This window comes from Pseudorca crassidens, chromosome 1, assembly GCF_039906515.1.
Source record: "Pseudorca crassidens isolate mPseCra1 chromosome 1, mPseCra1.hap1, whole genome shotgun sequence".
Taxonomy (NCBI): domain Eukaryota; kingdom Metazoa; phylum Chordata; class Mammalia; order Artiodactyla; family Delphinidae; genus Pseudorca; species Pseudorca crassidens.
In genome coordinates, this window is record NC_090296.1 from 189370534 (window position 1) to 189442622 (window position 72089).

Consider the following 72089-nt stretch of genomic DNA (forward strand, 5'->3'; position numbering starts at 1 on the left):
TTCTCACAGTTCTGGAGGCTGGGAGTCCAAGATCAAAGTGCCAGCAGGTTTGGTGTCTGGTGAGAACCCACTTCCTGGTTCACAGACTGCCATCTTTTTGCTGTGTCCTCACATGGTGGAGGGGCAAGGAAGCTTCCCCAGCCCTCTTTTATAAGGGCACGAATCCCATTTATGGGGGCTCCACCCTCATCACCTAATCATCTACCAAAGGCCCCACCTCCTAATACCATTACCTTGGAGATTGGGATTTCCTCCAAGGTAAATTCAAATATGAATTTGGGGGACACACTTATCTATAATGCTCAAAAGGAAAATGTCATTGACTGTCATGAAGCTACATGAGAAGGATTAACCAAGGAGAAGAATGAAGGGGCTCCAAGCAGAAGCCTCCAAGGCAATAAAGAGACAAAGAAGTGGTGGGAGGTCTAGCTGAGCGACCGGGTTTATGAGCCACACTCTCTCCATCAGTTGCCCCGCATCTCATCTGGCAACTTGGACCATCACTTCCCACAAGTTCATGCATTCTCTTCTTTTATTAATTTGTTTCTTCTACTCAAAACACTTTTAAAATACTATAATTCTTAAGGCCACAGATTATTAAACACACCTTCCTCTGACCTACAATATGGATGAAAAGCGAAAATATTGTCAATAACAAAATTTCTTTGTGTAGAAACCACTGATAAAGAATAAACTATATATTTTATTTATTTATTTATTTTAAATTTTGATTGTATTGGTTTTGGGGTCACCAAGACATTGTGAAGGCATATGTACAGAACTAGAAACTCAGGATTTAAATTTTAGCTTTTATTGTTTTTGAAAATTAATATCATTAATATTATTTTTGGCTGCTTTGGTGACACTAACCATTTCCTTGGTAATTTTGTTCTGGTTATCTATTGTTGCCCAACTACCTAAAAACAAGAGGTTAAAAATTACCACCATTTTATTAAACCTCACAATGTTGTGTGTCAGGAATTCAATCAGGTCTTACCTGTTGATTCTTCCCTCTCAGGTGGCACCACCTTGAGTCACTGGGTGGCCAGACTCATCTGGAGAGCTCAAGAGGTTTCTGTGCACATGCCTGCTTCCAGAAGCATCTGGAAGCATGGATGTGCTGGATCCCTTCATGTATTCTTAGGGCCTTGCCATGGGTCTCTCCAGCAGGGCAGTAAACATTTACAAGGTGGTTCAGGGCTCCAAAATTCCAAGGCAAAAGAGGCCAATCTTCTTAAAGCCCAGAACTGTCACAGTGTTACTTCTGCCATGCTCTAATGGTCAAAGCTGTCCCAGGCCAGCCCTGGGGTGAGGGTGGGGACAGGCAGAGAAACAGACCCTACCTCTTAATGGGAAAGTGGATGGGAAGGCATGAAAGAATCTGCCTCAGACCAGAGGATCACACAAAGAACCACACGACAAACGTGGAAGCATAATTTCAAGTCACACTTGGGAAGCCTGAAGCTTGATTTAGTTCTACAAAATAAACCAACGAAACAAACTAGCCCTGCTCTGCATTCCACTCAACAGCTTTTAAGTGTCATGAACAAATGCAACATTAAAATTTAATGCTTTGTTATTAGAAAAAACAAATGAATTCAATCTTTGAATCCACTTGTCCTTCAATATTTATCTTACTATTCCTTTCTCAGAAATCATTTACAAGAGTTCTGTGTATGATCATCTGTTTCCATAAAAGAAAAAAATACTATTATCCAACATGTCCAAAGCTATGATGCATTCTGATGCCAAAGAAAGGCCTAACATACTAAAGCACAATAATGTCAATTATATCAATCTAAAGAAATGAGGGTGAAAATTTACAAGTATCTGCAACATCAGAGATTCATATGAATTCACGAATTCATGAATTAATAAGAAACACTTTCATCACACCTTTGTAATGTTTCTCTCTAGTTGCTAACCCTTGTGGCATGTTTTGATGCCACATTAAAAACAAGAGGGAAATTTTGAATTTAGAAACAAAAACAGGTTCTTTAACAAGATATGTTTTACATTTAACAAAATATACATATACACACACAAACACCACACACACACATATATAATAAATCTGTTCAGTATTATCATTTCTATGTTTTGTCATCAATATTACCATATTATTTTTGTCCAGGGCAAGTTAATCTCTCATTTCCATTGTATAATATATGATGATGGATCATACAGGGGAAAAGCTATTCTTTAAAACATATTGTTTATATGACACAATAAAAGGAATTCTATGTAAAATACAGGCTATGATTTCTCAGAAACAGAATATAAAGGACATTTGAAACTCATACTATGCGTACTAAATATTATTGAACGCTTTAAAAAATGTCTGGTTATTTTTGTTATTATTTCAGCCTTATATCTGGATCATGAATGATTGATTTAAGCATTAAAGAGAATATTTCAGAAATGTAAATTTAAGACCCACAAATATATATATGTGATATATGTATATATAATTAATAAAAAGGGATTTTATTAAATAAAAACTTTCCACCAAAAAAGTATTATAAATGTAAGCATTTATATATGGAGTCATTAAGTGTTCTCCATTGCAAATCAATGTGTGATGTTTAGTTTGGAGCTATAATATTCATATATATATTTCAGTGAAGTACCACACAAATAACATTTTTAAAATGCATTTGTATTAATTAACTATTTGTAATTAATCAAGTGCTTGCCTATATAGCCATTATTTTTGATGTGTTGTTCCTTCCTATGAAGTAGGAATAATTATTATCATTGCTATTTTATAGAGCACAGAGAGGTTAAGTAACTTGACCAAGATCACACAGCTAGGAACTGCTGGTGCCGAGATACAATATTAAAAACAGGGTGTAAAGCATTAAATACAGTGCTATAAAATAAGAAAAGGCACAAATCCCTTCTGTAACTCTTTATATAAGGCCTATGATCAAAGACTTGTTCATTTTCTTATTAAATCAGAATGATAAATGCTTCCAGAGCTACTCACTAACTTTATATATAGTAACATTTAATCTGAATCACACAGGTAGCACAGGACACACTGTAAATTTCTTTCCCTTATTAAATTCAGATATCTTTTCATTTTTACAAAGGAGAAACATTATGATCTATATGTATAAAACTTACATTCTTTAGGATAATATAAAAATATATTTATTAATAATATAAGAGGTAATCCTTGAAGGTTTTCCACATAGTACAATATGTGTTAAAAACCACTGATGTTCAGAATGATTTTCCTTGGAAATTGCCATTAGATTTTAGTTATTTTTTAGCAAGTACTTACTGAGTTCTGACAGTACCCGTGACAGTTCTGAGTACTACCAGTCAAGAGCTGGTTAAGATTCACCCTTCTAAATAAGAGCCAGTTTGTCCCAGCCTCAAGAATGAGTCATTTCCATGTTGTTATTACTGAATGAAGGTAGGCCTTATGTGACAGGAGTATTCATTCAGCTTTTATTTCGTGATAATGTCTCTATTATAAAAGACTCAAAAGAAGTAGAGATATTTTACCATCTGTAGATAGAAGAAGAGAGAGATTCTCCAAATGTGATTGAGGTAATTTCCCTTCTTTCTTTGCTTCTTTTTCTTTTCTTTTGCCTCATTTAAGTGGGTTAAGAAGGAGAAAGCAGGAGCAACAAATATAGACTCTTGAAAAAAAAATGATAACTTTAATAGATAATGAGATTGGACAATAGCTTATTGTAGAAGTAAGTCTAAGAGGTTCTTTTGTTTGTTTTTAATAATGGAGGAGACTTTAAGATATTTGAGAATGATGGGAAGAGAAACTGGGAGTTTCTTCAGAGGAGAAATATGGGATAATTAATAGAGCAAAGAAGTAAGAAGAGGTGACAGCTGGAGCCTCAGAAGAGGATCTCTTATTGGATAAAAATAGAAACAGTTATTCCTCTGAGACAGGAGGGATATAGACAAGGTTGTAGTTGGAGGAGATTATCCTTTTAAGAGATGAAATGTTCTCTGCTAATGAGCCATTTCTCCCCATGTTTTTAAAATCTAAGGGAAAGGGGAATTCAGGGGAGAAAGCAGGGAACACTGAAGCTGATTTTCCCTGAGGGCATCTGTTTACCAAGAAAAACTTGTACTAACAGTTTTAATGGTAAGACAAACAGAAATGAAGTAGAGAGTCTGTCTAAGTGGGGAGTCACAAAGGAGACTGTTGTAATGCTGTGCTGGCTCACCCAGGATCCACCCTCAGTACAGGGGGAGCCTAAAATCTCACCCTCTATCAAAGGGGTCTCAGGGACTAACTAACTGCAACAAGCCCAAGAAATGTCTAAAGTCTGTATTTCTTGCAGAAGAGAAAGGCTCCCAGATGAAAAGTCTCAGACCCTGTAATGAATACAGAGAAAGAAACTGGCAAATATGTGGGTAAATCTAAAGTACTGGCCATACCAATAATGGTAAAGGTCTGTGAGATTATAAGAGCAAACAGGACAGAAGTAAAATAAATGACAAACATAAAAGAATGTTGAGAAGAGATTAAAAGGTTTAAAGTGTTCTAAAATTCATGTGTTGGTTTTGGAGGATGGTGAAAGTATTAAAATTAAATTTTAATAATAAAGGTTGTAGTAATATATAAAAAACAGAGTCAAATTTACAGATACTAATTTTTAAAAAGTAGAATGATTGAAAACAGCTAATTCTAAAAGAAACATTAAAAGAGAGGAAAGGAAAATTGAACAGCTCTGATAAATAGAAAGCACAAAAATGATGAATTAAACCAATTGTATCAATAATAGCAAATATCACCAGATCCAATCCTCTAGGTAAAGGACAAACATTATTAGTTAGGACTTTTTTTTTAAAGATTCCACCATCTTCTGTCTTATTTAAAACATAATGAAACACAAACACTGAAAAAGAAAGGATATTAAAGGAAATAGCAGCACTAAAATAATAACCATAAAAATCTGGTGAACTTTTATTAATAGAAGACAAAACAGACTTTAAACAAAACACAAATAAATATTTTTAGAAATAAAATGAGGAACTTATTAAAGATAAAATCTAATGTACCTCAAAACAGAGCATCAAAATGTATAAATAAAAAACTGATATAAAATAAAACAACCAAACTAAAAGATTTTAGCATATTTCCATCAGCAGTTTTGAGAACAAACATTAGTAAAAGAAATTTGGAGACCACAATTAACAAACATTGCCTAAACACAGTATGGAACAGAATTCTTCATCCAAGAACATTCTTTTTGAACATATGTTGCAGAATTATAAAAACTGACCATTTCTTGGAACATAAATCAACTCTCAAGAAATTTCAAATTGAAATAATATAGGACATATTCTATAGTCTAAGAATACAATTTAATTAAGATGAAAATCAATTACAAAAACTAGAAAACTTCCCACATGATTGAAGATTAAGAAACAGAGTTCTAAAAAACTTATTGATCCCAATAATAGAAATGACAGTATTTTGAACTGAACAATAAATAAAATGCATATCTAAATTTATGGGTTGCAACCAAAATTATGGGCTTGGTAGTGCATATATGAAAAGAAAATATAATGAAAAACTAAAGAAACATGTATCTCAAGAAATTAGAAGAAGAATAGAAAGAAAAGCAAAATAAACTTGATGAAAGGAGAGGAAAGGGAATATCAAAGGTAAGGACAGAAATCAATAAACTAGAATTTGTACAATTAATAGGTAAAATCAACAAAGTAAAAAGATGGTGTTTTGAAAAGGCTGATAAAATTGAAATACCTCTAACAATATTATTCAAGGAAGACAAGTGCAGGCAAAATAGCCTATTTCAGAAATTTATGAAGGAACACTCAACAAATATTGAAGACACTGAAGAGGTAATGAAAAGACATCATAAAAAGCTTTATGCCAACATTTTACAATTTCAATGAAATGAAAATGTTCTTTAAAAAAAAACACACACACACAACTTAGCAAAATTGACCTAAGAAGAAACAGAAAACCTGATTAGTCCAAAAATCATTAAGAAGTTTGACTCATTATTCAAAAACCTTCCCTCAGGGATGTCCCTGGTGGTCCAGTGGGTAAGACTACGCGCTCCTGACGCAGGGGGCCCGGGTTTAATCCCTGGTCGGGGCACTAGATCCTTCATGCCTCAACTAAGACCTGGTGCAGCCTAAATAAATAAATAAATATTTAAAAAAAAAAAAAAAGCAAAAACCTTCCCTCAGAAAAAACTCTAGGCCTAGACGACTTCATCAGAGAGTTTTTACAAACAATGAAAGCGGAAGTGAATAAAATCTAACACAGACTAGAGAAAAGATAGAGGAAATAGTTGGTGGCTCATTTTCTGAGGCTAACATAAACCTAGGAAGTAAAATGCAACAAGGGCATAAGGGAAAGGAAATTACAATTTCATGTCATTCATGACAATAGAGGCAAAAAAGCAAATGAAAGGAAAGCAGACTTAAAAACAGAGTAAAAAAAAGGATAATATACCATGACCAAGCCAGGTTTACCCCAGGAATGTAAAATTTTTTTCATATCAGAATATTAGTAGATATATTTATCATGGAATGTTTAAAGTAAAAATCAATAAATTATCTCAATATATACAGAAGTTTCTGATAAAATTCAAAATCCATCCATTGTGAAACCAAAAACCAGAACCTCATAGCAAACAAATAATTGAAAGTAGCTACTTCCTATAAAGCATATCTACAAAAACCTTACAACTGACATCATACCTACTGGTAAAACACTGGCAGTGTTCATTTTGGGGACGAAAAGCAAAATAAAGATGTGTAATGCCACCATTTCAGTTCAATATTTTATATAGGTCTCACCTAGTGCAATAGTTCCTTGCCTCCTCCAAGCAAAAAGGAAAAACAAAGAAAAAGGAAAAAGAGCAAAAATGTGTAACAAAATCCACAGAGGAATTATTGCTAATATTAGTAAATTATAATTTGATCTTAGAATTATTTAAATATTAAATCTACAATTAGAAATTATTAATTTTAGTAAGTTTGCTGGAAAAGAAATTAATAAGCAAAAATCATCTGTATTTCTGCCTATCAGCAAATGCTAAAAGGGCAATAACTACAACTTTTACAATAGCAGCAAAATTTTTAAAGTAATATGTGCAAGACTTCTATAGAAAAAAATTATAAAACATCATTAAGAGAAATTAAGATCTATATAAATTGATACATAAACCATATCCACATTGGAAGTCTCATAACTATTAAGTTCTTGATTTCTCCAAAAATATGTTATAGATTCAAAGAAATTACATTGAAAGTATTAGTAGTTTTTGCTTATTTTTGCTTTTGCTTTTTAATGGAACTTGATAAACTTATTTCACAATTTTTATGAAAGTGCAAAGGACAAAGAATAGTTAAGACATTCTTAGAGAAGAAGAATAGCATGGGAGGACTGCCTTTTCACATATCTAGTCTTACTATACTTATAAAGCCAGGTACTTAAGAACGTGTAGATGTGCCTCAGAGAATGAAAAATTGAAGAGAATTTGTATTTGAAATTTAGACATCTCTTTGGAACTACAGACTCACATCTCTGAGTTTTTTCAGTATTTCCAGTTGGAAGCCCAATGAACAACTCAAACTCAATATAACTAGTATTAGATTTCTAATTATCCCCCCAAAACCCAACCCAGACTCACTCTTACTCACCCTTTTCTTTTGTAAACATACCAATCTATTCGTATATTTTGTTGGCTCTACTTTTAAAATACGCAGCACTTGACCTTATTTGTCTACCTCCATTGGAACCATCTGGTTCACACTATAATCATATGTATGTGTACTTGTACAATATCCTCTTAATTAATCTCCCTGATTCACTTCTTACCCCAGCCAGTAGGATCCTACGAAACATAAACCTGATTCTTCAAGACGATGCAATGGCTTCCCAAAGACCTTATAATGGCCTGGAACCCCACATAATCTGTCCCTCATTAACTCAATGACCTCAGTTCCCACTAATATAGCTCTAACTCACTTTGAGACAGCCACACTGGTCTCCTTGCTTTTTCTTTGATCTTGCCAGGCATACATCGGCCTCCTAGTCTTTGCACTGGCCAATTACTCTTTCCCTGGAGAACCATAGTAAACTTTCTAATCTCCTTCAATTCTTAAACATTACCTTTTCAGTGTGTTTGCTCAGATCATGCCTGTTTAAACTGATACCCCTTTCCATTCCAGAATTACTTTTTCACTTTTTCCATAATGCTTATCACTTTATTTTATTTAGACAATTTACTTACTGCACTCATTTTTTCTTATCTGATTCTCCCTATAAAACTATAAAATCAATGAAGACAGAAAATTTTATTCTGTATTGTTTTTTGATGAATAACATGTACCTAGAACAGGGTGCATAGAACACACTATCTACATTGAAGTGAAGAGAGTCCCAAAGATAAAGAATAATATAGAGAGAGGGACCTTCAAGATGGCTGAGGAATAAGACGTGGAGATCACCTTCCTCCCCACAAATACAACAGAAATACATCTACATGTGGAACAACTCTTACAAAACACCTGCTGAATGCTGGCAGAAGACCTCAGACTTCCCAAAAGGCAAGAAACTCCCCACGTACCTGGATAGGGCAAAAGAAAAAAGAAAAAACAGAGACAAAAGAATAGGGATGGGACCTGCACCAGTGGGAGGGAGCCGTGAAGGAGGAAAGGTTTCCACACACTAGGAAGCACCTTTGTGGGTGGAGACTGCAGGTGGCAGAGGGGGGAAGCTTCGGAGCCACAGAGGAGAGAGCAGCAACAGGGGTGCAGAGGGCAAAGAGGAGAGATTCCCATACAGAGGATTGGTGCCGACCAGCACTCACCAGCCCGAGAGGCTTATCTGTTCACCCGCCGGGGCGGGCAGGGGCTGGGAGCTGAGGCTCGGGCTTCGGAGGTCAGATTCCAGGGAGAGGACTGGGGTTGGCTGCATGAACACATCCTGAAGGGGGCTAGCGCGCCACAGCTAGCCAGGAGGTAGTCTGGGAAAAGGTCTGGAGCTGCCGAAGAGGCAAGAGACCATTGTTTCGGGGTGCGCGAGGAGAGGGGATTAAGAGCACGGACTAAACGAGCTCCAGAGACAGGCGTGAGCCGCGGCTAAAAGTGCAGACACCAGAGACGGGCATGAGACGCTAAGGCTCCTGCTGCCGCCACCAAGAAGCCTGTGTGCGGGCACAGGTCACTCTCCACACTGCCCCTCCTGGGAGCCTGCGCAGCCCGCCACTGCCAGGGTCCCATGATCCAGGGACAACTTCCCCGGGACAACGCACAGCGCATCACAGACTGGTGCAAGATCATGACGGCCTCTGCCGCCACAGGCTCGCCCTGCATCCGTACCCCTCCCTCCCCTCTGCCTGAGTGAGCCAGAGAGCCCTAATCAGCTGCTCCTTTAACCCCGTCCTGTCTGGGCAGGAACAGACACCCTCAGGCGACCTACACACAGAGGCGGGGCCAACTCCAAAGCTGAACCCCAGGAGCTGTGCGAACAAAGAAGAGAAAGGAAATCTCTCCCAGCAGCCTCAGGAGGAGTGGATTAAATCTCCACAATCAACTTGATGTACCTGCATCTGTGGAGTACCTGAATACACAACAAATCATCCCAAAATTCAGGCAGTGGACATTGGGAGAAAATGTAGACTTGGGGTTTGCTTTATGCATCTCACTTGTTTCTGGTTTTATGTTTATCTTAGCTTAGTATTTAGAGTTTATTATCATTGGTAGATTTGTTTATTGATTTGGTTGCGCTCTTCCTTTTTTATATATATATATATTTTTTCCTTTTTCTTTTTCTGAGTGTGTATGTGTATGCTTCTTTGTGTGATTTTGTCTGTATAGCTTTGCTTTTACCATTTGTCCGAGGATTCTGTCTGTCTGTATTTTTTTTTTTTGTAAAGTTTTTAGCGCTCCTTATCATTGGTGGATTTGTTTTTAGGTTTGGTTGCACTATTCTTTCTTTTTTTTATTACTTTTTTATTTTTAATAATTTAAAAAATTTTTTAATTTAAATTATTATTTTTTTATTTTTTATTTTCTTTCTTTCTTTCTTTTGTTTTTTCTCCCTTTACTTCTGAGCTGTGTGGCTGACAGGGTCTTGGTGCTCTGGGCAGCTGTCAGGCCTGAGCCTCTGAGGTGGGAGAGCTGAGTTCAGGACATTGATCACCAGACACCTCCTGGCTCCATGTAATATCAAATAGCAAAGGCTCTCCCAGAGATCTCCATCTCAACACTAAGACCCAGATCCACTCAACGACCAGCAAACTATAGTGCTGGACACCCTATGCTAAACAACTAGCAAGACAGGAATACAACCCCACCCATTAGGAGACAGGCTGCCTAAAATCATAATAAGGTCACAGACACCCCAAAACACACCACCAGACGTGGACCTGCCCACCAGAGAGACAAGATCCAGCCTCATCCACCAGAACACAGGCACCAGTCCCCTCCACCAGGAAGCCTACACAACCCACTGAACCAACTTTAGCCACTGGGGGAAGAAACCAAAAACAACAGGAACTACAAAACTGCAGCCTGCGAAAAGGAGACCCCAAACACAGTAAGTTAAGCAAAATGAGAAGGCAGAGAAATACACAACAGATGAAGGAGCAAGGTAAAAACCCACCAGACCTAACAAATGAAGAGGGAATAGGCAGTCTACCTGAAAAGCAATTCAGACTAATGATAGTAAAGATGATGTAAAATCTTGGAAACAGAATGGAGAAAATATAAGAAATGTTTAACAAGGACCTAGAAGAACTAAAGAGCAAACAAACATTGAGGAACAACACAATAAATGAAATTAAAACTTCTCTAGAAGGAATCAATAACAGAATAACTGAGGCAGAAGAATGCATAAGTGACCTGGAAGATAAAATAGTGGAAATAACTACTGCAGAGCAGAATAAAGAAAAAAGAATAAAAAGAATGAGGACAGTCTTAGAGACCTCTGGGACAACACTAAATGCACCAACATTCGAATTACAGGGGTCCCAGAAGAAGAAAAGAAAAAAACAGGGACTGAGAAAATATTTGAAGAGATTATAGTTGAAAACTTCCCTATTAAGGCAAAGGAAATAGTTAATCAAGTACAGGAAGTGCAGAAGAGTCCCATACAGGATAAATCCAAGGAGAAACAGGCCAAGACACATATTAAACAAACTATCAAAAATTAAATACAAAGAAAAAATATTAAAAGCAGCAAGGGAAAAACAAAAAATAACATACAAGGGAATTCCCATAAGGTTCACAGCTGATCTTTCAGCAGAAACTCTGCAAGCCAGAAGGGAGTGGCAAGACATATTTAAAGTGATGAAAAGGAAAAACCTACAACCAAGATTACTCTACCCAGCAAGGATCTCATTCAGATTCGACAGAGTAATCAAAAGCTGTACAGACAAGCAAAAGCTAAGAGAATTCAGCACCACCAAACCAGCTTTACAACAAATGCTAAAGGAATTTCTCTAGCAGGAAACACAAGAGAAGGAAAAGACCTACAATAACAAACCCAAAACTTAAGAAAATTGTAATAGGAATGTAAATATCAATAATTACCTTAAATGTAAATGGATTAAATGCTCCAACCAAAAGACACAGGCTTGCTGAATGGATACAAAAACAAGACCCATATATATGCTGTCTACAGGAGACCCACTTCAGACCTAGGGACACATACAGACTGAAAGTGAGGGGATGGAAAAAGATATTCCATGCAAATAGAAATCAAAAGAAAGCTGGAGTAGCAATTCTTTTTTTTTTTTTAACATCTTTATTGGAGTATAATTGCTTTACAATGGTGTGTTAGTTTCTGCTTTATAACAAAATGAATCAGTTATACATATACATATGTTCCCATATCTCTTCCCTCTTGCGTCTCCCTCCCTCCCACCCCTCTAGGTGGTCACAAAACACCGGGTTGATCTCCTTGTGCTATGTGCCTGCTTCCCACTAGCTAGCTATTTTATGTTTGGTAGGGTATATATGTCCATGCCACTCTCTCACTTTGTCACAGCTTCCCCTTCCCCTTCCCCATATCCTCAAGTCCATTCTCTAGTAGGTCTGTGTCTTTATTCCCGTCTTACCCCTAGGTTCTTCATGACCATTTTTTCCCCCTTAGATTCCATATATATGTGTTAGCATACAGTATTTGTTTTTCTCTTTCTGACTTACTTTACTCTGTATGAAAGACTCTAGGTCCATCCACCTCACTACAAACAATTCTTATATCAGACAAAATAGACTTAAAATAAAGACTATTACAAGAGACAAAGAAGGACACTACATAATGATCAAGGGATCAATCCAAGAAGAAGATATAACAATTGTAAATATTTATGCACCCACATAGGAGCACCTGAATACATAAGGAAAATGCTAACAGCCATAAAAGGGGAAATCAACAGTAACACAATCATAGTATGGGAATTGAACACCTCACTTTCACCAATGGACAGATCAACCAAAATGAAAATAAATAAGGAAACACAAGCATTAAATGATACATTAAACAAGATCAACTTAATTGATATTTATAGGACATTCCATCCAAAAACAACAGAATACACTTTCTTCTCAAGTGCTCATGGAACATTCTCCAGGATAGATCATATCCTGGGTCACAAATCAGACCTTGGTAAATTTAAGAAAACTGAAATCGTATCAAGTATCTTTTCCGATCACAATGCTATGAGACTACATATTAATTACAGGAAAAAAGCTGTAAAAAATACAAACACATGGAGGCTAAACAGTGCACTACTAAATAATCAAGAGATCACTGAAGAAATCAAAGAGGAAATCAAAAAATATATAGAAACAAATGACAATGAAAACATGATGACCCAAAACCTATGGGATGCAGCAAAAGCATTTCTAAGTGGGAAGTTTATAGCAATACAATCCTACCTCAAGAAACAAGAAACATCTCAAATAAACAACCTAACATTACACCTAAAGCACTTAGAGAAAGAAGAACAAAAAAACCCCAAAGTTAGCAGAAGGAAAGAAATCACAAAAATCAGATCAGAAATAAATGAAAAAGAAATGAATGAAATGATAGCAAAGATCAACAAAACTAAAAGTAGTTTCTTTGAGAAGATAAACAAAATTGATAAACCATTTGCCAGACTCATCAAGAAAAAAAGGGATAAAACTCAAATCAACAGAATTAGAAATGAAAAAGGAGAAGTAACAACTGACACTGCACAAAGGATCATGAGAGATTACTACAAGCAACTATATGCCAATAAAATGGACAACCTGGAAGAAATGGACAAATTTTTGGAAAAGCACAACCTTCTGAGACTGAACCAGGAAGAAATAGAAAATATAAACAAACCAATCACAAGCACTGAAATTGATACTGTGATTAAAAATCATCCAACACACAACAGCCCAGGACCAGATGGCTTCACAGCTGAATTCTATCAAACATTTAGAGAAGAGCTAACACCTATCCTTCTCAAACTCTTCCAAAATATAGCAGAGGGAGGAACACTCCCAAACTCATTCTACGAGGCCACCATCACCCTGATATCAAAACCAAACAAGGATGTCACAAAGAAAGAAAACTACAGGCCAATATCACTGATGAACATAGATACAAAAATCCTCAACAAAATACTAGCAAACAGAATCCAACAGCACATTAAAAGGATCATACACCATAATGAAGTGGGGTTTATTCCAGGAATGCAAGGATTCTTCAATATATGCAAATCAATCAACGTGATACACCATATTAACAAATTGAAGGAGAAAAACCATATGATCATCTCAATAGATGCAGAGAAAGTTTTCGACAAATTTCAACACCCATTTATAGAAAATAGGCACAGAGGAAACTTACCTCAACATAATAAAGGCCATATATGACAAACCCACAGCCAACATCGTTCTCAGTGGTGAAAAACTGAAACCATTTCCTCTAAGATCAGGAACAAGACAAGGTTGCCCACTCTTACCACTATTACTCAGCTTACTTTTGGAAGCTTTAGCCACAGCAATCAGAGAAGAAAAAGAAATGAAAGGAATCCTCATCGGAAAAGAAGAAGTAAAGCTGTCACTGTTTGCAGATGACATGATACTATACATAGAGAATCCTAAAGATGCTACCAGAAAACTACTAGAGCTAATCAATGAATTTGGTAAAATAGCAGGATACAAAATTAATGCACAGAAATCTCTTGCATTACTATACACTAATGATGAAAAATCTGAAAGAGAAATTAAGGAAACACTCCCATTTACCATTGCAACAAAAAGAATAAAGTACCTAGGAATAAACCTACCTAAGGAGACAAAAGGCCTATATGCCAAAAACTATAAGACACTGATGAAAGAAATTAAAGATGATACAAACATATGGAGAGATATACCATGATCTTGGATTGGAAGAATCAATATCGTGAAAATGACTATACTTCCGAAAGCAATCTACAGATTCAATGCAATCACTATCGAACTACCAGTGGCATTTTTCACAGAATTAGAACAAAAAAATTCACAATTTGAATGGAAACACAAAAGACCCCGAATAGCCAAAGCAATCTTGAGAAAGAAAAACAGAGCTGGAGGAATCAGGCTCCTGGACTTCAGACTAAACTACAAAGCTACAGTAATCAAGACAGTATGGTACTCGCACAAAAACAGAAATATAGATCAATGGACCAGGATAGAAAGCCCAGAGATAAACCCACGCACATACAGTCACCTTATCTTTGATAAAGAAGGCAAGAATATATAATGGAGAAAAGACAGCCTCTTCAAGAAGTGGTTCTGGGAAAACTGGACAGCTACATGTAAAAGAATGAAATTAGAATACTGCCTAACACCATATACAAAAACAAACTCAAAATAGATTAAAGACCTAAATGTAAGGCCAGACACTATAAAAGTCTTAGAGGAAAACATAGGCAGAACACTCTATTAACATAAATCACAGCAAGATCCTTTTTGACCCACCTCCTAGAGAAATGGAAATAAAAACAAAAATAAACACATGGGACCTAATGAAACTTAAAAGCTTTGGCACAGCAAAGGAAGCCATAAAGAAGACGAAAAGACAACCGTCAGAATGGGAGAAAATATCTGCAAACAAAGCAACTGACAAAGGATTAATCTCCAAAATTGACAAGCAGCTCATGCAGCTCAATATCAAAAAACAAACAACCTAATCAAAAAATGGGCAGAAGACCTAAACAGACATTTCTCCAAAGAAAATATACAGACTGCCAAGAAACACATGAAAGAATGCTCAACTACACTAATAATTAGAGACATGCAAACCAAAACTACAATGAGGTATCACCTCACACCAGTCAGAATAGCCACCACCAAAAAATCTGCAAGGAATAAAATGCTGGAGAGGGTGTGGAGAAAAGGGAACGCTCTTGCACTGTTGGTGGGAATGTAAATTGATACAGCCACTATGGAGAACTGTATGGAGGTTCCTTAATAAACTAAAAATAGAACTACCATACGACCCAGCAATCCCACTACTGAGCATATACCCTGAGAAAACCATAATTCAAAAAGAGTCATGTACCAAAATGTTCATTGCAGCTCTATTTACAATAGCCAGGACATGGAAGCAACCTCAGTGTCCATCGACAGATGAATGGATAAAGAAGATATGGCACATATATACAATGGAATGTTACTCAGCCATAAAAAGAAATGAAACTGAATTATTTGTAGTGAGGTGGATGGACCTAGGGAGTGTCATACAGAGTGAAGTAAGTCAGGAAGAGAAAAACTAATACCATACGCTAACACATATACATGGAATCTGAAAAAAAAGGTCCTAATGAACCTAGGGGTAGGACAGGAATAAAGATGCAGATGTGGAGAATGGACTTTAGGACATGGGGTTGGGGGAGGGTAAGCTGGGATGAAGTGAGAGAGTGGCATGCACATAAATACACTACCAGATGTAAAATAGATAGCTAGTGGGAAGCAGCTGCATAACGCAGGGAGATCAGCTCAGTGCTTTTTGACCACCTAGAGGGGTGAGTTAGGGAGGGTGGGAGTGAGGGAGACTCAAGAGGGAGGAGATACAGGGATATATGTATATGTATAGCTGATTCACTCTGTTACACAGCAGAAACTAACACACCATTGTAAAGCAATTATACTCCAATAAAGATGTGAAAAAAATATATATATTATAACGTCAGAATTGCATCATGGTGGGAAACAAATGGACATTTCAATAAATAGTGCTGTTAATTTCGTGTCCATTTATGAAAAACATACAATTTGATCGCAACCTCACGTCAGCCACAAACAGCAATTCCAGGACCACTAAATTGCCTAAAGATGAAAGGCAGAACAGTGAAACTTTTACAATACAATATAAAAGAGTGTCATTATTTCTTGATACTACACAGAAAGCACTAGTTATGATGTAAAAGATTGAGAAATTCCTAGCTTTAGAATATTCTACTCCTCAAAAGTCACCCTTAAGAGAGTGAAAAGGCAAGCCACCAATTCAGAGATGATATTTAATTTATATAAAAGTAACAATGGATTACTAAGAATCCAGTATTTATAAATAACTTCTACAAATAGAAGTGACAACTCAAGAGAAAAGTGGCCAAATCCTGAACAAGCTGGACATTCCCCACAACCTCAGGAGGTACCGCATCACCACGCTCCTGGTGCGCTCCCAGAAACCCAAGCTCCCAGTCCATCAAAGCCATAGGCAGCTCCCGCGGCCCCAGGCTCCAGGCAGACTCCTACAAACCTAAGCTTGCCACTGGGCCCAGCGCCAGGCTGGCCTCTGCAGAGTTAGCCTCCAAACTGGCTCCTGCGAACCCAGGCTGCCGACTCACCCCCGCACCAGGTTGGCCCCCATGAGCTGGCTCACACGCACCAAAGCCCCCTTCAGCCCCAGTGCCAGACAAGCCTCTAGGGGTCTGGGCTCCCAGTAGGGTCCCACAGACCCAGGCTCATGGCCCAAACTAGCACAAGGCTGGCACCTGCAGGCCCAGTCTCAAGGTGGGCTCTAGCAAACCCAAGCTCCCACCCCACCTTCGTACCAGGCCAACCCCAAGAGACCCAGACGACTAGCCCATACCACTGGTTCCCAGCATGTGGTCGGCTCCTGTGGACCCAAGTTCCAGGCACTGGACTTGTCCCCATGGATCCAAGTACCAGGCTTGCCCGCCTGCTGATGCAGGCACCAGACCTTCCCACCTACCAGCGGCAAGCCTGCCTGCAAACACCACCAGACAGCCCACCCAGAATCTCTGAACTGGCTGATCAGTAAAGCGATTTGCCTGCCAAAGCCAGTCTGTGAAGACTGGAACAGGTTCCTACTTCTTCAAATGCTCATGGACCACTGCAAGGCCACAAGAATCATGAATAATTGAGGAAACATGACACTACCAATGGAAACTAATACAGCTCCAATGAATGACCCTAAAGAAATGGAAATGTATGTCTGTCTGACAAAGAATTCAGAATAATCCTCTAAAGAGTTTCAGTAAAATATAAGAAAACACAGATAGACAACTAAATGAAATTAGGAAAATAATGCATAAACAAAACAAGAAGTTCAACAAAGAAAGAGAAACCATTAAAAAAAAAGAGAGAAACCCTAGAGTTGAATACAGGGACTCATCTGAAGAATTCATACAGAATGTACAACTTAATAGTGGAAAAACCCAGATCATTTTTTTTCTTAATGGACTGAGGATATGAATAGACATTTTTCCAAGGAAGACATACAAATGACCAACAGGTACATGAAAAGATGCTCAACATCACTAACCATGATATAATCACATATCATTACTAATTATACATAAGTATATATAGAACACATGGCACATATATGTAATAAATTATTAAGAATCAGAAAAATGCCAATTAAAGCCCTATAATACACAATTAGTTGCCACTGAAAGTTGGCCAGGATGTAAAGTAACTATTACTGCTTGAGAATGTTTAAACAAGTATAAGCGCCTTGGGAATCTGTTTATTATTATTCAGGAAATTTGAAGATACACTCTCTTGAGTTAGCACTGAACTCTTGGGAACAAACCCTGGAGAAACGCTCTCATCTGTACACCATGCATAACGTAAAAGAACTTTCATAGCTGCATTTCTCATAAGCAGCTTAGTGAAGGGTAATGCATGTGGAGACATTATTACTGGAGATTCTTGAGGGTGACATTGGAAAATAAATAGCAATGGCTAGAGCTTCTGCCATTCGTGATCTACCAAAATTGTTTTTCTGGCAAAATATACCACATAAAAAATGTGACATTTACCGTGACATGACATTTAGGTGTAAAGTCAGTGGCATTAAGTATATTCACTTTATAGTCCAACAATCATCACCACATACTTTCCGTGTTCCTGACCTGAAATCTATACCCATTAAACAATAACTCCCCATTCCACCTTGCCTCCTGTCTCCATACAGAAGGAATCTGAATATTCTAGGCACCTCATATAAGTGGAATCACACAATATTTGTCCTTTTGTGTCTGGCTTATATCACTTAGTATAATACCTTCAAGGCTCATCCATGTCGTAGTATGTGTCAGAACTACCTTCCTTTTACTTATCCCATTATATGTAAATACCACATTTTGTTTATCCATCGATCTGTCAATGGACATTTGGGTTATTTTGGCTATTGTGAATAATGCTGCCATGAAAATGGGTGTATCTGTTTGAATCCCTGCTTTTAATTCTTTTGGGTACATACCCAGAAGTGGAATTCTGGATTTCATGGAAATTCTATGTTTCATATTTTGAGGAACCGCCATACTGTTTTCCATAGTGGCTGCACCATTTTAGATTCCCATCGGCAACGCACAAAGATTCCAATTTCTTCCCATCCTCACCAACACTTGTTATTTTCTGTGTGTGTGTGTGTGTGTGTGTTTTAACAATAGCCGTATTAATGGCTCTGAAGTGGTATTTCATTCTTTTTGTTGCATTTCCCTAATACCAATTTATTTTTAAGCAGGAACCTTTACAATCCCCAACCACTGTCCCCAACCCTTCTAACCACTACTCCTTTCCTTTTTTAAAGCAATTAACTTTGTCAGTAGCCACATGACTCCAGAATCTTCTGAGCAGATTTCCTCCTTAGTCGATGGCACTTTACCAAAAATGGCACTGCATATGCCCAGTCAAAGAAAGAAGGTTCAGTTATTCACCTAGTTTCACAGCACACGTGATAACTCTGCTTAGGTCCCTCCTCTAAGGTGTAATATGCCATGTATTGAAAGGAGAAGAGTAAACCTTTTTTACTTCAAGTTGTTATACTGCACACAGAGCAAGTGAAAGATACTGGAAAACCTCTTAAGGATTCAAGGTTCTTTTGACCTTAGCTTGAAAATAAAAAAGAATTAGAAATATTTTCTTGCTGGTTCAGAGCCAAAGCCTCTTGGCCAGAACAACTTTGTGAAGTTACTTTCGGCTGAATGTGAGGCAAGCCTCCAGGGAACGTCCCAAAGTGCTGAGGACATGGCGAGTCCATCACCTTCTCATCTGCTGTGCACCCATTCACAGGCGACCCGGAGGACGTTGTCACCTTGAACTGGATCCAGTTTCGACAAGGTGACTGGGTGTGAAGCTAGGGGAGAGTTTCCCCTCTCAGCCCAGCAGGCAGGGTGTGGGAGCTGTAACCTTCCTATCAGTTTATTTTAAAACCCTGATAGAAGTCAGCACATTTTTAAAACACTTAAGTCTATTGTTTCCTTCTTGGGGGAAAAAAAAAGTGCTAAAGAATTTTAAGCTTTTCTAGCAGCACCCTTACTCGTAGCCAAATTAAATTTCTTTCCTTCATAGATTCCCGGAGGCATCATTATAATGAAAAAGTAGGCACCAGAAAAACATTTAACCCAGCTGTGTCTGGAGAAAAAGTCACTTTTTGGATGACCCATGTAAAAATCTCCACACATTTTATTCTAATCACAGCTCTGCAAGCCATTCTCATCTCCAGTGGATACTAGTGAACTACTGCCCTCTAAAGGTCATGACCTTGGGCACCAGTAAGTGTTTATCATTAAAGACAAGGCTGAAATAATACTGATGGCTGCTTTTCAGGAGTCTGAGCTTGAAGGCTGCAGAAGTGCCCCTCTCGCTCCCCTCATGCTCGCCTACATAGGTTTACTCATGAGTGTCACTCATTTCGTTTTCTCTGTTGTCTATCCCTAGGTTTTCATAACTTCTGCTTCTTTGGCCGCTTTATCTCTTGGGTTTCCTCATTCATTCTGGACTAATCCCTTTCTTGCTTCTTCCTGTCCTCAGGAAGGAGGAGAGGAGATAAATGCTACCAGGGTTTTAAGGGTGTCCTGGGCTGGGGGGATGCTACTGCTCAATTCTAGTTCATTGACTACCTCCTTCAACAGGTTTAACTCTCCAGAAGGATAAGGACTGCCATATTTGCAAATGGTTCCTTTGAGCCAAGACCACTGTTTGGCATCTATTAGGCTGTTGCTAAATTATTAAGTAACTTACTTCTGTAAGAAATAAAATGTTGTTCAGTTCTCTGGTACTTTTGCCATATAGTTATTTACTTAGCTTTCTTTCTAGGACTTTTCTATTAAAAGCTCACATCATGATGCTTCTTTTTTCTTCCATTGTCTTCAAGAGCTCTTTGTTTCAGCTGATTGCTTGCTTTGGCGCCCCCTACCCTTTCTTATCTTCACATTTCCTGAGAGGCCTCCTGCGGCACCACATTTGGTAATCATTGTGATTTGTAAATTTGTCTATACGGGCCATCTTCCATCTCACATGATTAAATGGGCAAGTAGCTCAGCTGCAGACTTGCCCTTTCGTGATGCAGATACAGACAGAGATACAGACGAGAACAGAAAATAGATTAAAACCTCTTTCACATAGTATTGTCTGGGGAAGGACCCACATCAATGGAAACTGACTTTGACACATGAAATTAGGTTTTGCAGGATATGAATGTGGTTCATAACATGGTCACATAGTTGCTTAGGAGTGACATTTTATCTTAGAACATCTTTCATTTTTCGATAAACTTCCTTTTAGATTTCTTATTTTGCTTTTCACACCTACCCTGTGTGGTAGCTAAAACAGGTTCGAACATCCTTATTTCACAGATAAAGGTACTGAACACAAAGACGTAAGTACATCTCCTCTATGGGCACCTGGTATATTGCTTCACGTGTAGTCGATGTTCACCAGAGCCTCTAAGGATTTATTCATAGATCAACAAACACTGATTGAGCCTCTATTCTCATAACAGATATCTTGCTAGGTGTTGGAATACAGAAAATAATACCAAAAAATCTAAAAATAATATCACTTGCTCTTAAAGTGATCAGAACCTGTGAGGAAATTGCTAACAATAATGACATCATAAGAATGCCTTTCAAATTACTATTAAGCTGGGACGAAGTGAGAGAGTGGCATGGACATATATACACTACCAAATGTAAAAATAGATAGCGAGTGGGAAGCAGCTGCATAGCACAGGGAGATCAGCTCAGGGCTTTGTGACCACCTAGAGGGGTGGGATAGGGAGGGTGGGAGGGAGGGAGACGCAAGAGGGAGGAGATATGGGGATATATGTATATGTATAGCTGATTCACTTTGTTATAAAGCAGAAACTAACACACCATTGTAAAGCAATTATACTCCAATAAAGATGTTAAAAAGAAAACAACTACTATTAGTCATTACATTTGTGGTGGAATACAGTGTCTGTTGAGGGAAATCATAAAGATTTTGTTGTTAGGTTGCAACTGGTAGGGAAAACCCCAGTTAAAAGCTGAGAGAACAGTGGGAAAGGCCTCAGAAATACTCCCTAACCTCAACTTGGCTCACTGAATGCAGAGACATTGTTCCCTGAAAAGGTCAACCATAAGGGAAAGCTGACCAGGAGTGAAGGGACATTACCCACATGGATAAAGAGATGTGCATTTGAAGGAAAAGAACTTCCCAGTGTTTGCCATGTTCCATGTTGCTTCATTTTGGTGGGGTCATCCATTTTCTTCTTTTATTTATTCTCCAAATATTACCAGGTGTTTCACTGGCCCAACATGACCTAGTTTTGTTCTCATTTCTTTGGCTGAATATCTTACAAAGTGATGTGACCTTTTATAACAACTTTTGTCACCTGTTTGAGAAAATCAAGCGCGAGCTCCATCTCTTGATAAAATAACCGTGCTGCGATTCTTTGTTGCTTATTAGGGTGATTACACCTCACTGAAGAAGAAATACCATTTATTTTTTAAAGAACAGAGTTGATGTTTGGGAGAGGTCAATTCTTTTCTCTGGAAAACTGCTAAAAATCCAAATCCACATCTCACTTCACCTAGAGTCAGAATGTCTCCTCCATAAAAACCCAGATTGTAAAGAATCCAAGTGAAAGTGGGCTTAGAACCAGGAAAAATGTTACAAATCTGCCAGAGAAGCCACTGTGAGCACGATTCGTATGAGTCATTAAACCAAATAATAATAATAGAACTTTCTTGGTAGAACTCTTTATTCTTCAGTGCCTTTTTATATGTTTCTAACTTGTTTTCAGATCTATTGTTCAAGGGAGGTAAAACAGATACGGGGATATTGAATTGCCAGGCAAGGAAACTGAGATGCTTTGCATAAAATCCAATATTCAGCTAATAGCAGGACCCCAAGACTATTTTCCTTTCAGGCAATATCTGTGTGGGTTTTTTTTTTTTCCTTTTCTACTTAGACCAGTTGGAGCCAGGAAGCTGACATCTTATACCAAACTGCTATCCCTTTTGGTAACTCTACAAAGTGGTTTTGCCTTTCTTTTTTTTTCCAAACTCTTTAACAAAAATGTCTGCCCTTTTCTACTTCAAGCAGTATAATTACCAGCTAGTAATTCAAAAGATATTTTAAAATCCAGATAAATATACTGATTTTTATATTTAATTCTTAAACTTGCCAATTATACAATTAATGCCTCAGTAGGAAGAACTGCCACGTCTGAATTCCTGAAGTCATATGATACATTTAGACACTACAGTGACTGTGCACTTTTGGAATGTATGAATGGTCCATAAATTTAATTTTGAAGGAACTCAACACAGGAAAATATGTTGCTTGTAAAGGCATTTCCCCACTGTTAAAATATATAAAATAGCTTTTCTATCACTCAGGTTAGTATTTGGCATCAAAGTTTTAATCTTTATTGTGACAGTGAATGAATAAACACAATTCTATTTCCAAGGACAGAGGCAACTCAGGACGGCACATCTTCATCGGCTGATTGAGGCTGGTTTAAAAAAATTAAGTATGGGTCTTCCCTGGTGGCGCAGTGGTTGAGAGTCCACCTGCCGATGCAGGAGACACGGGTTCGTGCCCCGGTCCGGGAGGATCCCACATGCCGCGGAGCGGCTGGGCCCGTGAGCCATGGCCGCTGAGCCTGCGCGTCCGGAGCCTGTGCTCCGCAAGGGGAGAAGCCACAACAGTGAGAGGCCCGTGTACCGCAAAAAAAAAAAAAACAAAAAAACTTAAGTATGTACCAAAATGATGAAATTTCTTTCGTCAAAAATCCATTTCTTTTAAAGCTAGTATCCAGCCTTTCCCTTCTCTCTCTCATTGCTAACCTCTAGCCCCCTCCCCCATCTGATTTTCCTTGATAATAGACGAAGAGTAGGATCGTTAAAGGACTTTTCTGAAAATATAATTGGCATTACTTCTTTGCTCTTAGGTTGACTTCCGACTCTCCAGAGCTGAAAAATTATTCCCCTCTCATTCTTTATGCCTCAGCAAAACTCTGTTTTCTGACCTGCTGGTTCTGGCACTGTCCAAACACATCAAGGCCTGGTGGTCTGGCACTCTCGCCTGGACTGGAAATTCTTATGGAGTGTGTTTTTCCACGTCCTTTTTCCTCCTGTAGGCAGTTCTTACCATGCCTTGTTAAAAGAACTAGTCAAAGTGAGGGGCGTGTGTGTGTGTGTGTGTGTGTGTGTGTGTGTGTTTTCTCTATCCTTAATGCCATGGATGAAAAGAAAAAGATTTGAGCACTGCTGGTATCCAGACGGTTGCTATAAAAAAGAAAGGCAGTGGCTGAGAATCAACAGAAAACTTCCATCCTCTCCAGGTATCATCACTACAAATGTCTCCTTTGCTGTTGGGTACCCGTGGCAGCCATACCTCTAGGGAGACTGAGAGGTTATCCCTGTGACTTTTGAGTAGTCAGTTGTAGATCATGGAAATAATAGGTCATTGCAAGCCAATCACTTTGAATTTTAATATTTACTGTTCTCAGTTTATGTGTCCCTGAACTATATAGTTGCTCCTTGCCTCCAAATGACTGCCGAGAGGGAACTTCCACTGGCCACACAATCCGTTCCCTTCATATTCTCACTGCTTGAGTGGATTGTACTTAAAACTCTGTATTTGTTGTTGTTGTTAAAAATCATCATTCCCTGCTTTTTTTGCTTCTTTCCTATCCTGTTCTTTCAGGGACCAGAAACTTGCATGATTCAGGGTAGAGTGAGTCCCTGTATTCCACCTGTCTTCACTATGAAGCTGTTGAATATTGCCTCCAATACTGCCCGATTTTCACACTGTTGAAGTGTGACAGCTTCGTTGGCTAACTTGTGTGGTTTCTTTGAAATGTAAACTTCATAATTTTATGTCTTTACACTGAGATATATTAAAATATTTTCCTACAGAAGGATTTAACTTGGTACAAAAAATACTCTCTGGGGAAGAAAGGGAAAGTAGTGCCCTCATTTTAAAGAGAAGGGGACTAAGGCTTAGATAATTTAAGACATGATTTTTGTTAGACGTCATATTCTAAATCCAGCTTTCTACACTGTCACATGATTTTTACTAAATATTAGTGTAACAATGACAAACCTACTGTTGGTTTAACTTGTCTTTCCCCCAAGACAAGGATGGTAGGATGCACATGAGCCGTGGGATGAGACATCGGAAATTGAGACATTTACTCTCTAACATTTCTTCGTTGCTATCAGGAAAGCATGAAAATTGCAAAAGGGTTCTCTTCAGGGAGAGAACATAATAAAACGTTACAAAGACGACACTTTGTTCCACGGTGGGTGTGGTGGAGAAGACAGCTAATATTTTCAGCCAGTGTCATGCAAGTCTCTTGTACATCGTTTCATTTCCTTTCTGCCATAAGTTTGTGAGTAGATTATTAGCTCCATTTTTAACAGATGTATGTGCTGATGTCCCAGCAGGTACTTAGCATGCCTAAGGTCACACAAATAAGAACGGCCAGATCCTGGATTTGAACCCGACTCTTCCGACTCCAAGGTCAGCTCTGTAGAGCAGACGACATAGGGTGAGCAGTCTACAGCAACCAGACAAAACGTGTGAGTGACAGCGAGGTCTGCCACCTGCTTAAGGCCCAAAAAAGTCCCCAGTGCCACGTTCCTCTCCTTGGTCTGACACCTCTGACTGCCATCAGTGTGCCCATGACACATATCTGTGAGAGAGGAAAACTGGGACCAATAAAGGGTTTCTTTTGACATTTCTATCCTTTAAGTATATGTGCTTTATTTCTTTATGGTTAGGGACTATCTTGGACTCCTCTCAATATTTGACCATAGAAGCAACAATTTAGCCATAGCTTTGGTTCTCTGCCTATTTATCTCTCGATCCCAGCTCTTGGTTACTTTTTACTGTATGCTGGGAGAAAAGTAAAAATTAAACATTTATTGAATATTAGGATCAGTATGTTTTGAAAGCAATCATATTTATAGTAGAATCTGAAGCATCGAAATGAAGTTAGAGAGAAAAAGGAGGTATTTTGATGGCATGAACTAAAAATCGAGAAAAATTTAAGGAGATACTCAGTGTATGTTGGTAGAAAGACCACAGAGATGACATGGGAGACCTTGGCTTCTCTAATTTCCATGAAACCAATGAAGTTTTCACTAAACTATCTAACGGAAACAAAAAAATCTTTCAATTCTACTAAAATCCATCTTTTTTACGAATGTTGTAGCAACTTTAGAGACTGAAATATTTTTCAACAATTTCTCCTGTGAAATTCTAATAGCTTCTCAGAGAAATCATAAGCTCTGTACCCACCCAGAAATAATAACAGAAAAGGACCAAAAGTTCACACTACTAAATGAAAAAGAAATGGGATCCCTTTTTCCATGAAAAATCTGTAGCTAACTTATGTCTCTGAAAACATTTATCTGAAGTAAACAATCTCTACTATTTCCTTAAACATTTTATAATCTTAATTGTAATGTCAAGCATTTTGATCTCAAAAATGCCATTAATTAATTTCCTAAATATCTACTACATGTAATACACTAACAGAATTATTTTACTAAGTTGTACACCTTTTTTAGAAAACGCCCAGGATTATTTCTGTGGAGCCTTCTGCTTCCCAAGACTCTGCCTCCCTGACTATCAATTATCCTCTTCAAATAATCTGTCACAACAAGCTTTTGAAAAAAACATTGTGCTCAGTATATCCAGACTTCCAAAAATGTAGGCACTAAGGTTTCAGTTTTAAGTTGAATTTCTTAGTATTTAAATCAGTGTGCTCTAAAGTATTCTATACATTCATGATGAAGGATGCTTCAAAATTGTAGATAAAATTAGTAGTCAATATTTATTGCTCATTGTCAATGTTCCCAGAACCATACTAAATGCTTCATGTATATGTTTTTATTTAATTCTCACTACAACCGTATACAGTAGGAATGGTCAAGGAAACTAAGAGTCCATGAGTTTAACAAAGTTACCTAAGGTACAGGGTAGAACTAGGATTTGGACCAATGCTATTCCGACTGCAGTAGTCTGCATAAAGACTGAAAGTTCTATTTCAGGTCTGATCCCAAGACACATTTCAACTCATCAGGTTGTGTTTTGGGGTATCCACAGCCATTCTACCCTAATTCTCCTTCAGTACACTTGAGTTCTATCACATTTTCCCTCTGTTGGGGAACCTAAAGCCTTCCGGGTGGAAATTCTGTCCACTCCTTTGAATCCCACAGTGGCTGCGTCTGCTGAAGTTCATTCTGACTGCAACAACTTTGAGATAAAATTGTCCTTTGACAAGTCTTTTGTTAACTTAAACACCTAGGTGAACTAGGAGACAGCTTATAATAGAAAACCATTATTTTTTAATAGCATCCTTAAAAAGTCTTCTTTAAAGGTGAGAGAGTTAGCTGATTTCAAAAAATAATTTGCAGATTTCAAGAAGGATTAAAAAGCCATGCACAAGAGTGCCTCTCACACTCGCAACTGAGCTAGCAGTGTTATTCAGAAGTGGTTTCTACTTAGGAAAAACCAAAAATTACCTAGATTCAGTCAATGTGTCTAGAATTTTGTTAAACTTAAAATGAAGATTCTCTTGTAATCATGTGTTCATTTTCTTATACGGATAATGCAGAAAAATCACACTTTTTCTTAGAAACATGATAAGGATTTGAATGCAGTAAACAATATTTTCAGTTTTCTTATCATTTTCTGGTCAATGTATCGGTGCAATATATGAAGAAAACTATTGAGACTCAAGAACATTCTATTTTGAAATGAAGTGATTCACGTTGAGCTTACTGAATGAAAAATACATATCGACAAGTGGTTTGGGGATATTAAAAAAACAAAGGAAGAACCCAAAACAGTAAATATTAGTAATCACGGAAGTGGAGACATATATTAATGCATAGATTCCATATGGGCAAACTAAGCCCATCCTCTTCTTCCCCTAAAATCTTCTCTTCCACCAGCTTCACTCTCTCCCTTATGCCCCTCCATTACTTGTGATTCAATCTCTACCACATGTCTAAAATTCACCCCTGTTCTTGCTATCCCTTCGATCTAGACATGACGCCTTAATTTCTCTCTTAGAATAAACTTTTAAAGGCCAGTCTTAGAGGAAAGAGGCACACTAACAGGTAAGTGTGTGAGGTTAGACAGCAAGAGTTGAGAAAATTCTTGAGTGATGGGATATGATTATCCAGTGAAAACTGGTAAGAGTGAGGGTGGGTAGTAACTCCCAAATCATCCCGCCTGAAATACCATTTGGAGTCTCTGTCTTTTAAACCCAGTTGAGGACACCTCTTCTGGGATTCCCTGGGCCAAAGGATTCTGTGATTCCTTGAGTCCAAAGTGATGCTTTTCTGTTCCGTGATTCCTTACAATTTGTTTTTCTTCCATTGTAGCACCCATTACATTTGTTCTTTATGTTTGTCTTATTCTACTAGTGGCATAATAAGCTCCAGGAAAGGATCTGGTCTTTTTTGATATTCTCCCCTTCGGTGTATAATACAGTAAGTCCCCTACATACAAACCTTCAAGTTGCAAACTTTCAAAGATGCGAACGTACATTCCATCAACGTCAGGCGTGTACTCACTGCAAACTGCAGCTTGCCCTCCGTCTCCTGTTGCTGACGATCCTTCAGCTCTACCATCTCCCACCTCCTCTCCCTCCTCCAGTCAGTAACCTTCCTTGCCTGTTCACTCGATGCCAGCCCCTGGATGCCAGCTGTTGTGCTGTACTACTGTCCTTTTCCAGGTACTGTACTGTAAGATTAAAAATTTCTTTATTTTTTGTGTTTGTTTGTTTTTTATGTACTATTTGTGTGAAAAGTGTTATAAACCTATTATAGAACAGTACTCTATAGCTGATTGTGTTAGTTGGTTACCAAGGCTAACTCTGTCAGACTCGAACAAATTGGACTTAGGAATGAGCTCTTGGAATGGAACTTGCTCATATGTAGGGGACTTACTGTATTATTTTTGAAATACATTAAGCACTCTGTGTATTTTAATGAAATTAAATTGGAGCAACCTCCCCACACCTCTGTTCTTTTATCTGTGAAATGTGATGGATTATGTGTCTCGTGTCCATCCTATCCATAGAATTCTAGAATTCCATGACTACGAATATTCATAGGTACTAACATATCAGCGTATTTCTGACAAGAACATTACCACTTCTTAGAGAATGAGCAGCTTCACTCTACTGTGCTGGTGTCATACCTAATCCATTCCCGTTTTCTCCATTCTCTCAGCCCCTTTGCCTTCCAGCAACATTAGCCTTTCAGCTTTATATAGACTTTTAGTCTCAGGCTACGCTTTTCTCTCTCCTCCTAAGGTATCATTTGGGGATGATCTCCAGTGAGGAGCCTTATTTGCACAGCACAGTCCCAGGGTTCCCCTTCCCTGCTTCTGTTCCGTTACAGAACTTTCCCTGGTTCTACCTTCTTCTTCTTCTTTTCCTTGTAACCCCTAAATGCATCAACCAGACAGAAACTATAACGGAGCAGGCCCCTAGGGGGCCTTCCTGGGATACAGCCCTCCCCCACGCCCTCTGCTGGAGCTCCTCTCTGAAGTACCCAGATAATAGTATCTGATGGACACTTCCCGAGTTGTTTCACAGATGCTAAAGCCACCACCAAATGGAAGAAATTAACTACTTGATGGTCACAAGCCCCCAGACCTACTGGCGCCTAAGGATTGATAATGTTAACTGCTCTGTTCCCTCACCATCAACCAATCAGAGAACTGTGCACGAGCTGACCACACACCCTGCAACGCACCACCCCCGCACCTGACCTTTAAAAATGTTTTGCTGAAACCCTTCAGGGAGTTTGGGGTTTTTGAGTGCGAGCCACTCATCCTCCTTTCTTGGACCCGCAATCAACCTTTCTCTGCTTCAAACTTCAACATTGCAGTTTGGCCTCCCTGTGTGTTGGAACGTGAACTTGCGTTCGGTCACAAAACTTCTGCATGAAAAGAAACCTCAGTCTATGTTCACCCTGTTTTCACCTGACATTCACCATTATGAAAATGGGGTGATTTTAAAAATTAATATAAAGAACCAGGGAGTACAGTGTTTCCAACTTGACAGGGACCTTTAAAACTTAGAGAATTGAACACCTGCTGGTCATTGTGTACACGTTTTCTGAGGGCAAGGCATTTCACTAGGCTCCACGGGGATGTCATGGTTAATTTTAGTGTCAACTTGACTGACCACGGAGCACCCAGATTAAACATTACTTGGGCATGTCTGTGAAGGTGTTTCTCAATGAGACTGGCATTTGAATTGGTGGACTTAGGAGAGTGTGCTCCCCAATGTGGGTGGGCATCCCCATCCAGTCCATTGAGGGTCTGACTAGAACAAAAGATAAGGGAAAGAGGAATTTGCTCTCCCCTTTTCTGTCTCATTATTTGAGTTGAAACACCTCATCTCATCTTCTATGGCCCTTTGACTGGGATTTACACCATCGTACCCCCTGGTTCTTAGGTCTTCAGACTCAGACACCACTGGCTTTCATGGGATTTCTCAGCCTCCATAATCACAAGAGCCCATCCTTCGTAATAAATAAATAAATACATAAATGATAAGTTAAAAAAATCCTATTGGTTGTTTCTCTGTAGAACACTGACCAAAACAAGTTTTGGTAATGACAGTGATTCTAGAGGAACAGAATTTTAAGGATGAGTTTCTTTTTTTTAATATTTAATTAATTGATTAATTAATTAATTTTGGCTGCTTCGGGTCTTAGTTTTGGCAGGCGGGTTCTTCGTTGAGGCGTGCAGGATCTTTCGTTGTGGCGTGGGCTTCTCTCTAGTTGTGGCGTGCGGGTTTTCTCTCTCTAGTTGTGGCACGAGGGCTCCAGAGCACGTGGGCTCTGTACTTTGTGCCACGTGGGCTTAGTTGTCCTGTGGCATGTGAGATCTTAGTTCCCCGACCAGGGATCGAACTCACGTCTCGTGCATTGGAAGGCTGATTCTTTACCACTGCACCACCAGGGAAGTCCTAAGGATGAGTTTCTGAATTGGCTCTGGGGTTTCTAGGTTTGCTCTCTAGTATAATTCGATTTAAAGATGCTAACGACTCAATTTCCAGTAGTAAAGAGAGCACCAATAGTGCATGGGGTGAACTGTTACGGAGATACGCAAAATACCTGCACGGGATACTCATCAACCACTTGTAAGGAGCAAGGAGCTGGGTGACTCTGTACACGAGACTTTTGAACATTCTTGGAAAACGCATGCATATAATGACATTGGTTGTTTGCTCTAATGTTGCCGGACAAAGTGGTGAAAGAAAACAATGAGCTCAGAGGTTCAAACTCCCAGCTCAAGCGCCTTCTTTAGCAGTGGAAGAAGTCTCCTCAACCCCGGCAGGAGTGCCTCCCCACCTCCCAGGCTACTGACCTCTCCACTCAGTGGCATTGGCCTTTTCATCTCAGTCTGAGGGCACCAATCCTGCTCTCTCCACCTCCCGAGACAGCTGCCACAAAAGACAATGCTCACTTTCCTCAGGACCCCTCTTTCCTTTCACACCTATAACTAGAGTCCAGTCCCTGCAGGCTCCTAAGGTGAGGTACAAGGTGAAACCCACGAGGATCAGTGTTATGCGCCAACAAAAACAGCTTCAGTTTCTAATTTATACAGGCAGAAAACCAGGGAACTTGTTTGGGAATGGACACTACGGATGTGAGATTATAGTAGAAGGAACATAACATCAGGCTGAACTTGTTGACAGAAGCTCACAGAGCAGAGATTCAGCATTGAATGCTGCACTTTGCAGAGGGGGAACAGTACAGGAATGGCTCTGACAGTTTGGTTGGTTGGTTGCTTGGCTGAAACCTGGACCACAAGGAGTCAGTACCTTTCAGGGCTGGGCCACGTTCTCCAGAAGATTGCATATGCTCTGAATTAGCTCCACTATATGGCACTGTTTCTCTGATGGCCAGGATTCACTGAATCCAGGAATCAAGGGGTGGAAATGGGATGAGCCACTCACTATTACCTCTAGTGACCCAGCAGCAAAATTTTGCTTCTTGTTCCCATGACTTTATGCTCTGATGGCCTGACAGGTCTTGGTTCCAGAGAAGGAATGCTTCCACCAGAGACACAGTGATTCCATTGAACTGCAGTTAAGACTGCATCCAGCATTTTGGTCTCCTCATGCCTCTGAATCAACAGGCAAAGAAGGCCAGTTACTCTGGTTACTCTGTTGGCTGGGATGAGTGGTCCCCACTACTAGGGGGAAACTGAACTACCTCAATGTAAAATTCAGTGTTGTTTATTTTACATGATAGTATTTTGTAAAATTCAGTGTTGTTAATTTTACATGATAGTATTTAAGTTACAAAGACATCAAGAAGAATAAACATCACTTGAGAACTAGGGCAGGGGTTAAGTTTGTTTTTGGTTCTATGTAGGATAGTTATGTCATGTTAGGCAGAATTATGACCTTGCTGTTGTCTTTATTTGGAGATTAAATATGGTTGAAGGAGATATGTATGGATGACAAATTGTGATGGTTAATTTTGTGTCAACTTGACTGGCCACAGGGTGCCCAGATTAAACACTATTTCCAGGGATGTCTATGGGGGTGCTCCGGATGAGATTAGTACTTGAATCAGTGGACGCAGTAGCATGCTCTCCCCAATGTGGGTGGACATCACCCAACCCACTGAGGTTCTGAATAGAACAAAAGTCAGAGGAAGAAGGAATTCACCCCCTTTTTTTCTGCCTCACTGCTTGAGCTGAGATATCTCATCTCATCTTCTCCTCCCCTCATAATGAGAATTAAACCATTGTATACCCTGGGTCTTAGGCCTTTAGTCTTGAACTTGGCCTGAATTATACTATAGTCTTGCTGATGGGAGATGGTGGGACTTCTCAGCTTCCATAATCACATGAGCTCGTTCCTCATAATCTCTCTCTCTCTCCATATATCTATATCTATCATTTATCTCCTATTGGTTCTGTTTTTCTGGAGAACTGTGACTAACAGTGGGGATAAATACTGACACCTGTATTCTATCCTCAAGCAATTTGTAATGTAATTGAAGGAAATTTAATTGACATTCATGGAGGTAACATTTAAAAAATAGGAAACTAGTACGCATCTGATAAAGTATTAAAAGGGCTAAGAAGAAATAGAGATACTAGAGGTGTTAAAGTGCTTATGCGTGACATATATCTGTTTAATTGGGTCACCTTTATATTTTAGTGCGTTGAAGAAAGGCTTACGTTTCAGACAACTGCTCATCTTCTCAGAGCAATGAAATATACTGGCTTTGAAGGCAAACGTTTTACTCTTTTAGAATGGTTTTCTAAAACTCTTTACTATAGATTCAGCAATAATTTAGATCACTTATAAATCAAATCTTATTTTCCTTAAACGTACAAAAGACTCATTTCCATCTACTACCGAGAATTTTCTCGGAAGCAATTGAGGTTGTTGGCTTCTACGAATGCTGTAAGACAACAGGGCAGCGGTGGGCTGGAGCTGGCTCATGCTGGCTCAAGAGAGCAGATTGTTGAATATGCAGGAATTTTGCCATCTGTTTGTTAAGCTGTGAATACCTTGAAATTGGCTGTAATGGGAGTTTACACTACGGAAATTGGCAAACATCACAAATGATTATTATTTTTTTTTCTCCCGTGGAGCCAGTTTTCTGGCACACCATTGGATGGGGATGTCCCAGAGGAGAAGCTAGATTTGCACCTGACCCTCCCAAGTGCTGGAAAAACTGAAGCAGAAGGATCAGTTAAAGCTAAAGGAGCTGTGGATCTGAATGCTGATCCTGTCAGCCAGGTGAGCCAGGACATAAGTCTCAACCTGTGTGAGATGCAAAAGCACCTCACGTCCTGCTGCAACCTCTGGCCTAAAAACCATTCATCTCAAATGACTAGAAGCTTAAGAAAGCTTGTTATTTTTCATTTCTTGGCATATACGATTTCTTCTATTTTGAAGTGTCCCTTATAATTTTAATGTTCTTCTTCCAAACCCTCACTCTCATCCCCAGACAAACACACACACACACACACACACACACACACACACACACATCTTGAGGCATCATACTTCCTTTAAATATCGCACCTCAACTCAGAACACATCAGGAGGCTTTGGGGATCATTAAGTATTAGCCATATCCCTCCCCATATTGAATAGAGACATTTTATTTAACACAGTGTGAAGAGAACCACAGGGCAGCACCCTCTCCTTTCTCTGGTTGCCTGAATTCGCTACAGAAATATAAACATTAGGGAAGAAGGAAGATGGGTGAGGCTATGCGGTTAAGCAAATCATTTAAAAAATCCATTTTGTTTCCTTTTTCCAGAATAACATATGTAGACCTTGTGATATCAGACCTCATACCATAGGGTCAGAGAAGTGAGTTTTATAAAAACAAGTATCCTATACAAATTATAAAAACTTTAACTGTGACATTTGTGGAGCCACTGAAACATCGCTAATAATTACCCTGAGAAGCAATGCTTGAAATCTGCTGCCCTGGGAGATTTTGCCATTGTGATCACTTGCCCTACCCTGAAGAGAGCTGTTCTGTGCTATTCATCAGAATAATTTAATACCATATAAGCTCATTGTAAGTTAAGTTTAAGCAGCAATGAACTTAAGCAATATATCTCCAATAATGGAATTTCAAGCACTGCTACAAACTGGAGAGGAGACATTTGCTGACTTCAGGGGATTTTCTGTTACCATGAAACTACACAGATGGATGGATGGCTATGTAATCCTACAATATCCTGTCTCTGTAAGTAAAAGTAAGTGACTTATGTGCGGGGAAGGTCACATAATTACTGATAAATAAGAAATTATTTTGGAGAAAATCAAGAGATGATAAATTTGAAAGGATAAACTATCCACACACACCAGGATTATCTCGGAAGCACCTCATGCCAAGCAAAGTAATTATCCACTGTTTAAAATAGTGTGTTAAATTACTCACAAGTCATCCAAGAAAAAATAATTCTACAGGGAGTTTCTGACACCAATGAAACAAGGATATAATCCACTGAGGAATCCTCCTCCGTAACATGTACCAATATTGGCTTCTCTAGTTTAGTGTGGTTCTTTTTCTCTCTCTTTTTTTTTTTAACCCACCAATACCACAAATCTTGGCACTACACTATGTCTTCAACTTACTAATGAGGTAGCTTCTGAAAATTTATTTATAAAATCATATGTTTTGAACTTCTAATTAATTTTTAGATAGAACCAATGTTAAATCGTAGTGCAGTCCTCAGACTGACTCACTAAAAAATAACCCATAAAACGTCTCAATTCAAGCGCAAAAGACACCAAGTGAGTGCTCTCAACGTCTATACATGCTTCCTGAGTAAGGGAGTTTGGGTCCTCTTACATTTTGACCTAGGAATCAACAAGCTTAACCTTTGTTGAGAAAAAAATAATTTTTTTATAGTTACAAAAACTGATGACTTGACATCATCCAGTAGATTTGTCTTCGTAGATGGAGAAGTAGCTTCATGCCATAGTTTTCAGTTAGAATTAAAATGCACCATACTTCTCGTTGCCCTTGTCCTTGACTACCACTAAAAATATAAACCAGGAATATTCTTCTTCTACATTCCTCCTCTATCTTTGCCATATTATTCTTGCCCAAACTCATTCTTCCTTTGCTTAAGCCCAACCAAGGCTTTCGCCTAAATAGCCCTCCTATTGCAATCAATTTGCTCTATATTCTAACTTTTCATTACATCCTATCTCTTTTCTATGGCAGAAACCTGGCTATTCCAAGGGAACATATCCTTCCCTACAGCCCTTTCCAATGTAAGTTACTCATTATCTTACTTTCCAAACAATAAGACCAAGAATAAGACACAGAGCTGTTACTTTTCTTCCTTACATTTGCTACTACTCAGTTATTCACTAGTAAGCTTGGACAAAATACAAAGAAAAAAAAAGAAAAAAGAAAACAACCTCATATTTTTGTCTAGAGTAACAGAAGCCTTTCCTTGCCATCTCCCTACTTTTTGGCCTTTTCTTCTTTTATCCCTGGCTCAAGGATGGCTCTCCAGCCTGAAATATCTCTTGGGCCAATTTCTATCCAACTCCCTAGTGTAACCACTGAAGTCCTCCATGTGGATGACCTCCACTCCCACTCCACCGTACCGACCCACTCCCTGGACTTCATTGTGATCTGGAATTTCTCCACCACTGATATCTTGTACTTTCACTCTCACCCTGGTTACTTTCTTACAGCTCATTCACTTTCGTATTCCCAAAAACCTACTATTCAATTGCTCCAAAACTTTCTCTAACACACAAAACAGATAAATTAAATACAGTTCCCAGACAACCACCAACTACATTTTACCCCGAACTGCCAGCCTTGCTTACCCAGCTCCCTGGGTGCATTATGTACTCATTGTCTCCGCACTGATATGACGTCTTGAATTTTTATGTACAATATCTCTGCAAAATCTAACAGCTGGAACATTCTCTTTTCCACTTGTAACCCAAGGCTGTGAAGAAAAATCAAATAATCATGGAGACTGAAGATCCTCAGGTTGGGACTTTCACTTGGAACTTGGCAAGCTCCTTCTTGTATTTCTAAATTTCAACTTAAATGAATCCCTTTTTCTGTCCATAACTCATCTCCTTCTCTGCAGTAGATAATGTTTGCTCCCTCACTGAGAAAACTGGGACGATTGAGCAAGAAGTTTATCAATTAACTTCCCTGGTACCTACAAATAGGACTGACTTACCTATGAGGTACTGTGCCCAGAACCCCACAATATTTTTAGGAGCTCACTCAAATGTTTTAATTTCTTTTAAAATCAGTAGAAAAAAGAGAAGTTTTAGGTTGAAGAACATGTTTCAGTGTATTATATTATAAATTCACCTTCATATAAAATATAATTTTTTCTTTTTTTTTTGCGGTACGGGGGCCTCTCACTGTTGTGGCCTCTCCCGTTGCGGAGCACAGGCTAGGACGCGCAGGCCCAGCGGCCATGGCTCACGGGCCTAGCCGCTCCACAGCATGTGGGATCCTCCCGGACCGGGGCACGAACCCATGTCCCCTGCATCGGCAGGCGGACTCTCAACCGCTGCGCCACCAGGGAAGCCCTCAAATATAATTTTTTAACATCTTTTATGGTGACCATGAGGACAAAATTCCAGGGCATGTGAAAGCCCCGAGGCAACCGTGCCTACAGACTCACTGTCCTCACAGCTGGTTGTGGTGGCAGCCTCAGTGACCACGTCTTCATCCTCCACCTGGGCTCTAGACCTGCCTTGCTTTCCGCTTTGAAGATCTTCCAGAGTCCTGAGAGTTCAGCTCTTCTGCTCTGGCAGCACTGAGCCCTTAGCATGTACAGTAGTGAAAGTAGTTCTCAAAAACCACCACCAACCATGAATTAGTGAATACAAAAACATTGCTCCCAGGGATATACAGATTTAGGTTCCTGGGAGTCTCTGGCCATAATATTACGTCAACTGACCAATAGACATTCTTGTTTTAAGTGTGTTTTCATTTAATGACGCCTCATTTGATATATAGTGTTGAGTCATTAGCGTGAAATCACGGCCAACAGCACTGTCACTCAGGACTCACATAGCTGACCTTCATCTTTCCTCTATAAGGCACATCACAGCCTCATGCTCAGAAACACCAGCCCTTCAGCACTTCACTCAGGGGCCACTCGAAACAGTAAAATCACCACCAAAAAGCATGAACACTGTGGCACTGTATCGACCAAGAAAAGGACACTTGTTTACAGCATGAGAGCTGACGCAAGAAGGCCATGTCGCCTTGTTGAAACTCAGCGAGGAGCACAGGCTTTGGGAGAGTCAAGCTTCCCCCTCCTCTGGGCTGATGCACAAATGGTCAGGAGCATTGGCTTTGGGATTATAAACGTTTGCAGTAGGTAAATTAATGGGGATGCAGGTGCACAGAGAAAAGGCCATGTGAGGACACAGTGACAATGCAAGCCAAGGAGAGGCCTCAGGAGCAACCAGACCTGCCCACACCTTGATCTTGGACTTCTAGCCTTCAGATCTGTGAGAAAATAAATATCTGTTGTGTTAGCCACCCAGCCTGTGGTATTTTATTAGGCAAACTAATGTAATAGGCTCAAGGCTTTCCTCGTTTTTACGTTTCCAGGGCCAATGAATAATCTTATGTGTTTATTTTATTTGACTTAGTGGTACTGGATACACTCGACTAGCTATTTTCTTCTTAAAATTCTTTCCTTTGTTGCCTTCTAGTTTTCCTTCTCCAACTGTATTCCTTTCTGTTTTTCTTGATGAGAGTCTCTTTATCCACTGGGCTCATAAACACTGCTGTCACCTAAGGACAAGCCAGGAACCAAGGTCAGGAACTCCTGACCGCAGTTCATAAGCTCTGCAAGATGGGCCACCTCTGACTTGACCTTGAAGCACTTCCCCTTGGTTAATTATGACTGAGCCACACAGGCAACTCTGTCCTTCAAACTGACTATTCTCCCCTGGGGTTTTTTTGCACTTACTGCCTCTCTGCCCTGGGCAGTCACCCCAGGGTGGTGCACGGCTGACTCTGCCAGGGGGTCCTGAGCACCCCTTCCTTCAACTAGACCCTCTATCACATACTAGATTGAAAACTATTTACCTTTGTTCTGTTTATCCATTTATTTAATTATACAGTGTTTACCTCGAATATTAGGTCCATAAATGAAGAGTTTTGAAAGAATGAAGCTGTGATTTTCAAATTGAGAGGCTCTGTCCCAAATAAACGTGTTTTCTTTTAACATCAATAACAAGTCCAAAGGTCCAATATTTTACATGATTACGATAAATGTATCCTATCAAATAATATCAGAAAATCCATTTAAAAGTACTAAATAGAAGTAAAAATGCATGGAATATACATAGATCTTTTATACATGTATTTATACATTCCAATAGGCTTATTAAGTCCCTGTTATTTTCCAGTCCCTGTTGTAGATACTGGGAATACAGAACATCCCTCCTTACTTCCGTGAGATGTGACTAGACTCTCCTTGACCAACTTTACTCAGGTTCCTCTAGCCTTGTTCTCCACTAGCCCTCAACCTTGGGCTTCTGTAATTATTCTTGCAGATCCCAGATATAGCAAGAATCCTGCTAAGTCAGTTTAGAGAAAATCCTCCTCCCATCCTTGATGTCTAATCAACCTTGGTATCTGATCAAATTTCTGACCCTCTCCCTCACCCCCCGTCCCCAGGTGATGTCTCATCAACCCTGGCCTGACTTCAGCAAGAATCCTGTTAGGTCAGTTCAAACTTCCCTTGATGCTTCCTCTTAGTAATTTTCCACCCACTGACCACCCCCCGCCCCCCAGCTGCTCCTTGGCTACAAATCCCCACTTGCTCTCCTTGTATTTGGAGTTGGGCCTGATTTCTTTCCCCTACTGTGGTAGTGTGACACCTATCTCAATAGTGCTGAAAAAAGACTGCTTTACTGCCTTAACAAATGTGAGAAAATATTTTCCTTAACAAATAATAAAGTTCCACTTAAAAAACTGATATATAATGATCTCTTTTTAAAAATATGTAATTCATTTTTAATGTTTCCTTGAATTGACAGTGTCTGCTTTTTAACGCTGCACTTACAGTTATATTGAAATTTCGCTTTTTTGAAAATCTGTGTCAGAAAAACTTAGACTAAAAGAAACCAACACGTTCCCCTTGGCTCAGAGGTGGAAGAGTTTTACTGCCCTTTCTCCACTTTATGTCTTTGTGCATCTGTGCTCTCATGATTCTAGAATCCCTGGCATGAAAAGTCAATTATCATGTGTATTCTTTGGGACCATGTATACTACAAAATACCAAGTTAAAAACAATTTTCTTTTGGATGAATGTGACCTAGTTAATGGTTCTATGTGGACACGAGAGTTATGTCCAGGAAGTAAGCGGTACCTCTGACCCAGAACACAATATGGGGGAAGAGCTACTGAGCCCTTTCCTGGGGACAGTCCTCTGCTTTCTAAATCTTCACAGGGAAAAGCCTCATTGGATGGATATAATTAGGGCCCTGACAGTTGTTTCTGTTTTTTTAAAAATGTAGCTAACATTAAAATGTTTATATTTTAATATTTACTCACATTTTGTTTTACTTTTTTCTGAAGCAAGTGATATTTTCCAAATAAAGTTTTGAAATATTTGCTAAAAAAGACTGCCCAACAAAAGATGAAATAATCAAACAAAAACTGTATCAGTGCACTCTTTCATCCTCCGATGGGCTAAGGTGGATAATTAGCAGAAATTATTTTCCCTAAAAAAGCAAGGTATTTTGTCCTACAACATAATACTGAAGGGCTTCCTAGATCTAGAAATCACTGCCCCTTGCCATACATACATGAATTATGCACAAATAGTTAAATTTTATTTTTTGTTTGTTTTTATTTTTTATACAGTAGGTTCTTATTAGTTATCTATTTTATATATATTAGTGTATACATGTCAATCCCAATCTCCCAGTTCATCCCACCACCACACTCCACCCCTCCCCCTCAACTTTCCCCCTTTGGTGTCCATATGTTTGTTCTCTACATTTGTGTCTCTATTTCTGCCCTGCAAACCAATTCATCTGTACCATTTTTCAAGATTCCACATTTATGCGTTAATATACGGTATTGGTTTTTCTCTTTTTGAGTTACTTCACTCTGTATGACAGTCTCTAGGTCCATCCATGTCTCTACAAATGACCCAATTTTGTTCCTTTTTATGGCTGAGTAATATTCCATTGTATATATGTACCACTTCTTCTTTATCCATTCGTCTGTCGATGGGCATTTACGTTGCTTCCATGACCTGGCTATTGTAAATAGTGCTGTAGTGAACGCTGGGGTGCTTGTGTCTTTTTGAATTATGTTTTTCTCTGGGTATATGCCCAGTAGTGGGATTGCTGGGTCATAAGGTAATTCTATTTTTAGTTTTTTAAGGCACCTCCATACTGTTCTCCATAGTGGCTGTATCAATTTACATTCCCGCCAACAGTGCAAGAGGGTTGCCTTTTCTCAATGCCCTCTCCAGCATTTGTTGTTTGTAGATTTTCTGATGATGCCCATTCTAACCGGTGGGAGGTGACACCTCATTGTAGTTTTGATTTGCATTTCTCTCATAATTGGCGATGTTGAGCATCTTATCATGTGTCTCTTGGCCATCTGTATGTCTTCTTTGGAGAAATGTCGAACAAATAGTTAAAATTTAAAACAACAATATGTAAAAGTGTCTCCTTCCAATCAGCTTTATCCTTTCATCTTAAAATTCTGCATATATATATATATATATGCGAAACAATATTTTCCCTTTCATACAGAACACCTAAACTGATATCATGGTATTTGCAGTTGAATACACAGCTCTAAAAAACTAGTGATGGTGCTTCAATCACTACAGATTTAATAAAAATGTTGAATCCTGGTGGATAAAGGATGTTGCAAAACACCTTAATGAACAATGCGTGTAATTTCTTTTATATCATTAGTTGTAAAATCTCCCTCAAATGTTATTAGTATTAAATATTTTAAGAAGCTTTAAAATGCTCTAGTTTTACTGATTGAAGCAAAAATCGAGGTACACTTTTGCAGTTTTTACACCTATGTAGTCATCCTTTTTCATAACCACTTATTGAATCTACTTAATTTTAACTCATTGGGAAAGAATCAGTCGAGATTCTCTCTCTCTCTACTTCCCCACCCACCCCAACAGCACTTTTCCAGAACATGTGTTTTAGAGCAACTTATAGGACGCTAAAATCCTCTTGTTCATTTTTCAATTGTGTAGCAATTTGTATAATGCATCCTGAATGATTTCCTCCTAGTGGAACTATTACAAATTAACCTGAAAAATACCCAAATTATAGTTTCAGTCCTTTAAAGAAATACAGAGCTCACATTGTGCTCTGTGCTGCAGAAAGCAATCATTATGCCATGTATCCTAATCTGTTAGTCTCCTTGAAAGTGAGCTGTCTACCTCCCCATAGAGTTTATGCACGTTTCCTTAGTAAACACATTTCATCAGGAAACAGCTACTCTCTTGGGGCATATCATCATGTCTTCAAAACTCCGAAAGAATGAAAAGTGCAAGGCAGTATGGCACTATTCACTCCGTGCAGACACCTACAAATGTTTGCAAACATGAGCTTGGCTGTAATCCTCCCTATGGAAGTGCACAGAACATAGGGCAGCCTAAATCATGACAGCGTGTGGGTGACAAAGGCACTTCACCTTCATGAACAAATACTAATTTTGGATGCACCTAAGAGTGATGAGTAGCCATCAACAAAGGGCACATGCTGTTTGTGGTTCCCCTTTCTTTCATTCTGGGCTTTGCTAAAGCTTGCATATATTGAAGGAAAGGAAAGCAGTATACTGCAAAATGAACACATTTTCAAACTTTTAAAAAATGAATAATACTATTTCTTCCCAACATCCAAGGGCCTTCAACTTAGAAAATATATAGCTATCTTTCCGAGCTTAAGGAAAAATTTAAATAATGTGAGCTATTTTGCTATTCCCTTTCTCAGAACTTGGATTTTTTTTTTTTCTTGTGTGGGGGAGCTTCTTTGGTCGGAATTTTTGCTTCTTATCAGTTTGTATGAATTTGCTCTTGCATTTCAATTTCTCTTGTAACTCTTTTATTTTTAATTAATTTATTTAATTTATTTATTTTTGGCTGCATTGGGTCTTCGTTGCTGCACGTGGCCTTTCTCTAGTTGTGGTGAGCGAGGGCTACTCTTCTTTGCGGTGCGCGGGCTTCTCATTGCGGTGGCTTCTCTTGTTGTGGAGCACAGGCTCTAGGCATGCAGGCTTCAGTAGTTGTGGCTCGCAGACTCTAGAGCTCAGGCTCAGTAGTTGTGGTGCACGAGCTTAGTTGCTCTGCAGCATGTGGGATCTTCCTGGATCAGGGCTCGAACCCGTGTCCCCTGCATTGGTAGGCGGATTCTTAACCACTGCGCCGCCAGGGAAGCCCTCTTGTAACTCTTGTGACTTTGTTTGCCATTTGCTTTAATCCCTATTTAACCCATGAAAAAACCCTAGAGAAAACCTCCTGTAATACATGTCCTAGAACTTAACTAACTTAATAAGGTATTTGTCTTAAGGATTGGTTTTCAAGGTTGAAGAGGCAGTCTTTCCTTTGCTAACTTACGTGATTTGCAATGCTTTGGGTTTAATTAGGTGACAGAATAAGTTGACCATGGTGATCAGGAAGTGTTTTGATCCAGATTATTGGAATGGAAATTCTACTTTGCTTTCCCAGTAAGTTAGAAGCCAGAATCTTTCACCATTAGATCTGACAACAGGAATTTATTCCCTGTCCCCTGATATAGCTTGTAAGGAGCAACAGGCCAGGGTGTATGTGACCAGAGGTTATAACATTCTGATTCATTATGCTGCAGTCATGAATCTGCCCTGTTAGAGACAAGCTCCATCCATCCATTTAGCTGTCATTCCGACCATGAATGTAATGCTGTTATGGTGAGGGCCAAGTCCACTGCTCATGCCAGATGTTGTTAGGAATTCAATCCATCCTACATATGAACACTGGCTCCTTCAAACAACAAGATGTTGAGAGAATTACATATCAAGTTGTGAGTTTTCTTGGCATTTAATTATCCAGCTCAAAGAAACATACTCCCTAATTGTTCCTGAGGTTACTGCCTAGGACATAAGAAGAAGGGATTTTGTGAATTAATGGTATGATATTGGCAGCAATGAAAACATTTCAAGTTATTGCAATGTCTCTTTTTTGGTTGTTTTTATTTTTTTTGCTTACTCCTAATTCCTGTATGTCAGTAGAAATTAACCATCTTTTAGATGTGATGTCACTGTTAGATAAAATTTGGGGGAGGAAATTCACTCATAAAATAAAATGTATCTATTTTCATTTCATGTATTATATTACAATTCTTGTTCACATATTAATATAACACGACTGCAGAGATAGAAGGAAACTTTTTTTTTAATTTGAGTAATCACAGCTAGAACTTGGTTCCACTGACTCATGGTCCATTGCATGACATACTAGAAATTAATTTTTCCCACTCAAAAATTATGTTGAATCAGTGAAGAAAGGACTGCATGGTTATTGCTATTGCTTTTGTTTAGATGTTTCTCACTTTCATAAAGGAAATGGACAGTTAGAAGGACCATATGCTTTTATAACTTGGCCTTCTCTAGCTGGTCTTTGGGAAAAATTCACCTCCCTTAGCTAAGGATATGAATTCCTCCAGTCTGCTCCTAGGTTTTCTCCTCAGCCCTATTGACAGCCGCTCCCTCCATCTACCTGATGTACCAGCTTCTCAGAATCCTGTGCTGACCTCGTCCCTTTCCCTGGACACTACGTCTTGGCCGGTGCTGACAATGTCTACTCTGGATGCCTTCCTCCTGTGTCTCTTGACACTGATGTCCTAACATCTCACATCTCAAGTTTTCACAAGGTTTTTCCTTTCTTTTTTTATTGAGATATAACTGACATATAATATTACAACATAATGATTTGATTTTTTTTTTTTTTTTTTTTTGCGGTACACGGGCCTCTCACTGTTGTGGCCTCTCCTGCTGCGGAGCACAGGCTCCGGACACGCAGGCTCAGCGGCCATGGCTCACAGGCCCAGCCGCTCCACGGCATGTGGGATCTTCCCGGACCAGGGCATGAACCCGTGTCCCCTGCATCGGCAGGAGGGCTCTCAACCACTGCGCCACCAGGGAAGCCCTTTCTTGTCTTTTTGACAATAACCATTCTAATAGGTGTGAGGTGATATCACATTGTGGCTTTAAGCTGCATTTCCCTGATGATTAGTAATGTTGAGTACATTTTCATGTAACTGTTGGCCATCTGTGTTTCTTCTTTTGAAAAATGTCTATTCAGTACTTCTGTCCATTTTTTTGATCAGATTGTTTGTTTTCTATTGAGTTGTATGAGTTCTTTTAGTATCTCGGATATTAACCCCTTATCAGATATATGATTTCCAGATATTTTTTTCCCATTCTATAGGTTGCTTTTTCATTTTGTAGATGATTTCAAAACATTTCTTAAAAGGAAACGTGTAGCTTTTTTTAAGAAAGGATTACATAACCCCATTATCAGCAACTAATTTACAGGAGCTTGCTGGAGTCACCCAGGTAACAATTAACAAACATTTCAGCTCATATAAAATGACACCATTTAGTATAATGTGATTTTATGTAATTCCAGTTCAAAATGGGTTGTCAAAATTGCCTCTATCAATCTAAATTCTGTCAAAATTACATCGTTATTTCAAAATAAAAATATTTGTGTAATTTGAAAAAAAATGTCAAGGTCCTCCAAATTAAGATTTATTTCATACTGTAATTCTCTTTTATTTTATTTTACTTTTATAATTAATTTTCATTGGAGTACAGCTGCTTTACAATGTTGTGTTAGTTTCTGCTGTACAGCAAAGTGAATCAGCTACACGTATACATATATCCACTCTTTTTTGAATTTCCTTCCTAGCACTGAGTAGAGTTCCCTGAGCTATACAGTAGGTTCTCATTAGTTATCTATTTTATACATAGTATCAATAGTGTATTACACGTCAATCCCAATCTCCCAATTCATCCCACCGCCTCTTCCCCCTTGGTGTCCATATGTTTGCTCTTCTCAGTCATTTTAGTAACATTTCTATTTTTGTGTCTATCAAACCTCTGAGATCCTCACTGATAAAATTTCTACTCTATTTCATATATTTGCTGCTGGGCTACCAAAAAATATTTTAAAAAGTAATATATTCATCCACTTTGGGAGTGCACTCGTACATTCTCTTGACTACTTATTGACAACTTCTTAGAGGTACCTTACTCTAATAACTAGAAGTCCCATGATCTTTGGAGGTGGCCAACTGGATATATTCTTGACTCACTGTAAAAAAGAGAGGAATGATGCTGTGCTCCCAACTTCATTATATTCAACAACATCATGCATTCTAATCAGACACTAAGTAGGATTTTACAAAACACAAGATGCTGGTAGATGGCTCTTGTGTGAGATTAAATGACCTTATCAATTATGTGTCAGTAAAATCTTCTGATCCAAATCAGATTTAAAGTGTTATTAGTGAGACCTTTCATGAACTCCATCTGTCATGAAACACAATAATATGCTAGAGTCCAGGTTACTTCTGGTTTCAGCTTCCAAATGAAAAGATGCTCAGCATCATTTGTCGTCAGGAAATTGCAGTGAAAACAACACTGAAAAAATACTACATGCCTACTGTAATGGCAAAGAATCAAAAACAAGACAAAAAAGAAAAACCTGCAGTGCCATTTCTGGTGTGAATACAAAGCAATAGGAATTCTCATTTGTTGCCAGTGGGAATGCACAATGGTACAGACAGTATGGAAGACAGTCTGGCTGTTTCTCACAATTTTAAACATAATCTTGCCACACATTTCAGCAATCACATTCCTAGAGATCTGCCCAACTGGTGTGAAAACTTATGTCCACACAATAACCTGCACACAAATATTTATAGCAGTTTTAGCCATAATCACCAACAACAGAAAGCAACCAAGATGTCCTTCAGTAGAACTGGTGCGTCCATACAACAGGCGGAACGCAGAATGTGACAATGTAATTTAAATGTCTGACAAATGTCACTGAAGGCAGTATGGGAATATGCGCTGACCTAAGTAACTTTGGAAATGAGTGCATTTTATTAGACTAAGGGCAAAGGAATTGGACAAAAACCCTCTAGTCAAATTACTGATATTGGTCCCCACAGGGTTATAGGTTAACAATTCTGAAACTGTTATACTTGTATATTGAAATTTAACAATTAAGTAAATGGATGGTTGGTGGCGAGTTTTCTCTCTGTTGTAATGGAAAGTTATAGATAAGCAATGGAAAGAGACTAGGATGTAGTAGTAGATTATAGAGTAGTAGATTATAGAGTGCAAACATCGGTATGAACTCACATGTAGCTTAATGTAGACACAGAATGGTTACGCATGGACATATCTAAGGTGTGTGTATATGTGCAGATTGGTATATACACATCTAATTCCTTGCTAAGTCAACTGAGAAGGCCCAGAATTAGTGACACCCCAGAAGCAATGAGTGCACCTAGATCTTTGTTTCTAATGTTATTCTCCAAAAGAAGAACCAAGTCTCTTTGGAGAAATGACATTCTGGTACTGGGAGAGGTAACCTAGAAGATGAGCCTGGAGTATCTTGTAGTACTGTAAAGAAAAAAGTGCTCCAAAGAAGGAAAAAAAAACAACACCACCACAATCATGGGGATATGTCAAACAGATACAAGATCCAACTGAAAGATCTCCCAATGGCCAAAGCTAAAACAATTTGAGTAAGAAAATAAAGAGTATTGTATTATAATCCAAAATATAAAATAAATACACCTGAGAGCCCTTATCTGATGTAAATAAATGATTGAATACATTTAAAAATAGAAGAGAAAAGACAAATCTCTTGTACAGAAGAATTCCCAATAATTCATGTAGATACTCTGCCCTGCAGGAAGTAGAGCATGACTCCCCACTCATTCAGTGCGGGTTGTGCCTAATGGCTTTCTTCCAAAGAGTACATTATGGAAAGACTAACCTTACAGAATAGAAAACTGACAAACAAACCTCAGACCGCTGATCAAGGTTAACTTTAAGTTAAATTTAAATGTACCATTCTAATATAAAATGTTAACCATGGAGGAAATTGGGTGTCGGATATAAGGGAACTATTTTTATCATCTTTGCATTAATTCTGTAAATTGTTCCAAAATAAAACTACTCTAAAATTTTTAAATTACTAAAAATGATTCCAGATACACCTACTTAATCTAACAGTTCATTATTGAACTTTTAATATGCAAAAATTTGATGAAAATCCAAAACTACATATTTTCTAAGACTATTGGACCATAATAAAACATAAAGGGTAAAGTTTATTTCAAATTTACGGAACTGACATATAGATCTGTTCAACTTGTTGATAGATATCCCATACCTACCAGCTATCTCAAAGTATTTGAGGGAATCTTTAAAACTAGAGCATATCCTAAGAGTATGCTGATAGTACTCTCATTTAACTTTCTGGGTTGTAAATAGAAATAAAAGACAATTCAAATGTAATCAACCTCAACAAGTGTCTTTTATGAAATAAATAAATGGTGACAACAAGGTTTTATAGATTTTAAGCATAAGCACAGTGCGCACTTTGATCAGAATTAAAAGGACCTTTTGTAAAACAACATTGATATTCACTCATTAATCAGAATTTGTTACATTACTTTGGCACAACTCACTTGAATTTCTGCATTCAGTGAAAGCTCTAGAATATTTATGTGCTTCTAATAACCAACAATTTTCCTAAACCAGAATTCAGGAAAATTCTGTTAGATTGAAACCCTTTTAAAAGACCTCTTAATAAGTAAATAACAAAGGCAGCAAATGAATAAGCAATCTCCTCTGCTCCTGGAATGAACATTGAAATTGTACTTAATAATGAAATAGGCATCATCGTCAGAGTGAAAATATCTAATTTTATGTACATTTGCACATGTGATTCCGGGGTTGGTCAGGTGATTTGGAAAGCCTGATATTCTGTGATTTCAAAGGTATATGTGTTCCTCTTCTTTTGCTCCCTCTCCTTCCTCCTTTTCTGGCTGTCATATCCCTAGAGATCCTAGTTCCCAGCAGGTAATGGTCATACTGGGTGAACAGTCCTATGTATTAGTAATGGCTTTAACCATTTTACCGATTTCAGTGGCAGTCATTTCAGGCTATAGAATTGAGGCCACCCTCAACCTCTGACTTGTGTTAAACGATTAAATTAGCAGCCACTTTAGGATTCATCATCAATAACAGTTTCAACTGATCACACTCTTGATAAAACTTCTGATCCAAATAAGCACAAAGATGAACTGAGGTCTGTGGGCTCCCTCCAGGCTGCTCAGTCACCCTACTATTGAAGAGTGGATCTGTTTAGGGTTAGGTATCAGGGTCTACCTCCTGAGATAATTATTTTCCGGGACTGGTTCCTGTCTGGAATATGTTCTCTGACACTCACACTGTTGGGGCTCCTTTCACCCACCCCTAGCCCCATCTCACCCAGACTCTGGGTTGCTCCACTAAACCTCTGCTGCCATTTCTACTTCAATCATGCCACCGGGAAAACTGTTTTCTCTTGGTTGTGCCATCATCCTTGCTTTTTTGTCTTCAATGAGGATCTATCATTAGGACAAAGAGAAAAAGAGAGGAGAGGGATTTGAGCATCAGTGGTTTGTACATTAACCTTGTCCTGTCGCTGTTATTATTAACCTCTGTATTGCAGGTGAGAAAACTTTGATTTGGGAAGGTTAAATAACTCACCCAAGGTGACAAACTTTTGTGCATTTTTCCTATATCGTGATGGACGTAGACAGATTGCATTGCATTTCTTCCTGCTTGATGATGTCACTGAGATTATAATCTATCAAGTTTTCAACAAATATTTCTGAGTACCTCCAAGATACCAGGTATATTAGGCAATGGGAAAAAAAGAAGAAATCCCTGCCTCCTCAACTTGAAGTCTACTAAACCGAGAAGCCAAATCAGAGCAAAACTAGATACAAAAAGAACACCAAACTCCCAGTTTTATTTATTACTTTCAGAAAATTTCATGCTAAGGAAACAAGTCAAGGACGACTCTCATGTTTCTGGCCTCAGCAGCTGGATAGATAGTGACACCATGTTCAAAAAAGAAGGAAGGAACAGGATAGAAAGCCCAGAGATAAACCCATGCACAATGTTCACCTTATCTATGACAAAGGAGGCAAGAATATACAATGGAGAAAAGACAGCCTCTTCAATAAGTGGTGCTGGGAAAACTGGACAGCTATATTTAAAAGAATGAAATTAGAACACTCCCTAACACCATACACAAAAATAAACTCAAAATGAATTAAAGACCTAAATGTAAGGCCAGACACTATAAAACTCTTAGAGGAAAGCATAGGCAGAACACTCTATTAACATAAATCACAGCAAGATCCTTTTTGACTCACCTCCTAGAGAAATGGAAATAAAAACAAAAATAAATAAATGGGACCTAATGAAACTTAAAAGCTTTTACACAGCAAAGGAAACCATAAGACAAAAAGACAACCCTCAGAATGGGAGAAAATATTTGCAAACGAAGCAACTGACAAAGGATTAATCTCCAAAACTGACAAGCAGCTCATGCAGCTCAATATCAAAAAAACAACCCAATCCATAACTGGGCAGAAGACCTAAATAGACATTTCTCCAAAGAAGATATACAGATTGCCAACAAACACATGAAAGAATGCTCAACATCACTAATCATTAGAGAAATGCAAATCAAAACTACAATGAGGTATCACCTCACACCGGTCAGAATGGCCGTCATCAAAAAATCTACAAACAACAAATGCTGGAGAGGGTGTGGAGAAAAGGGAACACTCTTGCACTGTTGGTGGGAATGTAAATTGATACAGCTACTATGGAGAACAGTATGGAGGTTCCTTAGAAAACTAAAAATAGAACTACCATATGACCCAGCAATCCCACCTCTGGGCATATACCCTGAGAAAACCATAATTCAAAAAGAGTCATGTACCAAAATGTTCATTGCAGCTCTATTTACAATAGCCAAGACATGGAAGCAACCTAAGTGTCCATCAACAGATGAATGGATAAAGAAGATGTGGCACATATATACAATGGAATATTACTCAGCCATAAAAAGAAACGAAATTGAGTTATTTGTAGTGAGGTGGATGGACCTAGAGTCTGTCATACAGAGTGAAGAAAGTCAGAAAGAGAAAAAGAAATACCATATGCTAACACATATATATGGAATCTAAGAAGAAAAAAAAGGTCATGAAGAACCTAGGGGCAAGACGGGAATAAAGACACAGACCTACTAGAGAATGGACTTGAGGATATGGGGAGGGGGAAGGGTAAGCTGTGACAAAGTGAGAGAGTGGCATGGACATATATACACTACCAAACGTAAAATAGATAGCTAGTGGGAAGCAGCTGCATAGCACAGGGAGATCAGCTCGGTGCTTTGTGATCACCTAGAGGGGTGGGATAGAGAGGGTGGGAGGGAGGGAGACGCAAGAGGGAAGAGATATGGGAACATATGTATAACTGATTCACTTTGTTATAAGGCAGAAACTAACACACCATTGTAAAGCAATTATACTCCAATAAAGATGTTAAAAAAAAAAGGAAGGAAAGCACTCATTTTATTTATTTATTTATTTTTGCAACTTCTTGATTTGACTTCTGAGCTCACTTTTAATGTATTTTGTGTGATTAGGTGAAATGCTCATTTGTTCTTTGGTGATCAGATCTTCTTTGAGATAAATCAAATTAATATGTGATCTTGACTTTTCAAACCCGTTCATTTCTATAGAAGGTCTATATTTGTCTCATTTAAACACTGATTTTTAAAAATGCTGTTATTTCTTACAATGGTCCTATATATTTTGTAGTTGAAAAGGTACACATAAGACGATATTATTTCCAACTCCCATCTCCTAAATCTCTGTATAGTTGATCTCATTCTGACCCTAAACTGATGTTTGCAGCTGCATCTCCACACATATTTCAATTCTCAAACCAAATATAACTTCCTAGAGTTATTGGCTGGATAAGCTGCCAGAAAGCAAAAGAAAAGAGAAGTTGAGGAGAGGAAACTAGTCCTATGAGATTATTGATTCCAGATGTTTCAATTACTCCATTTGGGGACTTTATTGACTTAAGTTACACAAATCCTCCTCTATAAATCTCTACTCAGTCGAGTTGGCAAAGATTGTATTCTGTTTCTCCCTAAACACCTTTATAAGCCTTTACTAGAGTTCACACCTAATAGAGGAGGGAGCATAAATGTCCCGGCCACATTAAATCTTACGGAGCTTTAAGAAGACACAGTTAACTGATTGAATTCTTGTCTGCTGAGAGGGGAGGTTTGTCAGTATAGCTCAGCATTCGAAGGCATTTCATGTTTTTCATTTTTTCACAGAGCAGTAAACCATTCTCCAAATTAAACTTAATTGAAATGATGACTCCTAATAATTATCTCCTAATCTCAAAATTTTTATGCTGTAACTCCAAATCAGCCTCCTCAGTACGCTCCTTCACGGAATTTAATAGAAAGCCCAGGAAATGCTGGGCCCACATATTTTAAGTAACGATCAACACATTTATTTTAAATCAAATGGATTGGCTGCACCAATCCTGCATTATCTCTCGTGTAATTAAATATGAGGAAATAATGTTGTCTTAAGTCCATGATTTTGTTGTTTTTGTCTGAAAAAGTCTTGATGAAATGGACCAGATTTTCAAAACTTTTCATAAGGTCATGCCATTACTATAAATTTCTACAACAAGATTTTTCGTTATTTCTTAACATACTTAATACAGAGAAGTATAACAAATGATTATCTAATGTATCGTCACCATCCAAGGAATATATGTATCTTATGATGGAGATTACGATACACGCCTAACTCAAGTGGAATGACAGACCTGATGTGTAAGATCAGGAAGATCCAGAAAAGTGACCCCAAAAATCCTCGTTTTTGAGAAATTTAAAGTTCTTTCCTCGGGGCAGACATTCTCTGGCCTACTTCTCTAAGATCAAGAGAGGGCTCGCTGTTAACCTAGTTGGAGATAATGTACAAACTGAGAAAGATAAATCCTGTCTCCGTACAGAGTGACATCAGCCCTGTGAAGTGTGGGAGCCCCAGTGAAGATTCCCAGTCCTGCAACACTGGACAACCAGTGGGAACTCAGAGAGGTACAATAATTTGGAACCAATCTCTTCCAGGTGGAAACACCAGATTATTTGATTTAAAGGGCAATGTTCTCATTTGGCTCAGGAATGCAAAGCCTTCATTTACAAGATTGAGTTTGGGAAAAGGGCAATGAAGAGCAGTAAAAAGAATAGCATTGTTCCTTCATCACCTGGCAACTGAGTGAAGACTGGAAAAAATGAGCCTCCAAGGGACCAGGACTTGAGACACAAGCTGAGTTGGGAAATGGTCAGCCTTTTAGGGGACTCCAGCAGATCTTCACATGGGAAGAGGGAAGGTGGCAGAGCTGCAGTGTTGCTTTGAATACACATTGACAAGGACATCCCTTGAGACGTGAATAAGACGAAGGAGCCCAGATAATAGAGGGCCTCTATTGAGTGCTGCCTAATAGATCAATTAAATATAATGGAGAGCACAGAAACAGACCCATATAAATATAGCCAACTGATTTTTGTCAAAGGAGCAAAGGCAATACAACAGAGCAAAGATAGCCCTTTTAATAAATGGTGCTGGAACAACTGGAGATCCACATGCAAAAAAAAAAGACACAAGCCTTGTACCCTTCACAAAAATTGGCTCCAAATGGATCATTAACCTAGTGTAAAATCAAAACTAAAAACTCTTTGAAGAAAACACAGGATGAAACCCAGATGACCTTGGGTAAGGCAATAAACTGAGACCCAATACCAAAGGCAAGATCCATGAAAAAAAAGTGATTATTTGGACGTCACTAAAACGTAAAACTTCGCTGCAAAAGACACATCAATACGATGAGTAGACAAACTATAGACTGTGGGAAAATATTTGTAAAGGCGTATTTTACAAAGGACTGATCTTTTTAATACAAATAGAAAAAGATGTCTTAAAACGCAACAGTAAGAAAACATGTTAAAAATAGGTAAAAGACCTGAACAAGACATCACCAAAGAAGCTGTACAGATAGCAAATAAATATATGAAAAGATATCCCACATCATATGTTATTAGGGAATTTTAAATTAAACAACGAGATGCCACTATATACTTATTAGAATGGCCAAAATATGGAAAATTAACAACAGCAAATGCTGACAAGGACGTGGAGCAACAGGAACTCTCATTCATTGCTGGTGAGAATGCAAAGTGGTACAGACACTCCGGAAGACACTTCTTACAAAACCAAACATACTCTTACTGTGTCATCCAGCAATCATGATTCTTGATAATAACCCAAAGGAGTTAAAAACTGAAGTCCACACAAACACCTGCACACAAATGTTTGCAGTAGCTCTATTCATAATTGCTAAAACTTAGAAGCAACCAAGATGCCCTTCAGTAAGTGAATAGATAAATAGACCATGGTACCTCCAGACAGTGGAATATGACTCAATCTTAAAAAGAAATGAGCTATCTAGCCATAAAAAGACATGAAGAGCCTTAAATGCATATTACTAAGTAAAAGAAGCCAATGTGAAAAGACATCGTGCTGTACGATTCCAATTATACAACATCCTGAAAAAGACAAAACTATGGAGACCATAAAAGGATCAGTGGTTGCCACAGGCTGAAAGGCAGGGAGGGATGAATATAAATAGAGAATTATTAGGTCAATGAAACTATTCTGCATGATAGTATAATGTAGTGGATACATGTCATTATCCATTTGTCAAAACTCATAGAATGTACAACACCAAGAGTGAACCCTAATGTAAACTATGGAGTTTGGGTGATAATGATGTGTCAAGGTAGGTCATCAGTTGTTACAAATGTACTGTCTGCTGCAGTGTTTTGATAGTGGAGGAGGTTATGTGTATGTGGCAACAGAGGTTATGTGGGAAATCCCTGTACCATCTACTCAGTTTTACTGTGAACCTAAAACTGCTCTAAAAAAGAAACTCTTTTAAAGGAAAACTTAAGAGACCACTCACTATTTGAGGATTGATCTAGCACAAGGTATCTAAACTGAAATAGTGAAAAAAAAGTTTAGAAAGTTATATCGAATCCAAATTGTGGTAGTCTTTGGATGCCAGAAAAAAGATTTTGATTTTTTCATTCTGTGAGCAATGAGGGGCCACTGAATGAACTATTTGTGCAATGGCCTTCTCTAAGATAAATTAAGTAATCAGAGTAACCACGTATAAATCTGTGAATCCCAGATTCACACTTCAATTCATTTGCAAAGGGATTTACTTTTAATAGTATATTTCAGAATGAATTTCAGAATGAAAGTTTACCTCGGTTCACTGACAATAATTATGAGTCACCCATCAGTTGATTTAAAAAATGCTTATATGGGCTTCCCTGGTGGCGCAGTAGTTGAGGGTCCGCCTGCCAACGCAGGGAATGCGGGTCCATGCCCCGGTCCAGGAAGATCCCACATGCCGCGGAGCGGCTGGGCCCGTGAGCCATGGCCGCTGAGCCTGCGCGTCCGGAGCCTGTGCTCCGTAACGGGAGAGGCCACAACAGTGAAAGGCCCGCGTACCGAAAAAAAAAAAAAAATGCTTAGATCATTTAGATTTCTCTACAGTATCCAAATTAACAATTCTGGATGGAATTGAATCAGTGTCTTGTCTCCATGTATTTTTCAATTTTTCTGTTTCCACTGTAGTCGTGCAAACATGTAATAAAGGGAAAGTTAATCTTCAAATGGTGTTTTTATAGTGTTTTTCGAGACTTGTTGGGTATACATAAGACATCAAACAATTAGAGCTTTAAAATGTCTTTAAAATCATACTACTTATTCACATAACAATTGGGAAACTTATAGGTGCTTCAGAAAATTGAGCTATTTCAAACATATAGTACCTATAGTAGGCATTTAATAAATAGCTGTTGGGCTTCCCTGGTGGCGCAGTGGTTGAGAGTCCACCTGCTGATGCAGGGGACACGGGTTCGTGCCCTGGTCCGGGAAGATCCCACATGCCGCGGAGCAGCTGGGCCCGTGAGCCATGGCCGTTGAGCCTGCGCGTCCGGAGCCTGTGCTCCACAACGGGAGAGGCCACAACAGTGAGAGGCCCGCATACCGCGGAAAAAAAATAAATAAATAAAAATAAATAAATAGCTGTTGATTGTTTAATTGGATAACAAACCAATTTCCATTTTTTTAAATGAAGTGCTATTTCATCACCAATCAGTAGAAGGAAAATATATATCCAATAAATCTTAGATTTTAACTTCTTTTGTAATTGGTAGATTATTTTATTTTAATGTGATTATAATTTGTTTTCTTTTTTCTTCTAAATTTACACTTAATTTAGTCCTGTAACTAAGGCATTCAATTATAAATTATATAATTTCCATTTCATCAACCCAATGGACGTTAACTATCTATGCTACAGACACTGGCTTTGTGTAGTTCTCCTAAACAAAACAAAACAACTCTGTCTGGTGTGCCCAGGTGTGACATCATTATTACCAAGTCACTTGTCACTTCATCAAGGTATGATGTCATCACCAAGTCACTTGTCACTTCATCAAGGTATGATGTCATCATCACCAAGTCACTTGTCACTTCATCAAGGCCCCAGTCAAGTGTCAGCTGAGATTTTTCAGAGCTTGAGAATAGTGAGTAAACATGCCTGTGATGAAATGTTCAGTTCATGGTATCCTGTACAGTGTACATTGGAAGGAAGCTCTGAGGCAGAGGGAAGAAAGGAGATATTATGAGATGCATAAGGATTACATGAAACGATGTATGTGGAAGTGGTTCACACAGGGCCTTGTACATACTAGATACTCAGTAGATTTTGTTTGTTTATTATCCTTTTCCTTTTTCTCAAGTAACAGGAAGAGAAAGTTCTTTTGCAAGATGTTTGCATGTTTGTTGGTGGAGACTGGTCCCATTAGGTTACTTATTTCACATTTTAAACATTTATTAATTAGTAATGCTAATTTATGCCTACATGGTGTCAAAATCCGTAACAGAAAATTTTTTAAGTTATTCATGTACAGCTAGAGTGTCAACATACACTTAAGGATGTTTTTATTCCACCAAATTATCATATGCCTATAATAAGTCTAATGTAACATGGGAACTATAGAACCTGTGACAATGTTGCCATCTAATATTTCAATTTATAAAAGGTTTACTGTACTTGGAAATATTTCCAAGGTGAGTAACATACCAAAGAAATTAACTTACTGAATATTTTTAACCTAAGGGCCACCTAGCCATAGCTGCCACCCCATGAGTGCAGGTGGAGACTTAGTGGCTCTGCTTGGCTGTGGTGGAGATCCCCTTCATTCCTTACTGCTATGGGCCCACCCTTTCTTAATAAGAGCTTAAAGAAAAGAAGAAGAATTCACAGGTAGAGGTGAACTACATAGGGGTCAAAGATATTCAGCTCTCTGTGTCTCCGCTTGAAATTTTTAATCGAATTCCCAAGGTTTCATTTAGGAGACCACAGAATGTCAAATATCCAAGACTCAATATTTTAATTTATCTATTCTAAGCCCCAGTTTCCTCAGGAAGACTCTAAAAACAAAATGTGTTCACTTGACAGTTGAATTTATTTCTGCCTAATCACCTAATCAAACACATCACTCGAGAATCTAAAATATTTATTTTGTGTTATTTTCAGTAGTCTAGAGCAATGCAGGTCCATTACTTTAGCATTGTAAACACAAATTTCACTCCCTGAAAATTACTTAGCTGAGTAATGGAATTGTCTGATATAGCTGGAAACTTGGCTGTTCTCTCATTATTCACATGTGACTTAGTGTTCCAGCAATTCTTGTTCATACATGTCAGACTTGGTGAACAAACGTTACACACAATGAGGAAAAATTTCATGTCCATCTGTAAACCCATATCCTGGGAGTATGCAGGGAGGTGGAGAGGCTAAGAGGGAAACGCCAATTTGTATTTTCCTCTTGAGGGGATATAAGAGTTAGTATGCCACACTGGGCGCTCCACTGCTTTTCACGCTACACATGAGACTACTGCCCCCTTCAAAATACTAGAGCATCTGGGAAAGCATTACATGTAAGAGGAGGAGAAAGCGCTTTAAGGTCATGAAGTTTTGATAAGACTTTTGCTGTGGTAAATGTATGAAGAGGGCAAACATTTTGACACTCAAAGAGCTATGAAGTAATTGAGACATTTTGGTGATAACTGACTCAAAATAAAAGAGAAACAACTAGTATCATTGGCCAGCAACAGCTCACTAGGTTGCAATTGAACTTTTTTTTTTTTGCTAAAAAAATCTAACGTGAATATGAGAAACCACTTAATATTTTTAACCTGATCTGGAAACATCACCAAGTGGACTCAATTATACCTTGTGTGGTGGGATATGTTCTTGAAGTGCTAGTGGCCTCCAAGTACAATAAGCAAATCATCCCTGAGACAGTGGACCAGCAAGGTCCTCAGACCAAAGAAAGATGCTCAAGTCATGTTTTGATAATGATGGCAAACTCAAGGGGAAGGAGAGGCAGTAGGTTCACAAACTTAGGAACCAGAGCAAGAAGAATGGAAAGGTGACAATACCTGGATCTAGCATCACACAGTGTTCATGCATTGTTTTCCTGTGTCTGCTGTATCAGCCTTCCCTGCTGATGGTGTGGTTTCCAGGACCAGAATGTGGGGCAGACCTGGGTTCAGTGAGAACCCTGAAGCCAGCACGACGTCCCCCAGCAGAGAGGCACCGCTCAAGGTCTCCTGGCCAGTAGCTGCAGGTCACTGACGACTGGCTGAGCAGCTCTGGATTTTATCTGTGTGTCTCAGGTAGGAGATACATGGGGCCAGAGTAAGTGTCACAGAAGATTGATGACTAGTGTCTCATGGCTGTTTAGGGCTTACTTGGTCCTTTTCTCCCTTCTTAGCTATGTTCAGCATATTTAGGCTGAACTTACTTTATCCATGTCTAAGGACTGTCACAAGCTACTTACTATCTATACTTAGTTTTATCCATCCTCTTAATTTGTTTCTCCTAACTGTTATAGAAGAATTCGGTAATCTGAAATAATACAGCAGTAACACCCTTCTGGGCTGAAATTTCAAAATAGCCATGGTGTCAAATGGATGCATCACAACGTAAAAACGTGGATTTCTCCTGTTATAACTCAGATCCTTCTGTGAGTGTTTTGTATGTTCTTGGACCTCCCAGGAAGATCACCTCCCACAACCTCTCCCCATAATATGAGTTATGTAGCCAGAGGCTAAAAGCACACCGAGCAGCTCATGGCATACAGCGTTTCTCCTCCTTCTGTTCTCCTCCTCCTCCTGCTTTTCCTCACCTTCCTCCTCTTCTCCTTCCTCTTCTCCACTTGTTTGACCTCCCTGCTAATTCGGATTTGGAAACTTTTGGCTATATACCTGCAAATCATTTACCTACCAATTTTTTATCCAACTGTAATGCATATATCTTACCTCATGTGAGTAACAGGAAATAGAAACTCAGTAGGGACTAAACTAATTAAAATTATTCCAGTGAACTGAGGAGCGACTGAAATGTTGAGGGCAGGATGCTGCTCCAGCCATCAGGTAGATGTCCTTGAGGGTCTGCTCAGTCTGCTTTTGACAGGGCCAAGCTTAGCAACTCTGGCTGAGGATAAAATGTCCATCAAGAGTGTAAGAGATGCCAAAAGATATGGTTAGTTTATTAAAAGAACAGGTAAAAAAATCCTAAAAAATGAATATATTCTGTGTACAACAGATTCTAGATCTGTATTAACACAATTGGATATGCTGTTTAAAAGGACAAGGCAAACATATTAGGAGGAATATATGCTTCTCTGCCTTTTAGGGTAAATATAGTAATTTCTCAAATATGCTAGGAAAGGAGTGTAAAAAAAATAAATACTGTGTAGAATTTGTATTTCATGTTCAAACAATGCTCACCTCCTTTCTCTTCTGATTTTTTTCTTTTTGGTATGTGTTTTTAATTTAACCAGAACAAGAGAATGAAAGTGAAATCCTTACTTGGGACCTTTTGTATTCCTGATTTAATTCAAAATATTTAAATATCAAACATTTAAATTTAAATATAATCATTTAATTAAAAAATTTAATTGAAATATTTGAACCATATTTGGAATAGGTATTTGTAAGTAACAGGATCTCCAAAGATATAGAAATCTAGAAAGAACTTGCATATATCAATGCATAAACTGCAATAACTTCAGCTGAGCTTGAGGATATAGCTTTTTAATAATACTGGTAAGAGAGCCAAGTTTACCTTCTCTTTACAGACACTTCTTAGATAACAATATTTGACAGAAGGAAATCTGAAATTTCATCTCCACCAATCATTCACTCAAGACTGAGACCCTAATATTTACTTGCCAGTAAATGAATTAATTGTATAGCCAGGAGTGAGTTTGTGGGTTTTCTTTCTTAACTAAGCATTACACATGTTTGAAAAGAATTTTTAAAATTTAATTAAATTGTTTTCATTTTGTTTTTATTAGACAAGATGATTTTTGTTTAAGAAAGAAAGATCATACCTACACCCCATGAAACATTACAATTTTAAAACCCATTTCCTTTGAGAAATTAAGCATATCTACGTTAAAACTATTGTGATAGTGGTAAACAAGAGTACTCTCCTGCTCGTTTTCTTATTATTAGCCAACTAAAACAGGCTTCATGTGCTCTAATTAGCAGCCACACAAAAGATTCAAATTCCTGCTGTAGGAGCAGAACGTTTAATTAAGTTACGAAAGACAGTTTGCAATTAATTATATTCCGTCTACCTTATGTTATTCATTTATTTGTCAAAAGGCAAACAAAGTTGGTTGTCTAGATTATCACCAACATGAAGCTCAAAACAAATAAATATCTTCCTAAGCGAAGGGGTGTGGTCATAGTTCTTTCTAATTACACTGTAATCTGATTTGAACTAACCAATCTGAGATAAGGTAAAGTTCAATTCTCCTGTCTATGCCTATAGCATCTAGCGCATATTAGGTATTCAGTAAATACTGGGAATAAAGAAAGAAAGGAAGAAAGAGAGGAAGGAAGAAGGGGAGAGAGAAAATCAAGAAATAATGAATCAAGTGGATAAATAATTGATCATTTGGTCCTCTAGGAGTGTCTTCTAAATAAATTAATAGATTTGCAGAAAGAATACTGGATTGCAGATTGAGCCTGTGTTCTAGGTATAAAATGTCTCAAAGCATAATAATATTACACTTTATATAATGTTGTGCAAGTCACTTTACCTTTCCTGCTTTTAATTTCTCACTGAATTTTTCTAGATGTTTAGGTAGAACCTGAAACTCAATATATTCTAAGATTTTATCTTTCTTTTCCAATCGAACCCACCTTCTCTACTTTCTCTTCTATTAATGAATTATTCTGTAGTAGATTCTTTACAAAAACGGCTGCAATTTTTCTCCTCCCTAAATCAATAATCCTTCCATCAAAAAGCATAATCTATTCCCACCTTTTGACTTGCTTTTTGTTTGTTTCTTTGCTTTTTGGCCCTGTGACTTGCTTTGACTAATAGAATGTGATTGTGTGCTAAGGATTACAGTTTTTGCATGCTTCTGTTAATTATCTTTGAATCCTGCCCAGACTCCTTCTGAAAAACCCCTGACTAGCCTGATGATGGATAAAAAACTACATAGAACAGAAACTAGGCCTCTCAGCTCAGGCCATAGTAGATTAGTCAGCTGACACAGCAACTGACCACAGTCACATAAGCAAGCCCAGCCAACATCAGCTGAATTTGGCCCAGTTGAGCAGAAATGTCCAGTTGACCAAGATATTCATGAGCAATAATAAATTACTGTTGGTTTAAGTAATTTAGTTTTGGTGTGTTTTGTTACTCAGCAAAAGCTAACTGAAGCACATCCTTCCTGAAACATGAAGCCATCCTTTATTCTTTCTTCCCTCTGGTCTCTACGGGTCAGTTACCAAATCCTCTTTATTTTAATTAAAATACAATTTATCTTGCAGTCCCCTGATAGTCTCCTAATCTGGCTTTCCATTATTTGTTGCCTGGTGATGTCGATGGCTTCTTACTGATGTTCCTGTTTCCAATCTCTCCCTCCCCCAGTTCAATCACTTAAATACTATTTCAATCTATGGATCTAATTATGTGACTCCTCTCCTTATAACGTCTCCATTGACTCTCTTTTCATACATAGTAGGGAAGTCCAAAGGCCTTAAAATGGTACATAAAGCCCTTCCTGTTTTTATTTCCACCTCTCTCACCAGATATATAACAAATTACCGTCATCAACGTCCTGTTCTCCCATAACACAAAACCACCTTTAACTTCACAATCACATTTCTAAAGCTACTGCCCATGTTGTTCTTTTTGCCTGAATCCCCATATCTGCCTTGTCTACCTGTTGACCTTTTACTTATCCTGCAACATGTATCTCAGAGATCATCTGCTCTGGGAAGTTTTCCTGATTTCTTTCAAACAGAGTGAATTACACCCTCTGTATTCCCATGGCACATCTTTCTAACCAAGAACTCTCATTCTCTATTTTATTCACTTGTTTCTGTGCTATTGTCTCTCAGAATAAGTGAGCTCTTTAAATGCAGAGATTCTACCTCAACCACCTTTTAACCTTGAGAAACAATCACAGTGTCGGGCATATAATAGGGACTTGATAACTTTTTAAAAAATGTACATATGATCAGCAATATTAAGCCAATTCATCTAGAAATTTTTTTTAAATCTCAGTTTATGAAGTTAATTTTATAGATATTTGAAATTTGCACTTAATTTGCTTAAGTAAAGCCTTATTTTCATTTCATATAAATGTAAAAGAACAGTATAAGGGTGACAAATTTTCCTACAGATTTATTTTGGGTGAATCTGGCTCAATATTACTTATAATTCCAAGGCATTTCATTGTTTCAGAAAACTGTAGGCAAAGAAACACTACTAATAACAGACTTTGCTGTTAATTAAAGTAAATTGTGTGGATACCAGGCTATAGCCCTTCATTATAAGCAGGTTTTAATAACAACATATCAGTGTTTATGCTGTAGGTAAAAAGACAAACTATAATATTTTGCTTCATAGATGGACATTCTATAGATCTTATGGCATCTGGAGAAGTCTATTTTTCTTTTAGCTGATTTTCTGTTGAATTCAGATAAATCATCACTGTACCGTTACTTTCATTCATTCAACAAATATTTCTTAAGCACATACTATGTACCAAACACTGTTCTAATCCTTCAAATCAATCACCCTCCAAAAAAGTAATCTTATTACCTAAATTAACTTATGAAATAAACCATGCATGTGTCTTTGTTTTTCCCGTGTTTTCTTTTTTCTTTCTTTCTTCTTTCTTCGGTCCTTTCCTTTAACTATTTTTTCTAAGAATACTCAAGCTTCCATTTTAGTTTCAGAAACTCAGGATATTCTCAGATGGTTTTAAATTCTCAAACTCTCTTTCATGCATACTAGTTATTTTCTACCCAGGATTTTAATGCATATAATTTTTAAGAGAGATAATTACTTCAGAAGTCTGATTTCAGTAGCTATAACTCATATCCATTGATCTTAGTTAATATGACATATCAGTCATCATTTCTAAATCCTATGGCTGGGGAGTAAATTAAACTTTCAAAACATCAGTATCATTTAGAATTCCCACTGAGAATATGAGTGTGCTCAAAAGCAGAAAATAACATCTTTATATACTCATTATTTATAAAAGATTAAAATTATCATCTTGAAACATCAGTGACTATAGATATTTATTTCTTATAAGTTACTCCAAACAATTGGGTCTCATATTGATATGGAAATTGCACACAGTTCTAAAAGCAAATCACATTTGCTATTTTTATCTAATTTTAAAAGAATGAGAATTCAAGAGTGAATTATTGAGGAAAATAATGTGATTCAATTAAGAGCTACTGAATACAAACATTACGTTCAAAATAAAACTAATGTCATGGGCAATTCTATTACTTAATCACTAGATGAAAACACTGCAAAAGACAGTCATTCAAGCCTTTATAAAGATTCTTACTGGCACAATAACTATACCAAATTTGTCAAAAGTCCTGTTTGGTGAATCATGTAGGTTCCCCCTGACCAAAGCAGAATAAAACCAGTATGCTTGTTCATTTTAAGATCAGTAAAACAACAGTATGAATTGTTAAATAATCATGATTGATGATTTAATTTTTCTGAGCAAAATGTACTGTGAATTCTACTTCAGTTTTTTCCCGTCTTTTTTTTTTAGGTAAGAAGTGTATTTATTTAGAGAGAAACACACACCACAGACAGAGTATAGGCCATATGAGAAGGTGAGAAAGGCCTTCCATCTTTAATACAATTACCCTATACGTTAAATGGGATTCAAATTGAGACCCAACAAATTATTCTTTTGTTTAATATTGGAATGGAGTTTCAGAAGCAAATTTCTAAGTTTAGGTTGATATTTTAAAATATTTTTATAAAACGTCATAAAATAAGGTTACAAATTCCTTGGGCCTTTTCTCTTTCACATTTAATGTGAAGATTTTTAAGAAGAAGGGCAATTCAATCCAATTGAATTATTCTCAAATGACTGTTGTTATGTAACTTGACTCATAGTTAAACTGGAGTCTATTCCTGTAATTTTTCTGACCCCTCTCTCAAAACATCAACACACTCCGAGATTATAGGAAGAATCCACTTCAAATCTGAATTTGGCCTGAGTTTCACACAGTTTGAATATACTCCTATTTGAAGGCATTAAAAACAAACAAATCATTATTTTGCTTGTCCTTTTTGGAGTCTCTTTCCTGCAAGCAATGTTTAGGATCAACTGTGATCCTAAGTTCCCATACAGCTTGTTAAAAAGAACAAATTTATCAGTGCTTGGCTCAGGGACAAAGTGCTAAAATAACAGATGGACTCAATATCAAACTTTACAAAGGAACTACATAGGAAAATCAACAGTTCTTTGTAATGATTGATGATGACTGTGTAAATGCCTTTTTATGCTCTTGGCATTTTCTTCTTTTGAAAGAGTCTAAGTAGATGCCACAAGTGGTTGTTGTGAAGTAGCTCCAAATAGGCATTAATTGAGTTCCATTCCGGGCTGTGATCAATTGTAAATCAGCATTTTGTATAATAGTCACAAAAGAAAGGTAAAAACAGAAGTAATAACCTGGCTGTTTTAATTAATATATTTTGAGAGGATTCAGCATTCTTATAATCAGACCCCCCCCCTGCCGCCCCTGCCCCCACCCCCTACACACAAACATCTGCCCTCAGCTTCCCAGGATTGCTATAGACAATATTTGGTTAAATCCATGTTCAGTGATCATCATTACGACTATGAAAATACTGTTCACAGCTAAGCCATAAAGCACTCTGATTACATTTCCTTTCTTGTATATTTATGCATTTTTCCAGTTACTAATTTTGTTCATTAATTTGCTTAATTAACTTTAAACCTAACACTATGTTCTGTTAATGTACATGTTGTATGCATGTATTTTAACAAAAGAAACATCTCCTGCATCCTCTTTCCATTCCCTAGCTCCAATTTTTATTGTTTTTTTTCCTCTAAATCTAATACATCATAGTCATCCTAAATTCTCTTCTCCATCATCCAGTTTTTTCCTTTGTTTTTAAAATTCTCTATGTATTGGATTTATGGACTACATAAATTGTTATATTTCAGATTACTCATTCTGATGAAACATACTCTCCAGGATTGTAAACTTTTAGAGGCCTTACAAGCTTCTATCAATTACTTATTATCAAATTTGTAGAATGGCTTTGTATAGAATTCTAGGAGAGAAAACATTTTCCCTCAAAATTAAAAGTGTGATAGAGAGCATTCCATTGTGGCAGAGACGAGGCCAGTGTTCATAAGTTGCTTCCTCTTCCTCCTGGGCACAAGTGACACTGCATTTCCCAGCCTCCTTTGCCTGAGACACGGCCGTGTGACTCAATATTGGCTGTGGAATGAGAAGCAAATTGATGCAGAGACACCTATAAACTTCCGCATGACCTTCTCTATTCTCTCTCCTCCCTAGTTTGAAAGCTGAATACAGAGAATTCAGTAGTGGATTCCAAGCCCCTTGGGTTAGTGGAGCCTCCAAATGGAGAAGCCTGGATCCCAGAGTAACTGTCCGTACTGGAGTGCCACCAACTCCCATTCGTATGACATGAACAACAACAACAAAATTTTACTAGTAGGAGCCACTAAGATTTTAAGATTCCTACAGCACCAAACTTATTCCTGACTCAGGTGACAATACAAAAATTTTAATATTCAGAGTCTTCAGTAGAATCAGCATAGGAGACAACTATATTTCTAAAAAAATCCTTTGGCTCAAAGACAAATACATTGACTTTTCCAAAGAATTCATACAAAAATGCAAGTTATTAATTTCACTTGATTTTTAATATTATTTGCATTATGAAATATAATGTACACACAGAGATATATAAATAGATATGTAGAGTTTAGAAAATAACTATAAAGTGAACACTCTTGTAATTCCCACTTTGGGCAACATATGGAACAGTGACACCCCAGGAGCCCCTAGCATACACCTTCTTTATCAAGTCATCTAGAGGTAAGTACAATCCAGACTTTATTAAAATTCTTTCTCTTTTTTCTTTCTGGTTTAACTACCTATTGAATGTATCCCTAAACAATATGGTTTTGTTTGAACTTAACTTTTAATCACTGAAATACTTCTTATATATCTTATTCCTTTTAATCAACATTAGACTTACAAGGTGTGAGGATCTGTCTATGCAGCTGTACATGGGAATGTCTGTTCATTTCCACTGCTGTGTATTCAAACATATGGGGATTTTCTAACAACAATTTAGTTATTAATTTTCAGCATCACTATCTTTTGGGTAGAGAGCATTGTCAGCACAGGAATTGGAAATTTGTTGGGACTTACTGAATGGCTCAGTACAAAACTAATTTTTGTAAAGGTTCTATTTGTGCTTAAAAATAAATAATCTAAAAAAATGGTACTGGTGAACCTAGTGGCAGGGCAGGAATAAGGATGCAGAAGTAGAGAACGGACTTGAGGACCTGGGGTGAGGAAGGGGAAGCTGGGACAAAGTGAGAGAGTAGCACTGACATATATACACTACCAAATGTGAAATGGATGGCTAGTGGGAAGCAGTTGCATAGCACAGGGAGATCAGCTTGGTGCTTTGTGATGACCTAGAGGGGTGGGATAGGGAGGGTGGGAGGGAGGCTCAAGAGGGAGGGAATATGGGGATATATGTATACATACAGCTGATTCACTCTGTTGTACAGCAGAAACTAACACAACATTGTAAAGCAATTATACTCCAATAAAGATGAAAAAATATATAAAAATAATATGTATGCTTCAGTTATCAGCTGCAACATTCTAGATACGTTTACAAAAACAAGTTTGCTAATCACGTTGATTAAATCTTCCACGGTCTCCTGGTTTTTTATTGTTTGATTAATTTCTGAGAAAGCTTGTTAAAATCTCTCATAGTTGTGGATTTACATATTTTGCTTTAAAGTTTGCCAAGTTGTACTTTATATGTATTTTGAGTGTCTGTCATTAGATACACATAAATTTAAAATTGTTATTTCTTCTCTGTGACTTAAAACATTTTATCATTATATAATTATTATCATTGTTATATGAAAAAAAATTTTATCATTAAAAACTATCTTAATTTCTAATAATGGTTTTTGCTTTAAAATTAATTTTTGAAATTAAAATAAAGATGTCATACCCTTTCCATTGTTTTACGTCTTCTGAACAGCACACACTTGGTTTAAGAAATGTCTGTCTTCTAACTGGAATATTCAGTTATTTTAACTATGGTATAAGTAAACATTTTTATTTTGTCCTTGCATTTATTTCACCTAGTCTACATTTCTCATCTTCTTTCTTTTGGATGATTTATACCTATTTCTTTATCCTTTTAGATATTTTCATATATTTTATATTGCTAATTTCCCTTCCACAGGTTTTTCAAATTAAAATTCTGTTTCTAAAAGGATTAGTAACTATTTCAGAAACCAAAACCTGCATTCTTAAGTGCTCAAAGGCAACACTTTTTCCAGCTTTTTTGATATATAATTGACATATAACATTGTGTAATTTTAAGGTGCAAAATATGATGAGTTGATACAAGTATATATTGCAAAATGTTTACCATAATAAAGTTACTTAATACATCCTTCACCTCACATAATTACAATTGTGTTGTTATTGTTGTTATGGTGAGAACATTAAAGCTATATACCCTTATAGCAACTTTCAGGTATGCACTACAGTATTGCTAACTACAGTCACCATGCTGTACCTTAGACTCCTAGAACTTAGTCTTATAACTGAAATTTTGTACTCTTTGAACAACATCTCCCCATTTTCCCCACCCCTCAGCTGCTGGCAACTACCATTCTACTCTTCGTTTCTATGAGTTTGATGTCTATAAAATTCACATATAAGTGAGATCATATAGATTTGTCTTTTTCTGTATGACTTATTTCACTCAGCTTAATGTCCATAAGGTCCATCCATGTTGTTGCAATGGCAGGATTTCCTTTTTCATGGCTGAATAATATTCCATCATAGCACACTTTATCCTTTCTTCTAGCGATGAACACTTAAGGTTGTTTCCATGTCTTGGCTATTGTGAATAATGCTGCAGTAAACATGGGAGTAGAGACAGCTCTTCAAGAGAGTGATTTCATTTCCTTTGGGTATACATCTTGGAGTGGAATTGCTGGATTGTATGATAGTTCTATTTTTAATATTTTGAGGACCCTCCATACTGCTTTCTATAATGGCTGCACCAACTTACATTCCCATCAGGGTTCCCTTTTCTCCACATCCTTACCAGAACTTTTATCTCTTATCTTTTGATAACAGTCATGCCAACAGGCATGAGGTGATATTTCATTGTGGTTTCAATTTGCATTTCCATAATGATTAGTAATGTCAAGCACTATTTCATATACCTGTTGGCCATCTGTATGTCTTCTTTGGAAAAATATCCATTCAGTTCCTCTGCCCATTTTTAATTAGATTTTTTTTTACTTTAATTTAAATTATATGAGTTCCTTTTATGTTTTGTATATTAACACCTCATCAGGTATTTGGTTTGCAAATATTTTCTCTCATTCTGTATGTTGCTTTTGTTGTTATAGTGGTTAACTGTTTATTTACTGTGCAGAGCTTTTTAGTTTGAGGACTAGTGTTAATTCTTCTTTAAATGTTTCATAGAATTTACCATGAAGCCATCTGGTCCTGGGCTTTTCTTTGTTTGGAAGTTTTCTGATGACTGATTCAATTTCCATACACATTATTGGTCTCTTCAGATTTTCTATTTCTCCATGATTCAGTTCTGGTAGGTGGAGGCCAGAGCCAGTAGCCAGGGCCAGGGTCAACTTCAGGCTCACTGGCAGCTGCAGAGGTATTGTCTTTGGGTATGCTCTCCTGTGGCTAGAAGATTTCCTCATGGGTACACACAGGGCAGTGGAGACTAGTGTGGGGAGTCAGGCTGGGACTCCGGGTATGTTAGTGTAACAACATGCAATCAACATCAAGAAAAGGAAGTATGCAAAGACACAGGTGGTACCCTCATCCTCTGCCATCTGAAGCACACATGTAACATTTTATCAAATAAGAAACAGAAAACATACTAGCAATGGCACTTTTGTATTCTGAGAGACCACCTGTGAGGCCAAGTGAAACATGCAAGTGTTTATTTTTCTTAGTTACTCCATGAACAGAAAATGAAAGATGCCTAGGGCAAGAAACTGTTTTTTATCCCTTCTCCCAGCCCCCCTTTTTTTCCATTTCCTTGTCCCTTGAGCCCACATGTCAGGAGTGATTTTTTTCCAAAGAAATATTATATTATACCAGCCAATTTCCAAGAAATTAAACATAGACACAACATCATAAAATCAAAGTGCAAGGAAAGGATGTTTTTTTCAGAAGCAAAAATGGAATCAGGAGGATTATTTTTTGCCCTTCTCTTTCCTCTGGCCACTACCAAGGGTAAGTTGCAGGGAAAAAAAAAGAAAAGAAAGAAAGAGGAGGAGGAAATAAATAAAGAAAAGTCAAAGAGGAGATGAAGAAAGAACTGAAGGAGTAGCATTGTGTTGTGAGAAGAATACTCTGTTCCATTGCACACAATAAAACGCACACCTTCCCAAGAGCAAATACACTAGGCCCTGGAGGGGTCCACCTTGAGCTCTGCACCAGCTGCATGTATGGCAATCTTTTGCTTTGGTTAAGGATGGTGCATAAACTCTTTTGAGAAGATCAGGTTAACCAGGCCAGACTGGACATCTCCTGTGAATACCCTGACAGATGCTGGTCACTACTGCCTTGTCTGGCTATAAGCAGCTGCCTTTGTAGAAACCATAAAGGTGGAAGAGAAACCCTGGGAGAATTACAGAGAGAACATAAGCACATTTCTTTTCAGAGGGCTGTGAATCATTCCTTCTCATCATTCCACCCTCACCCATGAAACTAAAAATCACAAACTTCTATCTCTACAGAGACAAGAGGCTTTTCCAGGGGTCTGTGTTAATAAATTCTAATTTTTGTTAATGTGATTGCTGACGTTACCTGTTCCAGCTATCTTTATTTTAATTGCTGGCTTTCTAAAGATGCTGTGTGTTAATCTAACTTTCTGTTTTTGTAGAAGGTGGTTGTTCTTAATTAGAAAAGTGGGTTCATTATCAGAGGCATTAAAGTTTATTTTTCATACCAGAAACATTACCATGAGAGATTTTTCATTAGTATTTATGTAATATTAAAAACAAACATTATTATCATATTTGGAAATTCCCCAGTTGTTTGGCATATGAAGAATGTCCAAATTACTGTTTAAAAATTTCAGCCTATGTTTTAGTGTCACATAGACATGACACTAGATATTTTGCGTTTTAAATTGTTCAAAGTTTCTTGAAGTGAATACCACTTCCTAATTCTCAAGTGGTGTTCGATAACTTCACTTAAAAAGGAAACATAAACACGGAGTGTTTTGTTGCGTTATACCTTGATCCTTTATTAGAATATCTGCACTTCAATTCTGGAAACTAAAGCTCAAATGACAAAGGTTTTAATAAGCATTTCTTCTGTTCATATCTGAGATCCAATAGCTTGCAGAGAGTCATGTATTAAAATAATCATGACATTAGTACTCTAAATTTGGACTTGGATTCTAATGAGAATTTTTTTCATGTAAGCAGTTGGAACTTCTTGTTATGGGACTGTAGAGCTAGGTTGGGAGCCTTGGCAGACCTGGGATCCTAGCGCTGTTATCCTAAAAACAGCATCAATTATGGAGAACAGGAAAAGACACACCCATAAGCATCAGCCTTTAACATGTGGTTTTGTCTTCTGTAGCTGCGTTCTATACATCAGAAACAAGTAGACAGATACAATGATAAATTCAGTGTGTTTTACTCCTACTTGTTAATCTAAGCCAAAGTGGAGTCAAAGCAATAACTGACATCTTGCGTTTGTCAATTAATTATCAAATGTCTGTAATATTCCTCCTACTGTTGAGTCATGTTATCATTAACTTGTGCACTCTTCAACTTTTCCATATATTATGATCTGTTGCCCCAACTAACTGGCAAGTACTTTGAAGGCCCTGGAGACTACATTTTCCATAGTTTCCATCTTCACCATGCCTATAAGTTGGCTTGGGTTTAGTGGCTCCTTAAACTTATTTGATAATTAAACTAAACAACTATATGATTTAACAGGAGTAAAACCACATTATCAGAAGAAGTGGGTCTTCAAATCATTTAAGAAAAGATCTTCTAGACAGTAACCTCCCCTTAGGGTGGAGATGTTGCACTTAACTGATTTCCTTCCTTAATAGGAAAATGGCTCATTATTTGAAATACCAGAAATTTAAACTCTCTGAACCTCAACACAGCTATTCATTTCCTCTATGCCAGGAATGAGAGTTGCTTTTCCTGATGTATTAGGACAATCAAGTTGTCCATGAAGATGGAGTTTAATTACAATTTTAATAGCACAAAACGGCACTGCACCAAGCCAACATTGTGATAGAAATTATAATATTTATTTTATCAATCATAATTTTTCTTAATTTCCTAATTTTAGCATCATCAAATGAACATCCCTAGCTATGAAAAAATGTTGGCTGGCAAGGACTAAATCATTCCCTACAGACCAGTAATTATGTACCATAACCTCATTTCAGTGGGATAAAACGGGCACCAAGAACCTAACCACAGTAACCAGCAAAGAGGGCAGCATCAATTACGCCACCACAGGCTCTAAAGTAGCAAAGAACAAGACAACATCAATTACTCAATCTTTATCTCTAGAGTCAAGCCGCAGTACTCCTTGAACGCACAGACAATGTGTGTTACTCTGGGTGTTCTGTTCCAAATCACAGACTTGCTTGAAGAGTTATAAAATAAACCTTAAGGAGTTGCTGTGTTTATGACCACCGAACAAGGGTCAGAAGTGGAATTCTGGGAGCTGCTGAAAATTTACTTCATGATATTGCATAAAACTGGCCTCGAGGGAGAAGAGAAAATGGAAAATGGCTCTAATTTCATCTTTCTCACTTGAAATTATGGGCCGGTTATTTACAGTCCCGTCTCAGTCAACTGACAGCAAATCTTTTCCTATGATTGCAGAA